Source organism: Erpetoichthys calabaricus, chromosome 6 (assembly GCF_900747795.2).
Source record: "Erpetoichthys calabaricus chromosome 6, fErpCal1.3, whole genome shotgun sequence".
Lineage (NCBI taxonomy): Eukaryota > Metazoa > Chordata > Cladistia > Polypteriformes > Polypteridae > Erpetoichthys > Erpetoichthys calabaricus.
In genome coordinates, this window is record NC_041399.2 from 20534256 (window position 1) to 20606344 (window position 72089).

The following is a 72089-nucleotide window of genomic DNA, read 5'->3' on the forward strand; positions in this document are numbered from 1 at the left end:
TAGAAGAAACAGGTCACAAGTGACATGGCCTCTCAGGAGAAATAAAAAGTTATGGCTTTTGCTCTATTGGCAGATTAAAACCAAAGCAAGTATGCCACATTCAGTATGACAATGTTGTAACTTTGCACTGCAAATTTTATTCAAGGCATTCTGTGCTGTTAAAATGCATAAGTCATTCTTCACAGTTTTAGTGATAGATGAAAGATTTTTAAAAGTTATTTCACTCCTCTTTTGACATCCTCCTACAACTGTTGGGTAGTTTGTCTTGCATCTGCACTCATTTCAGTGTGTGGACCCAATGAGCTCGATTTACACGCCTGAGGCATCAGAGGTTCAAGCCGCTGTGGGGAAAGTGTTCAGTGGCACTAAAGACCTCACAGGAAAGTTGTGAAATTAAGTATGGAGTTGTTTGAAATACTGTGCTTTCTAAATAGTGATCCTACAAAAAATACACCTGTCTCTGTTCTAGAGGGACTCATAATTTAACCATTTACTAATTTAAACAAGTAAAGCGTGCCTTATGATAAACAAAATGTAATATTAACATCTGTCTTGACTGTAATTATTTACGTTGCTCCAGGCACTTAGGTTTGATTCCAGAGTTTCCGTCACTAAGTCAAGTTTTCTTGTTCTCCCTTTGTCCACATAGGGTTTCTCCGGGTACTTCAGTTCCCTCCCGCTTCTCAAAAATGTGCATGTTGTGGTTAAATCAAACCTGTAAATTGTCCTGTGGCATGTCCAAGTGCATAGGTTACAGCTGAAAGGCACTAGTGACTGCAATTCTACTGCCACACCAGGGGTTGGCGCTTTGTATTAGTGCCTTTCTCTGCTCCTCCCTTTGCAGATCGAATGATTGACAGCTATAACACCTCTGACATCACTTCCAGTGTCTGTCCATTTGGACCCGCCTCTTCCTGTTAGAAGGGCCCGAAACCAGAAGCTCTGCCATCTTGGGCCATTTCTGTTCTGAATGCACATCTACAGAGATGACTCCACAATAACTTCATGTTTTTGAGGAAACCCCAACTGTTTATTATTGTCCTCTCTTTCTTTTACACTTGGTATCAGTGAATGTGAATGAGTTTGCCGTGGCAGCAGCATTTAATTCAGTCACTGTTCCTGCTTTGCACCTTATACTATCAAGATTTACTCTCACTCCACAAAATCCTGTCATGGAAAAAAGTAGCTAAGCAAATTAATGGTTAGGGAATTCCATATTTGGATCTAACCAAAATACAGGGTGGCCCACGAAAAAGTAGCCCGCCTTCCTGCCAGAGTGGCGCGCCGAGTGAATCCTTCCCCATAGCACCTTGTCAACCCAACCCTTCCAGGAACCTCTTCACGATCAGAAAGTCGGCGTCTGGTGTGCTGTGTCTGGAACTCAGATTGTGGGTCCCATATTTTTTGAGACAACAGTGAACACGAACATGTACATGAGAATTTTTGAGGAATTTTACGGACAGTTGACGCTGGAAGAACGTGAGTACGCCTTCTTCCAACAGGACGGCGCGTCACACGTGTCACTGGCACGAATTCGGGAGGCATTTACAGAAGACAGGATTGTCACCAAAGGTTTGTGGCCACCGAGATCGCCGGACTTAACAACATGTGACTTTTATCTGTGGGGCAATTTGAAGGGAAAAGTGTACGCTAATAACCCGAGAACTTTACAGCAGTTGAAAGACAATATTCGTAATGCAATTCAGAGCATTGGTGCCCCAGAGTTGCATCGCGTATATGACAACATGTTAAGGCGCGCCCAAAACTGCATTGACGCACAAGGGGATCATTTCCAGCACTTTCTGTAAAGAGTGAGTAAAGATTTTGGCATTTCAAGTTCTTTCTTTCTTTACGGAAGGCCGCCAGTAATACTATAGTAATGCGGGCTACTTTTTCGTGGGCCACCCTGTATTACTCAGGGGTCAACATCCTGCCTTTAAATTGACCACTGCACCACCAAGCCACCCCGAAATAAAATTATACTCCAAATCAACTATACTCCGAGTTATTTATTGCTCTGTGCATCTCGCAAGCTTTTATCATTACAACTGACTAATTACAATGCCTGTAATGCAAGGGATCAGCATTATATAATCGGGGGGCTATACCTGTCACCACCTGATAGGGAAGAGCATAACATGCTTAATCCAGCAATGAAGACACAACATACAAAGAATATATGCAGAACAACAAAATATTTTCATAATATTCTCATTGTGGTCAGCTAATGTACCCCTAAAATGAAAATATTGTGTTTTATTTTTCTTTTCTTAAACAAAAGCGGGGAAAATTAATCTGAAGTATAGATTAAGTAGTGACAAGACACATACATGTATACTGTATGCCGTAAAATATTCACAAATGCGCAACGCAGATTGGACACTGGCGTAAAGAGTGAGGTGGAGTATATTTACAGTACACGTGTGTGAAAGTTCGGTGTAGCTGCAACACTAATCAGGCAGGCAGCACAGATCAGGTAGTGACATCTCAACAACAACTCAATTTATTTCTCGTATTTCCCAAAATCACGCAAGGAATATCTCAATGGGCTTCAACAAGCCCTGTTTTTAGACGGCTCCAAGTCTTGACGCTCTAAGAAGACAAGAACAAATCTCCCATAAACACCTTATAAGAAAAAAAAAAATAAAACACTGGAACAAATCTCAAGGAAGGCAATTCAGAGAAAGACCCCCTTCCAGGTAGGCTGGGTATAAAATGGGTGTAAAAAAATGGTGTAAATGCAACACACAAATAATACATGTTCCTCTTCACAGAGCTAGAGGACCAATCTATCATGGCTACCTCAGAAATACAATACAACAGTGCAAAACAGTGCACTTTGTTCTTGTACAGTGCTCCTCACCAAAGTGTAGGTGCAAAGCACTGTAACGACTCTCAAGGCAAAATGCAACAACAGATGATAATATTCACTAAATACAGAACTATTACATATAAGGATATAGATTTGTTTAAATATATCAAAAACAAAGTAGAAATGAATGAAAATAAATGGAAAACAACAATATGTGGCTGTCAGCTAATTGTAAAGCCAATGCCATACTGTAGAAAAGGAGACAAGCCAGACACAGTCAGAGACCTTGAGACCTCGGCCAACAAGCCATTGCCACCACACTGGCCAACCTTCAACTGAGTCAGTGCTGGGCCAGCCAATCAGATGAAAGGACCCTTCTCCCCAGTGACTCCAGTGCTGCTTTATCTGAGATGATTTTTCCATGGACAGGCAAACAACTTGGCAGTACATGAAGATACCAAGAAGAGAAACAGAATAGATGAGGGTTAGTATCAGTTTATAAATATCATATTACTTATTTTTTAGTACTAATGACTAACAACAAAGATCAGTATTCATCTTCATTCAAAACTGGCTGCATTATTGGGTTCTTAGGGGGGGGTTGGGCGGGGGGGGGGTGTGCTTCCCTAAGCCAAACTACATAGTGAATTTTCAGGAAAAAATTTAGTAAACAATGTGACTGGCTAACCCAGCAGATTTGCTGCTAGAAACAGTTTAGTGAAACACTAGTTACCAGTTAGAATATATTCTAGTTCCTGCAACTATAAAAGAAAAATCAGAAAACAAGAAAATGGTGGCTTATATATATAGATATTGTAACACCCACAACCAGTCAGGGAGGAACAACACCAGAACACATTTCAGGAGTTTGAATGGCTGATAAGCCTTTATTAATTGCATTGCAACTAAACTCCCACTGTTCTAGCTGAGGGAGATGTCTCAACTTTTTAATTGCAATTTGATTTGTTTAACTCCTGTACACTCTTCACCTTCTGCTTCAGTGCTACAGCCCAGAAGCACACTGCTCTTTCACTCCTGTTCCCTTCTACCTGCTTGTAAATGCCGTGCTGTTCCTGCACACCATCCACATGAGTGCTGGTGCCATACAGTGTGTTATCCTGCTGTCCATCATCAACACCAAGCAAGAGCACTTCCGTTCCAACACCTTCCGCTTTCAATCCTGTCTGTTACGCCTCTTCCTCCCTTTTTCCCTGGGACCTCCTCCTCTCGCTGAGATGTTTCATTTGCTAACGCACTTGGCATTCTGAAAGCACAGTCCAATAGACTCCAGCTGCAGAAGAGAAGTTCTGAAGCCTCATGCTCACTCAATGACCTGAGACACTCTGAGGCCCATAAGATGACACCCTTATCCTCAGCATTCTTTTTAGACCCTGCCCACTTTTCACATAGCTCCCCACCCCCCACCTGCCAGAGTGAAACCAAGCCCTGGCAGACTTAGACATTACCTCAGAACTAAACATCTTCTTAAACATGACAATATGGTGTTATACATCCATCCATCCATTTTCCAACCCGCTGAATCCGAACACAGGGTCACGGGGGTCTGCTGGAGCCAATCCCAGCCAAGACAGGGCACAAGGCAGGGAACCAATCCCGGGCAGGGCGCCAACCCACCGCAGGACACACACAAACACATCCACACACCACGCACACCCTAGGGCCAATTTAGAATCGCCAATCCACCTAACCTGCATGTCTTTGGAGTGTGGGAGGAAACCGGAGCGCACGGAGGAAACCCAAGCAGACACGGTGAGAACATGCAAACTCCACGCAGGGAGGACCTGGGAAGCGAACCCGGGTCTCCTAACTGCGAGGCAGCAGCGCTACCACTGTGCCACCGTGCCGCCCCTGGTGTTATACAGGTCGTACAATTAAAATTTAGTGTTTTAAAAATAATACTTAAAAGTAAGACTTATAATGTCTACTTTAAAGGTAAGTTATCATATTATTTGCTTTTGTATTATTATCTGCAGTAAGAAACTGTCTAACTTTATATAGATAAAGTTAAATGTTTGTATCAAGAGTAGTATCTTATATATAAATTATATATATATATATATAAATGTCTACGTACGTCTGTGTGTGTCTGTCTGGCCTGGAAGTGAGAGGTGGAGTTTGGGTAAGGGCTTAACCTCCGAGAAAACAAACTCACTTAGCCGCAAATACACATGCAAGGCAAGCACGTCGGCAAAACGAAACCTCCAAAGAAACAGACACTTGCTTAGCCACTTAATACAGAAGCGAGCCGAGCACATTGGCAAAATGATATCCATTATACTTTCCTCCCGCAGCTAATAAACAGTTGAGGCAAGCATATCAGCAAAAAGAAATCTCAGAAGAAAGAGACATTCGCTTAGCCGCTAAACACACAAATGAGGCGAGCATGTCGGCAAAACGAAACCGCCGATTTCAATAACTTCTAGGACCCCAGGCTTTTAACAGCACAGGCTTACACAGCTAGTTGTATAATAATTGTGGAGAATTGAAAGCTTATGTGAGGACAACTTTGACATAATGAGGCAAAAGTTTTCCAGTCTTTCCAGAATAAATGTTTGTGCTTATGTAAGAAGCTTCTCTTCGTACTTTCATCAAGGTCACAAGCCATCTCCATGATACAAGACGCAAAAATGATTCATGGAGCCACCCGGACAGCAGAGAAATTCTTAGCCAGGCAAGCTGAAGGACAGTGTGGCTCTTTGGGTGTCTGACAGTGACAGTATCTTTCCTCTGGAGCTGACCTCTGACAGTTATTTCAGGTAATACAGAATTCATTGTAAGAGTGTTTTAAAATTAAAGAAGTGTAGCTCCTTTCCTTTGTACTGTAAATCCATAGTGTGACAAGATTATTAGTTAGGAGGAGAATGTGCATTATATCTGCATAGGCATTGTTAGAACTTGAAAAGTATGAGAGTAAATAAATGACATATAGTGCTGATGAGTGTGAAATATTGTTCTGCATTAATAGCACAGTACACAGTAGTAAGACGAATAGCACTGAACCACAGAGTGAATAGTCCAAAGAACTTCTGAAGGGCTGGTGTGTAATTGCATGGCTTGACTGTTTCCACCTTCACAAATCAATTCCTATTAAAGAAATTGTCTAAGCTTCTCTTTTTATTTCGAAACATTCTAATATACATCTATAGATCATATTTTTAAGAAATTAGATTCAACCATAACCTTATTTATTTGGTATTCAAAACATCCACATATCCAAATGGCGACCCTACAAAGACCAAAGGCGGAAGGTGTCATGGCTCTACCTAACTTTCAACTTTACTACTGGGCAACAAACATACAAATTATAAAAACATGGACATGGACACAAATAGATGAACATACACAGGCTTGGTCCGCAATAGAAAAAAAATCCTGAAGTACTTCTTTATATTCCTTGCTTTGCACCCCAAAAAATACAAGTCATCGGCAATATACTAACAACCCAATTGTGCTTCACTCAATCAGAATATGGAACTAATGTAGGAAGTATTTTAAAATAGAGAAGCTTTTATCTGTGGCACCTCTGCACGAGAGCCACCTTTTTCCACCCTCGCAAACATATGCAGTTTTTAATGCCTGGAAAACATTTGGGATTAAATCACTTAGAGATCTGTACATAGACAACGTCTTTGCATCCTATGAACAATTTAACTTTCCAGCAACACATTTCTTTTACTACCTTCAAATCAGAAACTTTGTTAAACAGAACCTGCCCAATTTTCCTCACCTCCCACCTACCTCTATGCCGGAAAAAATATTGCTCAGTCGCAAGGACTCAGACGGCATTTCTGTAATGTATAAAACTATATTACAGTCCCTCCCTTTAAAAGATCCAAGAGTACAGTGGGAAAAGGATCTGTTACTCAACATTTCAGAAAAGGAGTGGAAAGTAGCAATGCACAGAATTCACTCCATATGCGCAAAGCATAGAATTATTCAACTTAAAATTATCTATCGAGCACATCTCTTTCGTTTAAAATTGTCCAAAATGTTTCCAGGGCAAGATCTAACCTGTGAATGCTGCAATCAAGTTCCAGCCTCATTGGTCCATATGTTTTGGGCCTGCACCAAATTAACATCATTCTGGACCAAAATCTTTAAATGCCTTTCAAACAGCCTTAGTGTCCCAATCCCTCCTAACCCACTAACAGCTGTGTTTGGTGGACTCCCAGAGGGGCTTAAAGTGGAGAAGGACAAACAAACTGGAATTTCCTTTACTACACTATTGGCATGCAGACTTATCTTGCTCAATTGGAAGAATCCTAACTCTCCTATTCTAACTGATGTTACTGTATATACTATTTGAAATAGGAAAAAATCAAACTCTAACTTAGAGGATCTGTGCAAAACTTTTTCAAAACCTGTCAGGATCCAGTCAATAACATTTTAGAATAAACATTTAAATTGAAGAAGCAGGTTCTCTCCCCTCTTTTACTCCATTTATCTTAATTAATTTATTAATTAATTAACAATAAAATGAAGCAGATGTTCTATCAGACGGTTGTGGTGAGTGCCCTCTTCTAAGCGGTGGTGTGCTGGGGAGGCAGCATAAAGAAGAGGGACACCTCATGCCTGGACAAACTGGTGAGGAAGGCAGGCTCTATTGTAGGCACGGAGCTGGACAGTTTGACATCTGTGGCAGAGTGACGGGTGCTGAGCAGGCTCCTGTCAGTCATGGAGAATCCACTGCACTGAACAGGATCATCTCCAGACAGAGGAGCAGCTTCAGCGACAGACTGCTGTCACTGTCCTGCTCCACTGACAGACTGAGGAGATCGTTCCTCCCCCACACTATGAGACTCTTCAGTTCCACCCAGTGGGGTAAACGTTAACATTATACAAAGTTATTGTCTGTTAATAATTTAATATTGTTTTTAATCAATATGCTGCTGCTGGAGTATGTGAATTTCCTCTTGGGATTAATAAAGTATCTATCCATCTATCTATCTATCTATCTATCTATCTATCTATCTATCTATCTATCTATCTATCTATCTATCTATCTATTCACTTCTTTTTACTAGCATAAAATTTTACACTGCTGGCCTAGCTCTCTTTCTCAGGGGTGGGAGCTGATCTGTTTCAAACCTTCTTTTTTTGTAAAATTTGAGTTATGTGTATGGAATGTTATTTGATAAATAAAATCAATAAAATTAAAAAAAGAAATTGTCTATTAATAAAATTAATAATCGTCTCTTCTATTTGTAGCAGCACAGAGTGCAAACAAAATGCACCTTATGGTGCATAAAAATAAATACACTTTATGGTGTTTTGTACTATGCTGCCTTACATAAAAGTAATGTTTGGTACATAGTTCTTGTGTTTTATTACATTAAAATGTGATGTCATTGTGATTTTCATATTATGCATTGAATTGTTTACATACGTCATATAATAATAATAATAATAATAATAATACATTTTATTTATATAGCACCTTTTCCAAAATAATAGACACACATTCTTCAGTAGTGACTTGTTCTGGGTTCAGATCTGAAAGACCTCGATGGGTTGCAAGTTTCTGAAATGTTCAATACACAGTCTTCAAAGCTCCCGAATCCATCTGAAAATGTACCTCAACGTTCCTGAAATTGACATTGATGGCCAAGTAACATGGAAGTCATCATACCAGTGCATGACGACCACAACATACGGGCTTCTTAGTGTCTGAGGTGCGCTAATCTGTTAGAGGCTATAATAACCGTCCCGGCTGCAGCTGGATATCCCTTAACACAGTACTCAGTCGCTATCCAGCCACATGGCCCTCTGAATCTTCAGCCTGATCATTACAATATTTTGAAAATACTTTCACACATGCAGGTTAAGAGTTAAGCATAAATTACTCATTTTAGTGAAAATAAAAAACAGAATACATGTGTGTGAATGAGAGGGAGGTCAGTGGAATGGTGAGGATACAAGGAGTAGAGATGCGTATATTGGGAGAAGGATGCTAAGGATAGAGCTGCCAGGAAAAAGGAAAAGAGGAAGGCCTAAGAGAAGGTCTATGGATGTGGTGAAATAGGACATGCAGGTGATGAGTGTAACAGAACAAGATGACAAGGACAGAAGGATATGGAAGATGATCCGCTTTGGCAACCCCAAACGGGAGCAGCCGAAAGAAGAAGTGCAAATGAAAAATACAAATGTACACGCTATTCTCCAGCTGACGTACGTTTCAAAAACCTGAAACTTTATTTAATTGAACAAACGCAAATATTCGTTTGTATCTGCTACGACTTAAAAGTAGCTTATATTGGAAGGTTTAGATATTTATTTAATCAAAGTCAGAAAGCAAAAGATCAGTGTTAACACTTTATAACTTTTATAACATTAAAACAGTACAGAAAAGATTACCCAAATGATCCTTTGCAGAAAGCGTTTTAACGCTAAACTTTTAAAAAAACGGGTAGTATAGTAATAAGACAAGTAATAATAGGATCGGGTATCGGGACAGTCCAGGTTACCTGGCGCAGTCACTAAATCTCGCGAGGTGTTACGAGATCCCACATGAGTGCGACTCGTGCAGACACCCAGCGATTAAACAGTGCGGTGCATTCCGTAACAATTAAGAGAGCAAAGCTGGTGGAATTGATTTGGATATATTACCGGAATACTTGTTTTTTTGAGGTTTGAGTCATTTTTTAAATGATTTCATTGAGAATGTGTAATGTTTAGGTTACAGTTGTATCCGTGTGCACTTTTTGTATTAAGAACGCTGTGTAATTTTTAAATGCTGTTTTGTTTGGCTATTCTTTTTAAACATGTGAAATGCATTATTTTGATTGAAGGTAGCGAAAAACGGTTACTTTTTAAATTCTTTATCTGAAATTGTTTTTCAGCACACGTGTGGGATTTGCAGCTTTGTCGCTTGCTCTTCCGGTATTTGAGTGTTGCAAAGTTACTATGGCAACAGGACGCAGCCAAATGAGAACTCAAAAGGCCGGCTTGGGTGAAAGAGGATCCCTGCGCAGTCGGGAAGAATTGCCTTCTACAAGCTCCGGTCGTGATGTTGCGCCAGCATCAAGGTATTTATTAGCTTATTAGATATATCAGAAATAAGGTGCATGGTGTCTAAACAATAGAGACGGAAGGAAAAACAAGCACCGATCAACACAGTGTGTGATACGTGGACGCATGTCCTTCTTTGAAAGTTTTGCACCTTTCATCATTTAAAGAAACTTCCATCCATGTGTTCCCTTTGGTTTCAGTATTAACTTAATCAAAATCAGAAAGTGAAAGATCATTGTTACCATTTTATAACTGTTAACAAATTTAAAACAGAAAAGATTCTCAAAATTATTTCTTTCATCTAGCGTTTATGAAGATTTTTTAAAAACTGGTTACTATACAGACTAATAAGACATTTAATTACTGTGTCGGCGCCTCCAGAACTGGCACATACTGCCATCCTTTACTGTCGGGATGGGAACTGTTTTTTGAAAACTAATTCATTGATTCATTGTATGTGTAAATATAACTTTTTAATTTCTGTGACGTCTTTACATCAAGGCAGTTTTGGCATCAAGTGACGATTTCTGTTCAATTTTTGTTGTTTATAACTTTTCTATCATGAGGTTGCATTTTTGTAACAAGGAATGCTTTGCTTTTTAAGTACTTTTATTGAAATGTATCAGTTGGTATGTCCATCCATCCATTTTCCAACCCGCTGAATCCGAACACAGGGTCACGGGGGTCTGCTGGAGCCAATCCCAGCCAACACAGGGCGCAAGGCAGGAACCAATCCCGGGCAGGGTGCCAACCCACTGCAGAACGCACACAAACTCACGCACACACCAAGGCCAATTTAGAATCGCCAATCCACCTAACCTGCATGTCTTTGGACTGTGGGAGGAAACCGGAGCGCCTGGAGGAAACCCACGCAGACACGGGGAGAACATGCAAACTCCACGCAGGGAGGAACCGGGAAGTGAACCCGGGTCTCCTAACTGCGAGGCAGCAGCACTACCACTGCGCCACCGTGCCGCCCTAGTTGGAATGTAATAAAATACAATGTTAAAGATACGTTGTGTTTTAAAAGAGGTTTGTGTATTGCAGAATATACAAGGTGACAGGGAGGCACAGTGGTAATGCTGTTGCCTCACTGTAAGGAGAGTTTCTTTCCCAGGTCCTCCTTGCATGGAGTTTGCATGATCTTCTCGTGTCTATGTGGATTTCCTCACCACAGTCCCAAAACATACAGGTTAGGTGAATTGGCAATACTAAATTGGTCCTAGTGTGTAGTTGGTGTGTGTGTGTGTGTGTTCACCCTGCATTGGACTGGCACCCTGTCCAGGTCTTGATCCTACCTTGCACCGTGTGCTGGATGGGTTAGGCACGAGCACCCCCGCCATCCTGTTCAGGATGAAACGGATTAGAAAATGACTGAATGAAATATACAAAGTTGGAATGTATATAAAATCATCAATCCACCCCATCAGTCTTTCAAACCTGCTTCATTCTGTGCAGAGTCTCAGGAAACCTGGAGTCTGTCCCATCAAGCACAGGATAGTCTTTGGACAATGCAGCAGTCCATTATGTTATCATAATTTCATGTTAAGAAAAGATAGAGCCAGTGTTAAGAAAGGGGGAGAAGTAACAAAAATTTCTGGAGGTTCATGTGCCTACAAAGCAAAGTGGCAGTTATGCTGTCTTGGACCAGCTGTCTTGACATGTTGGTTTTGGACAATGTTAGACAATATCCAGTCCCGATAACTGTGCAACTTTTATAAACTTGGTGGTTCCAATTTTTTTGACATCTCATCCATTGTCAAAGTGGCATTTGCACCTAGTGTGTAGTTTCATAGGGTCAATATTGTCACAAGTATAGTGTACAGTGAAATTCTTCCTTGCATGTTGTAATCAACATGCAACACATTGCCACTCTCTGACACCCTGATCAGTAAGTTTAAAATCATTGCCTCAAAACTTATTGCAGCACAGTAGAAGGATAAATAGAATCAATAGGAGTCAGTGACAGTTGACAATTATTGTAAAGTTTTTTCATTTTATAATGCCCCGGATAAAGTAACTCCTAGTGTCATGGAGACGCACAAACACCTCCACCATGATAAGGTGGCAATTATCTTATTTATAAATGCAATTTATGAGCAGTACAATCCTCATGCAGGTAAGTCATTATTTTCATATTTTATTACTTATAGACTGATTGCTTACTTGTGTGATTCTAAAACAATTAAAGTTAGAAACTGGATAAATGGATGGGTGGATTGTTACCTGCAAAAATGTTTTGAAATGTAAGTAAAATAGACGAATTAACAGATTAGCCTTAAGTTATTACAGAAGTCTGTTTCACTAAGTAACACAGATGTTTCAAAAATGTTTACTATCTAAACTTAACTTCTATAACCTTTTTATTATTTATGTTCAAAGGGTGCACGAAAGATTATTTCGACAGGTTCCTGGGAAAAGAATGGTACAGAGTGTTCAAAAACCAAAAAGGAACATTGAAAGGTAAGCAACAGTGTTAAATATAAACTATAATTTTATTTTTAGAATATTTTTGTCTGTATTAAAACATAGTACTTTATATCTGAATATTTTTGCTTGTTTAGTCTAATTAGTGGATTGGTCATACACTTGACACAGACTTGATGAACGCTAAAGTATAAAAATGGAGTGTCTGAATTTCTTTTTTATTTATCGGATGAAGTAATCTTTGTCTGTTTGTGTATTTTTTTTTTCTTTTAAAGTGACCAAGCACTGATTGAAATGCAAATAAATGAATTTAGAAATATTAGTCAAAGTGTACCAAAGAAAATATATAACGGTTCCAGAGCAAGAGTTAGTGTTGAGTTTACTCTGAAGGGTTGCATATCTTAACAGTAGAGGTACAATTAAAAATTGCATGTTTTGAGATAACATTTTTACATCCACTTAATCCAGTGGACAACACTACGTTAAAGGTACAAAATCACACTTGACAAGGTACCAGTACATCACAGGCAACACTTGGGGACAACACACACTACCACTCACCCAGGACTAATCCTGACATGACAGTCAACCTAATACACAAGTACCCAAAGTTACATTTGCACAGGTACAGGGAGAATGTGCAAACTCCACTCTTACAGTACGTAAAAAGTTTATACTCCCTTGGACATTTTCACATTTTATCATTTTGCAACATTGAATCACAGTGGATTTAATTAGACTTTGTTTAACACCGATCAACAAAAGGGTAATGTCAAAGTGAAGACAGATCTGCAAATGGTCTAAATTAATTACAAATCTGAAAGAAAAAATAATTGAACACATAAGTGTTCAACCCTTCAAATTAGTATGTAATAGATGCACCTTTTCTTAGTAGATGTCACTCTACACAAACAAAAACATATTTGTAGACATACGAGGTGTGATCAAAAAATACGGTGAATGCTTCAGTAAAAAAAAATTATTACAGTAAAAAACACATTGCCATTAACCCCCTTAAAATATTCCCCCTTTGCTTCAAACACACTTATCCCATCGTTCTTGCCACTTTCTGTGGTAGTTCTGGATGCCCTCTTTCGTGAGTGTCTTTAGTTGCACTGTTGTGGCTGCCTCGATTTTTCTGCATGTCAATCAAGATCCAACATCAAGGTGAAAAAGATTGTGTTTTTGATCTGGATGCAATTGTACGAGCTGAGGTTATACTCAGGAACATTATGTTGACCTCTGAATATTACAGAGGCTTATTAGAGCATTTAAGAAATAATGTGCATAGAAAACGATTTGAGAAATGGGCAAACTGTTTCATCCTCCATCATGACAATGCTCTATGTCACATATCGCTTCTGGTATGGCAATTTCTGTCAAATAAAAATATTACGGTGTGTCCTTGTCCACCTTATTCACTGGATCTAGCACCGTGAAACGTCTGGATCTTCCCCAAAGTCAAAATGACCGTGAAAGGTGAATGTTTTGAATCGATTCAGGATGTCAAGGCAGCCATTACAGTGCAACTAAAGACACTTACGAAAGAGGACTTCCAGGACTACTTCAGAAAGTGGCAAGAGCAATAGGATAAGTGTGTTTAGAGCAAGGGGGAGAATCTTGAGGGGGGTTAATGGCAATGTGTCTTTTACTGTAATACATTTTTTTATTTAAACATTTACCATATTTTTTAATCACACCTTGTAGATAGCTATGTTAGATGGCTAGATAGATAGATAGACAGACAGAACTTTGTCTTCACGGTGAAATTTTGAAATTTGGCTTTTTACAGAAGCTGTTTAAATACACAAACACATGCTATATATACAGTATATATTTTTTTCCACACACACACACCAGAATGACTAAAAAGGAAGAAATTTTAAAAAGAAAAAACTTCTGACTTGCCTGTCACAGTCACTGCGAGGAATTATGCAGACCTATTGCTGTTGGTATAAAGGAGCCCCAGTCACATTTCCCAACACACTTCTGCTGCATAATTTGTTGGCCGAAAGTCCTCTGTGTTAGTGTGGCACTGTGTTTTGTTTTTATTCTCTCCTTTGTTACGATGTCCAGGTGGTCCAGATTGCAACCCACAACTGAACCTGCCCTTTTTATTAGCTTGTTAATTAATTAATTTTTTAATCTTTTAAAAATTTTTGTTAATATTTAAGTATTTTCAAAATCCTAAATTCCTTAGAAAATGTATCCCGAGAGCTAACGTACAATTGAACTGAATTCAGTTTTCTCTTACATAATACCTTAACCTGTGGGTTTACACAGAATTATAAGTATAACACAACAGTAAAGGACAGTTTTATGCAGCATTTATATACATAAATACCCGAGAAGCAGTTCAATAAAATTAAATGTAAATGTAAAATTAAATGGTTAAAATGTAATAATTTACTGGCCAGGTGTTAAAATAGGAGGTGGAAAATACCTTTATTAGTAGGTCCTTTATTCCTATAAGCAAAGTCACATTTTTGCTGACTTTGGCCAACTGTTTCATTTGCTTCTTTTGGCCAGTCCATGATGTCATACATCACATACTTGAAGTTCTCAATCATACTAACTTTATAACTTTCATCTGTTGATTTTCTGATGGGGTTTCAATAATTGTTAATGCCTTAATGTCAGTTTATAGACTGTGCATATATACATACACTTTATATGTTGCATGTTATGTATACTTTTTATTGTAGTTTTGTCAGCTGTTCTAAGGAGGCAGACAAGTAAGAATTTCATTGTACTATGAATACATGTCAGCAGATTTAATTTGACTAATTTGGGGAGAAGGGCTACAGAAATTGATTGGGTAGCAGATTTGGCCTTAAAGTTTTTGCACCGGAAATAATAAGCTTATTAAATTTCACATTATATAAAACTAATGCATATTTCAGATAAGTCTCATTTCCCCAAAGAAATATTGACAATTACTGGTTTGCTCTCAGCTTCCACCTTGGTAATCTTGCCAGTGGGACTAACCTTGAAATAAACCACAGTCATGGGAGATCTCCAACCACTGCTTGCAAAATTTGAATTGACATCAAAGCCCATTTAAGATTTATCATTTGGGAAATATAAGGTTTTGAAATAAACCTGTGATCTTTTTTTAAACACCCATTTAAAGCTTCTTAAAGGTATCTCTTAGTGTTGCATGATTCTGCACAAATGATGTACATGCCCCTATAGAAGTTGTTTTAGATTTTTGGGAAGGGTTGATATACTGTAGTTTATTTTTATACTGGTATTTATAACACATCTTTGAAATACATTTATGTTTAATGTAAGTATGACTGTTAAATGTTGCTGTAGGAATGCCTAAATGTGTATATGATAAGATTTTGTTGAATTTCTCTTACTAGCCTGTTCCCAGAGATCTTGCTGAAGATTGTTTCTTATTTAGATGTTTCATCCTTAATGTCTCTTAGCTGTGTCAACAAAACCTTTAAAGAGTTGGCTAATAGCAAGTAAGTATTTTAGGTTACTAAATTGTTCTGATTTACTTGTTATGAATAAAAGGCTAAGGAAAGTAAAGAGTTTACATATTATAGTAATGAATCAGTTAGGCTATGTGATATACCAGTACTGAAAACCCACATTTTAAATGTTTTGGTATCCGCATTTTCTGATTTTTGATACCGGAAGTACATGTCAGTTTCTTTATATACAGTGTGTGTGTGTGTGTGTGTATTAATTAATTGATATTGGCAGTTAAACACCTCTTAAATGTTAAATTGTCGACCACCCACTCTATAGTCTAAACTTGGCACATTCAGATTCTCTTCTGTTTCATTCCCTAAAGGATGCTATGAGATATTTTTGATTTGTAGGTGATCATGAAGTGAAAAAAGTGGTGAGTAACTGCCCGCTTATTCAACCAAAATCATTTTAGTTAAGTTTAATCAGAAGATACAAAAGTATATTGAAAAATAATGTATGTGACGTGTCTCAACATAAAAATAAAAATAAAATGCAGAAATGTTTTTCTAAAAGATTCTTATTTGATTCCAGATATAACAGAAGGGGGGGGGGGGTGGGGGGGGCGTTTGTGGTGTCTACAGAGATGCTTAATGATGGCAAGGAAGCCGAAAAATTTGAAATATTGTGTTTATTAAAAATGCATGGTAGAATATAAATTACAGATAGAAAGAAAACAATTAAAACACTGCTGTCACTTTGGGCCTATGTATTTTTTTTATTCTATGTATTAGGTGGAGTGAGCCCCCTTGTCCACCTCAAAAGCACCACAAATCACTCCCTCTCTCACTTTTCAGCTCGGTGTCTCATACACAGTACTGGACTCTTTCTCTTACTCATGTGCTGTTCTCTAGATCCAGTGTACCATCTGCCTGGGTTACCTCCAAGGTCAGAAGGTTAACTTTGCTTTAGAACACAACATTCAATAAATAAAACACTGAAAAAACATAAACAAATTTTAGAAATAACAGAGCACACAAAACATTTTAATGACCGCAGAAAATGTAAATAAAAACAAAACCTACTTCAGCCAGGGATGTGACCTTATCTGAAGCCTAACATTACCTGTTCCTTTACCCTAAAAGTAAAAATACAATTACTCTTCTCCACATCAGGAACTTTGTCCTGCTGCCTAATGTAACTGAAACTCCTGCAAGTTCACTCACTGCTCATTCATGAGTGTGCAACCTAGCCTTAAGTTCTCCAGCTAGTCACACTGTTCGGCCATCTTTTGACCAGAAGGTTTTTGGCCCAAAAACATTTCTTGCTTTATGATAGTAGATCTGTCTTCCCAGTACTTGCTGGGAAACTTTCCTGAAGAAACATTTTTTCCTGTGTTGATGCACATGAAAAAAGTTTACTTGAGGTTTTTGCAAATTTATTAAAAATAAAAAAACCTGAGAAATCCCATGTACATAAGTATTCACGGCCTTTGCTCAATACTTTGTCGATGCACCTTTGGCAGCAATTACAGCCTCAAGTCTTTTTGAATATGATGCCACAAGCTTGGCATACCTATCCTTGGCCAGTTTTGCCCATTCCTCTTTGCAGCACCTCTCAAGCTCCATCAGGTTGAATGGGAAGTGTCGGTGCACAGCCATTTTAAGATCTCTCCAGAGATGTTCAATTGGATTCAAGTCTGGGCTCTGGCTGGGCCACTCAAGGACATTCACAGAGTTGTCCTGAAGCCACTCCTTTGATATCTTGGCTGTGTGCTTAGAGTCGTTGTCCTGCTGAAAGATGAACCGTCTCCCCAGTCTGAGGTCAAGAGCACTCTGGAGCAGGTTTTCATCCAGGATGTCTCTGTACATTGCTGCAGCCATCTTTCCCTTTATCCTGACTAGTCTCCCAGTCCCTGCCGCTGAAAAACATCCCCACAGCATGATGCTGCCATCACCATGCTTCACTGTAGGGATGGTATTGGCCTGGTGATGAGAGGTGCCTGGTTTCCTCCAAACGTGACGCCTGGCATTCACACCAAAGAGTTCAATCTTTGTCTCATTAGACTAGAGAATTTTCTTTCTCATGGTCTGAGAGTCCTTCAGGTGCCTTTTGGCAAACTTCAGGAGGGATACAATGTACCTTTTACTAAGGAGTGGCTTCCGTCTGGCCACTCTACCATACAGGTCTGATTGGTGGATTGCTGCAGAGATGGTTGTCCTTCTGGAAGGTTCTCCTCTCTCCACAGAGCACCTCTGAAGCTCTGACAGAGTGACCATCGGGTTCTTGGTCACCTCCCTGACTAAGACCCTTCTCCCCCGATCGCTCAGTTTAGATGGCCGGCCAGCTCTAGGAAGAGTCCTGGTGGTTTCAAACTTCTTCCACTTACGGATGATGGAGGCCACTGTGCTCATTGGGACCTTCAAAGCAGCAGAAATTTTCTGTAACCTTCCCCAGATTTGTGCCTCGAGACAATCCTGTCTCGGAGCGGAGGTCTACAGACAATTCCTTTGACTTCATGCTTGGTTTGTGCTCTGACATGAACTGTCAACTGTGGGACCTTATATAGACAGGTGTGTGCCTTTCCAAATTATGTCCAATCAATTGAATTTTCCACAGGTGGTTTCCAGTTAAGCTGCAGAAACATCTCAAGGATGATCAGGGGAAACAGGATGTACCGGAGCTCAATTTTGAGCTTCATGGCAAAGGCTGTGAATACTTACGTACATGTGCTTTCTCAATTTTTTATTTATTTTTTAATAAATTTGCTAAAATCTCAAACTCTTTTCACGTTGTCATTATGGGGTGTTGTGTGTAGAATTCTGAGGAAAAAAATGAATTTAATCCATTTTGGAATAAGGCTGTAACATAACAAAATGTGGAAAAAGTGATGTGCTGTGAATACTTTCTGGATGCACTGTATATAATATATATATCTGTAGTTTTTGCAGTATGAGACCTCACTGTTAGATTTTGAATGTAAATAAGGCTAGGAGGAACCTAACCTTTGCTCAGTTGGAAACCTTATTTTAATTACAGTATACAGTATTATTCTGAACCTTATGCTTTGAATTTCATTTTAAAATATTAATCAAAATTATTTAAAAATGTGAAATATTAATGTACCTTAGATATGTTTACTCTGTGTTGCTTTTTATCAGTACTAGTCTGTTTATTAAGTTGCCTTACATATTATTTTTACCTTTAGTGCTGTCTGGTATGAAATGTACACAAGCAGTTTGCCTACAAGTAGAATGTGGAAGAGAAAAGACGTGGAAATTGCTGGTGAAACTCTTGGTGCTACATCGGTATACGAAAAGCCTGATGGATTCTGGAAGCGCGAGTACATTAGAAAGATAGTCATCAATACCAGGAACAAGCTAAAGAACCAGCTGAAGGATATCAACCCTTACACTGGTTTGCCTGCAAAAACTAAGCAAGTTCTAAGGTTAGAATATATGTACGTGTTTGTGTATATTTTTTATTTAAATTATCAACAAATATTAAGAAACTTGTACTTTGCATGCAAGGTACTTTATATGTGTTAAACAGTGTTGTATAAGGTACCCAACAACTATACGCAAATAAAAGTATAGATACTTTTCTAGAAGGTGACTTGAGTAAGTGTTAAGTAAATGTAGGACCATTCCTTGTTTTATATGTAGTCTTATAGTCATTTCAAATTTAAACAATACAGGCTTGCTTTCTTTTTGTTTGTGATTTGTATTATTGTCAGTAAAGTATGAGCCAAATAACTGCAGCTTGAAGCAGTGTCATTCATTGTGAGGAGACATCTTAATGATTGTATCCTAATTCAATAAGCAGGTGCTAGTAGGGGAGACATACAGGTCTCCTCCACTTTATTAAGAAGCTAATCCATTATGAAGGGCTTTCAGGAAAGTGAATTTTAATGATGTGAACACCTAATTACAATTAATTTCAATGAAAAACCTTTTTAAGCCTTCCCTAACTCCCAAAATGACCTTCATTTCTGTTCAGATAACATGAAAATTGACATAATTAGTTTAAGTGAAATTAGTTGTGAAAACAAACCTTGATAAACATTATTTAACAAAGTGCAATGCCTCAATAAAACATTTTATCTAGACTTGATTGCTGCTAGTGTGACATTCAAAGAACTTTTCCAAATAGTTACATAAGACCATGAGAAATCTGACAAATGAGTGTAGACCGTTCAGCCCATCAGGCTTGTGTGTTTAGCTGAAGCTAAGCTGACCTAATGTTTCATCTAGGTACTTGTTAAAGGTTGTCACAGTTTCTACTTTAACAATGTGTCTCTCTAGTTTGCGCCAGATTCCCACAACTCTTTGAGTAAACAAGTGCGTCCCGGCTTTGGTCCTAAATGCACTTCCCCTTAATATCTACTGGTGTCCTTGAGTACATGATTCACTGTTGAATTGAAATAATTTGGCTTGATCTACTTTACCAATACCTTTTGAGAATTTTGAAGAATTGTATTAGGTCATGACACAGCCTCCTCTACACTCCAAGTCTGTCAGAGTAGGATATGCTTTTAGTTGTGGGATGCCCTGTGACAGTGCGGGTCAGGCCTATGCTACTGGGTCCTTCCAGGGAGCTTTCTGAACCCCACTAGCACTGATAACATACCCGAGAGATGAGCCAGTGAATGAGGAAACCACACATATAGCGGGGGTAGGTGTATAAGTGCTCCAGTGCTTTTATTGAAAACAGTCAACACAGTGCACTACAATGTCAATAAATATATAATCCATAAAATTAAAGGTGCTGGTGGAGGTTAAAAATCCCAATAACTACATTCATTAAAAGCGAGGTTAAAAACAACACAAGGTAAGAAGATCTCAATAAAATGTGCCCTCGTGCCATCCTTTTAAACTGACCTGTCTCCATCTTACCCTGTTTGGGCCACACAGTACAGTGAGATGTCCAGACAAGTCTTTATCCCCATGCTCCAGCCGCTAATCTCATGGCATTCCACGGGGAGCCACCAAGCCCTGCTCCGCTCACTGCTGCCGATTCTTGGATCCTCCTGGTGAGAGCACACCCTGAGCGTAATGGCTGCTCCTGCTACATCATGGTTGCTCAAGAGTATCAATCCCTCAGCCCTAGTAAGTGCCGGTCACATGCTCCTTCTTTGGGTTTGCCTTCCCATCCGCCTGTTTCCTCCCGTCTTGCACCAGCTCTCACTCACTACTGTCTGTTTCTTTCTATTCCTCTCTTTAACCTCCCTTCTCTTTCACACATTCTTCTGAACCCCCCCTTCTGTCCTGTGCTGGCTCCTCTTATACTAATTCTTCTGACAGGACACGGGTGTGAATGCGCCGTGCCCTTCGAGGAATTAATGAGGCGCCTACCCAATGGGCTCCCTCACACATATGTTTGTGATCAGGCAGGCACTCCCAGCCTTCCTCCAAGCGAAGTGCAATGGAGCAGCATCCGCTGTGAAAATAACTCCGATTGGGATTGCAATTCTGTAACATTCAGCCCCACCCCAGACATTCAGTCCTGCCCTGTTCAGTGGGCTGATGTAAGGAATGACTGCATAAATGATCAGGTGGTATCAGCAGCGCCATGCATTTAAAAATTGTCCCAGGTTCTTCTTACAAATGAAATTTTATAAAAGCGAGGGCACCAGGTATTTTAAAAAAACAAGAAAAAAATTGTGTTATTTTGCATTGCCCTTTTGTTTTCTGGTGTAATATTACAGATGTGAATGTCTAGCAAAATACAGTATATTGGAATTCAAGTAGCTATTTGCATTTCAAAATGTAGTGAAGTAAAAGAAAAAAACAGAATTTTTTTCTTCAGTTATGTTTTGAGAATATTTCTACTTAAGTACTGTAACAGTAAATATTTCTACCTCATTACTATACAACACTGGTTTTAAACATTATTGCAGGCTGGTTTTGTATTTTCATTTCAAATTGGTGATCATGTCAACTCTGTAAAACATGCGTTACCTTAAATCAAGTAATGGAAGGATTTATTAAAGACTAGCCAGAAAAAAATTTATTCGGTTTAGGTGTGTTAGAAATCTGGAGACAGAGCTGAAGGTAGCAGAGTTAAAGATGCTAAGACTTGCACTGGGTGTGATGAGGATGGATAGGATTAGAAATGAGTACATGGGAGACAAAGTCAGAGAGGCGAGATTGCATTGGTTTAGACATGTGCAGAGGAGAGATGCTGGGTATATTGGGAGAAGGATGTTAAGGATAGATCTGCCAGGTAAGAGGAAAAGAGGAAGGCCTAAGAGAAGGTTTATGCATGTGGTGAGGGAGGACATGCAGGTGATGGGTGTAGCAGAACAAGATACAGAGGACAGAAAGATATGGAAGAAGATGATCCGCTGTGGCAACCCCTAACGGGAGCAGCCAGAAGAAGAAGAAGGTGTGTTAGAGAACAATAAATGTGGATTTATTCAAGATGATCCATTTTAATAATATACTAGAAGTCAAGAAGGAAGCAACAAGTGTTTTTGATTTTATTTTCAAAAAGATTTTAATAATGTGTCTAATGAGCAGATGCTAATATAATAATAATAATAATAATAATTCATTACATTTATATAACTGTAACAGTTAGTGATTTAGTTTGCAGTGCTAAAATTGGTACAGAGCTGAAACATAGGAGACCATGGGTTATGGCAGTGCTTGGGTCAGCATTCCTTTTAACTTATGAAAATGGTTATAATACCTTGCTTTGATAGTTCCAACAATAGTAGATATTTTCAGAAGATACCTTAGCGATAAGCAGAGTGATTAGGTGGACTGTGATGTAAATCATACTTGACTGATTATGTGGCAAACTAAATGTAATCCAAATTATATTAAACTTTTTACATAGAGGGTCTAAATGTAAGGTAAAATTATAATGTAGTGCCATTTGTAGCTTAAAAGCATGGCTTATGGGAAAAAAAATGATTGGTGTGCTTATACAGAGCTAGTGTAAGAAAGAATTCAATGAGGGAAATCCTCAGTATTGAGTGTGTGTCAGTATTTTGAGTGAAAGATAGCATCTGTCTGTCCAACAGGTTTCATTTGAGTAATTGTGCCAGTTATAAAGTGTGCACATGTTGCAACGTGTGGGTGATGTCTCTCTTGGTCTCTGTCCAAGGCCTAAAGAGTAATTTGCACTGTAAGCTCACCTTTGGCCTCATCACCAGTTCATTTCTAATTTGTCTCACTTGGCCATGAGGCTTGTTTGTTGCTGCTCAGCAGTGAGGATGAATTTGGACATATGGGATGAGCATGCCTGCAGCAGTGAAATACCAGCTCTGTTGAAGTTCACTATATTTGCCACACTACCCAAGCTGAAACCACACCATGCCAGTCAGAGGTGGTACACACCCAAAGACATAAGTGATTTGCAGATTGATGATGTGTGCAGTAAACACCAAAGTTTATTTCATTTATTTAGATTTATCCAAGTTTAGGAAAAAAATGTAATTGTTTTCAAATGGAACACAGGTGAATTAAGTGACTTTTTCAGGGTCAAAAGTTTTTGTCTAATGTGGAGAATGGTAACATTCTGGTTTAAAGTCCATGCTTTTAGCCAGTGCACTGCAATACTCTGCCAATCAGGATGTTTTTCTGTCATCATAGTTACTGTGTTTGCGCAAATAGACGCTGCAGCATTTATTTCTCTCAGAGTAACCTTTCTGCTGTGTTTATTACACCATGATGTTTATCGGAGTCAGGTGTTTATTTCCATTTCTCACCATTTGATTATGAGAACTTGGTAAAATTACCAGTTCATCATTTGTTTCTTAAAAAATTATAATAAATATTTAGAAAATAACCACTGCTAAAGTGTATACTTGATAAAGTTCTGAGTGTATACTTGCTCCAAGAATTTCAACGTCATGCCTGCCTGTTGCCTTTTATTCATTACACTTGAATCCCTGGGTTTCACAAGATATCATACATCATTATAATATCTAATGTGAATGATCACAAATTCAAGGACCTTGTTGTTTTAAGGAAAGCTTGAAAAAATATTTGGGTTTCCATACATCTTACAATTATGCAGTTAAAATATGGAACACATATTTTGGTGAGCTGCTACAAGACCGAGCTATTTAGTAGCTCAAAGATTCACTGCAGTGTGTGTTTTGAGTACAGCATTTATTTTGCTTAGATTAACGCTGATTTTAATGCAGCATTTATTTGTGCTGAAGCATTTATTTGCGCAAATACATATACTAAGTATGCTAAGGAAACTCTACCATATGTCCAACAAGCTGTCATAAAATCAAATGTAGCCACCCACTGGAACTACAGAGTTATTCAACCAACAATGAAACAAAAGTGTAAATTATCATATTTGTCAGTGAAGAGATAACATTTAGATTTTTATAACAGATGTTTAAGACAGCCTGACTGAATTGTATTTGTGGCTATACATCTTAAATATTGCAAGAAGGTTTTTATCCTCTATGTTACAAGTTGAACATCATGGTGAATGTCTAGAGAATGGCTACCAAGTGGATTCTATGACTGCATGGTATGAACTGTAAGAAAAGAGCAGGTTGCAGCCTAGTGAGACGATGAAGTTGATAATCCACACATCCAAATTGGAAATTATGAGTTTTGCTTAAAAAAGAGTTGCTAGATCACTGCAGGTGAGGACAGAGCTTGGAATGGGATATGTGGGTGTTCGACAGGTTGATGCAGCAGCAGCAACAACAACAGCAGCAGCAGTTGGAACATTAAATCAATGGGTAAAGAAGAAGCTAGATATTTGGAATAACCTCTCAAAATTTACTGGTCAGTTTAAATTTTTATCCTATTTTATGATCATGAATTGAGTGAACTGCTGATGCTTGTACCTCCCTCAGAATTTCAGAGCCTGGGTTCCATGATATGGCAGAAATCTTGACTATCTGGGCGGACCTCTAAATGAAGCCAGTGCAACATGTAGATTGATTGGAGCCATTTGAGGTGGTTTGTATTTCTAGAGAAGGGGGCTCTTGAGAGGTCCCCCTTTGAGATTTCTATTGGGCATGGCTAACAAGGGCAAAACCTGAGGCTGATGGGAACTGTTCGAATGTAGTATCTGCTGACGGGCCTGGTGGTATTTGAAAACTCTAATGGAAGGTAGAAAATATTGCCGATGAGAGCAAAAATGGTCTGCTCTGTTCAACCAGTTGTCATCAAGACTGTCAAAAATTGAAAATGAGAATGAGTTAAATATCAGTGAAGACAAAGACTTGTAGTTAAAGAAGTCTAAATTATTTTTTCTCTTAAGTGAGCACATGCTTATTTAGTTTATCTGTTTTTCAGAGATCTCCAAATAAAATGGAAAATTTTTGTGACTGGTAAAGAGAATCAGAAAATGATTGAACATTCAAATGCTTACCTATTTGATTCAACTATCACCATATTCTGGAACAGTGTTGAATATTCATGTTTTGATAATATTACAATGATACACCTGTATGCTATAGTACAAATGCCTCTTGGAAGCTCTACAGCAAACAGGTGAGACAATTTTATTCTTTATTGATGTGGTATAAATATACTTGTGTATATGGTGGGGGTCAAAAAATTCCCAGAATTGTAAAAAAATAAATACAGTAAGTAAATTAAACTTTCAGAAAAACCCATTTAGTCACCTTCAAAATACTCTTGTTATCCCAGTGCTTCCGCCATTCCTGATTAACATTGCCTGTAATCATCTATTGATACCGTTTCTGAATCCTCTAGCTTTCCCCCCTGCCCCCCCTGTATTTCTTCCTTGGTAGCAAGTATTCATTTTCAGTTTTATTTTTGGGAACAGAAGGTAGTCACAGGGAGCAAGATCAGGGGAATGCAAAGCAACTACACTGCTCAGGACATTTTTTTCCCCTGATGTTCTCCAATAGGTGGCTCAGCAGTTCAGTGTAATGTCACTGAGTAATAGTGTGTTAATGGGGAACAAACTGTTTATGCACAAGTCCATCAATGTTGAAAAATGTAGTCGTCATTTTCTCTTGGAAATCTGCCCTGGTGGCTTGTAAAAAAGAAAAAAAATCGCCAGTCACCTGTGCCATTGTAGAATAAATGCCAGAAATACCCTCTCAATCGACTCGGCACAATACCACTTGGCAGACTGATTAACGACACTTGTAGGCATAACTACACCCTACTCCTATGCTATCTTTATTAACTATATGTGGGCTGAATACATTTTCCCAAAAAACTCAGTTTTCTGAAAAGCACACAAAGCAATCGTTTCACACATAACTTAACATAAAATGTCTCTTGCTTTGTGATGTGGCTCCTGACACAGCCTATTCACTGTTTCTAGCAGCTGCATGGGGGCAGCTCAGCGGCCAGCAGGAATGTGCAGCAGGCCCGTTTCCTGGCTGTCTTTGCACAGCTGGTGGGCGGCAGTCGCAGTGTGACGCAAAGTGGTTTGTTCCCCTTGTTATCGTAAGTGGGGAAACTCCCAGGCAAATATTGCTGTAGGCTCATCAGCTAAACCAGTGGTTCCCAAACTTGGTCCTGGGGACCCACAGTGGCTGCAGGTTTTTGTTTACCAAGTGTCGTTTTTCATTGGACTCAGCCTAATTAAGTGAATCATTATTTCAGTTTCTGTGTTTTGGAGCATATTGTAATCTTTTTAGTTAACCAATAAAAGGTGCCATTTTGCTTGACTTTTCTCTGGAGTCAATGTAGAAATTACAAACTAAGTTTGGTAGATTTTTTTTTAAAATGTACTAAGCAGTTATATGGAGAATATGTAGGTTTGTTTTAAGTCGTTATCAGTATTTTCAACCTAATTTTCATTCTGCTTTTCCAGTTGTTCTGGTTATTTAATTGATCATTTACTAATTAGCGAGTCTGACACTGAAGTTGTTGCTGCTTTCATCATCCCAGGTGTCTGCTGTGGTGGTTGTTAATTGTCACTATTAGATAGATAGATAGATAGATAGATAGATAGAGGGATAAGTGAAGGGAGCTAACTACACAGGAAAAGGGGAAAACAACAAAAGAGAGTTAAGCATTTATAGCTTTAGAAAAAAATAGAAATATTTTTAAATGTCTTATAAATGTAAAAAACATTCTGTTGTGTTTTTCTTAATGCAGAATAAGAGAAGAGTAAACAAGACTAGCTAATTAAATGAGATCAGTTGTAATCGATTATTATCACTGATTATGAAGCTGGTTGGAAGAAAAACCTGCAGCCACAGTGGGTCATCAGGACCGAGTTTGGGAACCACTGAGCTAAACGAACATGTTCTGTATCACAATGAGCTGGGGAGCAATCAGCAGACACCGTTACCTCACTTTTGATTTTGATCTCCATCTCCAGATCTCTCACATCAAAATCATAATCCAACAAGTCAGTCTGATTCAGCGATAATACACAAAACGTTGTCTACAGAGTATTTTTCTTTGTGCATTCGCTTTGGTCTCTCGCCAGATGTTGATGCCGTTTTATTTGTTATTTTCTCTTCATTACTCATGCATGCACAGAGGTTCCTGTTCAAATCAATGAACTAAAACTTAATGGTGAGTTTTATCGTGATTTATAGCTGTTTACTGTCCTTTATCCCTTGATTTCGACAAAAGTTGACATCTGCCTTGAAAGAGTTAAATTTGTTCAGAACATATGATGTATTACATTTTTAGGATATAAGGATATGCTTAACACTAGAATTACCAGAGTCTACGAAAAAACTCGTAGATCCCTCCCACCTTAAATCGCTTCACACCTCTCCATCAGCGTCTTTTGTCCTGTAAATGTGTCGATAAGCAGCAAGCAGCCTGCTATCACATCCCCCACCGCTGCACAGTTTTCTCAGCTGATTCTGTTTACCTGCGTGTCAGTTGCTTGGAGTTGTATAGAGTGAGAAGTCAAGCAAAATGACACCTTTTCTAAATACTATATTGTTATTTGGAACACATGCATTTCATGTGTGTTCCGTGTCTACAACAATCTATGTACAGTAAACACTTCGTTAAAACAGAAACGTTTTTCAAGTTTTAGTAATAATTGACAAAATGTAGACATGAAGTGTATAATGTGTTAAGCCTGAATTCTAAATATCAAATAAACACTTTCACAAAAGGTACAAATATAACAGAACAAGTGCGCTTCTATTCAAGAATATAACTTCAGAAAAAGAACCCGCGTTAAGCCTAAGGATTTGTCTGTCTATAATAAATTTATCTGAATTTCAAACAGTTTGGCTGAACAATTTATTAATATCAATGGTTTTAAGTGGGGGTAGGCAACGTTGATCCTGGAGGTCTACAGTGGCTACAGGTTTTTTTCTAATCCAGTTTCTTAATGAGAGGTCAATTATTGCTGATGAAGCCACTTATTGGTCAAGTGACATTTTGTGGTCTTGCTTGTTAAGGTTCCCTACCCTTAATTGCTTATTTCAGTCTTAAACAGCTGAATTTGCTGTTTTTAATGGCTCCTTATTAGCAATAAGATGCAAAGGACAAAGGAGTCATCAGTTGTCCATCTAACTTGTTTCCATTTAGACCTGTTTGGAGTCCTCATTCACTATTTTGTTTAATAAAACACTTAAGAGGAAAATGAGACAGACTGAGAATGATCTGTTTTAGGCTTCAAAACATTTGGATGATATCCTTAGAAAGTAAAAAATCTGCAATGTAAGAACCTAATATTGAAGACTAACAAGTTATAAAATTCAATAAGGTCTGAGATTGGCCTGGATTGGTTTCCAATTATGCAATTAGGTTGGAATGAAAACCTGCAGCCACTGCTGCCCACCAGGACTGATACTGCCTACCCCTGGTTTGAAGGAACAGAACCTTGTGACATCATCTCAGAAGAAATCTATTTTATTTTTACACATTTTTTGTCTACTTGTATCTAAAAAAATGAAGATAATAAAGTTATCTATTTATTATTTTGTATTTATATAATTAACCCAAACCTTTATTTGGAATCCTTCTTAGATGTGGATGGCCATCATTGTTGTCAACATATGACTTAGCTGATCATAAATCAGCTGTAGTTATTGGATCCGATAAGCTGATTAAAGTAGTTCTTCTGCCTCCTGGACTACTTATTGGAGTATGGAAGGTATGTTAATATGGCAATGTTTTATGCAGTATGTATTCATTCTGTAGGATATTAAATAGACAAATACAAATGTTAATTAGTAGTTCAATTAAAGTGTTTTATTGTTAAAGAAAGATGAAGTGCTATTCTCCAAGCCCAAAAAAATGATGAGCTAAGTACCACCTGTACCATACCTGTTTTTAGTTTTCATGTTATTTTTTTAAACGTGGTGAAAATGCCTTTTGTACCCACTTGGTCCTTAGTTGTAAAATAGTTCTCAGTTTGTAGATTTTTTTTTTTTTTTACTTAAGATGATATTAACACTTTATTTATTTATGCTGATGTTCAGGATAGGGTGGTGCACCTCTAAAATGTGATGTGTTCTTGGGGTTCTAGCGTTCACACAAGTATTTAAAACATTAATATGTAGATTCAGTGGGATGTGATTACCTTGATTAGAGTTTCTTATCCCGACTCCCTGGACATTATTAAGGTGCTTGTTTAATTCTTAAGTTGTGTTTGTCAGTGTTTGCAACAGCATGCCGTTAAGCAAAAGTTCATTCCAGTGAGGATGGAATGCACATATTTTGATAATGCAAGTAATTCCATTATTTGACTTGGGTGACAATGTAGTAAAATAGTAAAACAAATAATTTAAAAAATTAAAGGACATTGAATAATACTTGGAAGTGCAGTTAGCATGGTGCTTCTTGGAACAATATTTGAAAATGTTTCCAAAAAGGATGCAGGTCTGTACTTATAACCATACCCATATGTGAACTATTAATTTCAAGGTAAACTGAAATCTGTTTGAAAAAATTGCGTAGCAGTTAACTGAAAGTTCATATAAACTGGGATAGATATGCATAAAATGTATTTTTGTATTCAAAGTATTCGATACTTTTTGATTGGATGCTTCTTTTATGTCTGACAAAACCTGGAGAAATCTGTTTATTAATTTAAATTTTGGTATTATCTACTATTTACATATGTTTGAAGCAATTACATTTTATTTAATTACTTGGTTGTTTCTTTTTAAATGTCCTTACTAAAGAACTGCAATATAAAAAAATATTTTGCCATTTTATTTTATTCTTACCCTGTAATTTCCCCCAGATAAAATGTCAGGAATTATTGTGAGAACAGAAAACTATTTTATTACAACTTCTTTATAGAATTGCAAATGACTGTCTTGTTTTTCACATCCACCTGAGGCTAAGCATGTTTGGGCCCAGCCAGTACTTGGACAGGAGACCAACCAGGAAAGGTGAGGCCATCAGGGGGCGCTGACCCTGTGGTCTGAACATGGATCCCAATGCCCTAGTGCAGTGATGGGGACACTGTGCTGTAATGATGGCACTGTCCTTCAGATAAAACTTAAAATCAAGGTCCTGATTCTCTGTGGTCATAAAAGATCCCTAGGCACCCTTCATAAAGAGCAGGGTGAATCCCAATGTCCTGGCTAAATTGCTCTCCACAGCCTAGTCATTCTGGCCCTCTAATCATTCCCTGCCTCTAACTGACTATCTTTCACCCCTTTGCCACTTAAAAGCTCATGTGTGGCGAGTGTACTGGTGCAAATTTGCTGCCATTGCATCATCCAGACCGATGCCGCACATTAGTTGTGGTTGAAGTGACTCCCCCACTCACTATAAGAGCGCTTTGAGTAGTGAGAAAAGTGCTACGTAAATGTAAAGATTATTATTATTTATAGTTACAGTATCTTGCTATAAGCATTAACTCACATAATATAAAAACTGTAGAATTAAAGTACTCCAATGAATTAAACAACAAACCAAAATCTTACAAACCCTAGTAAGAAGATTCGTGTAAACATTTCTTCAGCGCTTTTAGGGAAAACCAGAAATGTGTCTTTCCTTCGAAGGAACTCATCCTCTCTGTTTTTTTTTAAAAAAAATGTTTATCAAGAAATACATTTTTGCTAATGATACAAAAGAGAATACTGAATTTGGGGATTCCAGTGATCCTTTCATCCCATCGAATGAGGCACTTTTAAGAGTTTAAAACATCCCTAAAATCAGGAAATATGTTAAATCTATTACTGCCCTATATTTATGTCCCATTTTCCCTTGCACCGCAAAAACTTTTTTATCTCGTTTATTTTATCCTTGGACACACTTACACATACAGTATGAGCCAAGCATTTTGTATAATAATTACAAAAATATATCCACTCATCAACAAAAACACTATTTCCTGTTACCTAAAAAGCTGAAATTTGGAAGGATGGTATCCTTAGTGGTACCCTCTAAGAAAGGAAATTTCAATATAACAATATGGTGTAGGGGGGTGAAAAACCTCCCACAATAGAAAAGCTACATACACCAAAATCTTGAAAATGCCATGACAGATTTGATTGTTTGGTGAAGTTTAGTAATGATGTATTAAAAAAAAAAAAATTAGCAAACACTTTTTTTTGTTTTACTCTTTGTCATTAATAATGCTCTTGGAAGTGGGATGTTCTAATGCATAACATCCCCCATTTCACCACAGCACTGACAGATCTCACAGAGAAATGGGACATGCCAGTTTATGAAAATAAAGCCATCTGCAGAATTGAAAGGAGCAAAGTTTATTGGAACTCAAAACAGATGTGCTTAGCAAGTTAGGCGTGGTGGCTGTGAGTGTAATTTAACACAACTGATCCAGTAACAATGATATTTAATAAGCATTACCCCCAACCCCCTTCATCTTACCTGCAATTATATGTGAAGTATAGACTGCAATTTCTATCAGCCGGTGTGCTACTCCAGATGATTTCATCAGTACTCACAAAGTTTAAGTAAGAACATCAATAAAAGCACCATGTTATTAAAGGTAACAACTGCTGCTTGTGTTTTTTTTCCTATCCTTTGATTGTCTCACTGGATTTCAGCATTTATCTTAGATTAGTGTTTCTCAACCTTTGTGGCCTTGGAACCTAGTTTTACCTATTAGGTTTCTTGATGACATACCAACAGCATCTGAAGAGAAGTGGGTTTTCCCCTTCATGAATCAAACACAATTCAATGAGCGACAGGTGCTCCTTCGTTAAGCAGTTAGAAATGGGGTAAATATCATGCTGCATTGCTGATTGCTTGTAGTGTACAAGTGCATGTCACATGTGACAATAAATCTGAGAGAAACTGATTACATCTTGTTTTTTTTTTTTTTTTTTAACCTGTGCATAGTCTTACATTTTTGAAAAAGCCAACACTGTTGTCCACCCGCACAATGTTATTAGGTTCATAATACCAATCGGCAATCTGTGCTATATGAATAGGGAAAGCCAATGGAGCCAAGCCGCAATTGATCAGAATTTAGCTCGATTATTTTCTGTAGCTGATGGAAATGCTGTTTTTCAGAATGTGATAAGAGAACAGGACAGTGCTTTTGAGTAAGTAAAAGTAATAAAGAACATTTGTATTTTCCTTTCTTGGTAGAAATTAATCCAAATCCACTGTTTACTAAGTACTACTTTTAGGCTTTAATGTTAATGGAGAGTTGAGATCTTTAGCACTTTTTAGCTTTGAATGAATCAACTTGGACGGCACGGTGGCGCAGTGGTAGCGCTGCTGCCTCACAGTTAGGAGACCCGGGTTCGCTTCCCGGGTCCACCCTGCATGGAGTTTGCATGTTCTCCCCGTGTCTGCGTGGGTTTCCTCTGGGCGCTCCGGTTTCCTCCCACAATCCAAAGACATGCAGGTTAGGTGGATTGGTGATTCTAAATTGGCCCTAGTGTATGCTTGGTGTGTGGGTGTGTTTGTGTGTGTCCTGCGGTGGGTTGGCACCCTGCCCGGGATTGGTTCCCTGCCTTGTGCCCTGTGTTGGCTGGGATTGGCTCCAGCAGACCCCCGTGACCCTGTGTTCGGATTCAGCGGGTTGGAAAATGGATGGATGGATGGATGAATCAACTTTAAATCACCTTTGCAGCATTACTGAATACCACTTTAATGCAGAGTTGTGCTGCAATCTTTTGCACACCTGCACCACGAAGGACTGTATGTAGCATGTTCAATAATAAGCAACTCAAGTGAACTAATGATATGACCCACTGGTTCCAGGGGTATTATTGTTAAGGGTAAATTTCATACAAACATTAGGAAGTTTTTCTTTATACAAAGAATGACGGACACTTGGAATAAGCTACCAAGTAGTGTGGTAGACAGTAAGACTTTAGGGACTTTCAAAACTCGATTTGATGTTTTTTTTTTTTTTTTGGAAGAAATAAGTGGATAGGACTGGTGAGCTTTGCTGGGCTGAATGGCCTGTTTTCGTGTAGATTGTTCAAATGTTCTAATGGTTAAAAAAAAGAAAAAAACTGTAAACAGAAAAGTACTTTGTTATATACTGTATAGTACTTCTGATGCATTTGATTAACCAATGCCACGATAAGTGAGGCTCGTTGACTTTGAACATTTCTTAGATGAAGCCAGGTTACACAGCTAGTACAGTATTAAAAATGTGAAGTGTGGCATAACTGGAAATATGTGTGTAGCCTAGGCCTAGGAAAGTTAACACTTTAATTTTTGCGATTAATGTGACCAGTTTAATGCGTTAAAACATATTGTCGCATTCAGGACAGGCAACAAGGAGATACCCTCAGGCAGTGCCTTAGTCAGGGTGGCATTTTCATATATATAATTTAAATTATGAAACGATAATAAGTTAAGTGTGAACCTAAAGAATTGCAAACACAAACAGCACCATATTTATTTACTACCTCTAAAAATTTTGAGAAAAATATTTTTCATTTTGTGTTTCTGCTAGAAGATTGAATCAGTGTCAGAAGCAACTCACATGCCCACTGTCCTTCAGCTCTGCAAGAGTCTCTGGCGAACGCACACCCAGGCAGATGAACCCCCAACATGTCTCCTCGCTGCTAAAGTGCTCTCTCTGAGTGCTGTGTCTGCAAAACAGCGATCGTGGACCTGCTTCTTGAGGTAGTCCTGTCCTCCTTAGACAGGTCTCAACCACCTGAGGATCATGTCTCTCTCAGGTCAGGACCCAGAGGCACCACAGTATTAACTGTTCATCACCATCAATGACTTGATTATGCACTACACAAGTTTATGTATGCCCATTTAGGAGATGCTTATACTTTCAGTTAAATCAGTCTTTAGCAGCGCATTCAAACTCAACAGTCGTTTCGATCGTTTAGTTTTACTTTGACATGTCTGTGTTTTATATGCTATGCCAATTTTAGAATTAGTATTGTTCTTGCTGGATTATTGTCTACAGTATGCTGTTACCTACGATTTCTCCACATTAGTACCCTGCCACGTTTATGATGGGTCGGAGCCCATGCACATTGCATTTTACAGGGATATCTACTGATTGTTTCATTTTGTAAAATGTTGTTAATTCCTGGAATCTGTTTAAGGTGTTAGTCATAATGTCTGTTAAAAGTTTTGTAAGTATTCACCATGTGCGCTTAGTTGATAAAGGGCAGCACCTTTTACCATGCAGACCAGTTTGAAACTAACAATTTATTTAGAGATGTGGGATGAAAGAAAAAGACGTTTCATTTTTCCTTCAATTTCTTATTATACATTTGTATTGTTTTCTATTTTTTGTTTTTATTGCCTTAAAGCTAATATTTTCAATAGTAATTTAAAATAGTAATAGTATTTATTTTTTGGATATTCAGAGAATACACCATATCACAAAGACTGTATAGCATTATACAGGTATCGCCTCATGGCTATTAAAGATATTTGGAGGGTGTTTGGGGCGTGTAAGATGGGAGGCAAAATGTCTCCGGCAGCATTATTTCACCTGCCAGTTCTGGTTTCATCCATTATTTTCCACTTCCTGAGGCTACGCTACTTTTTCCCCATGACCTGAAGTTAATGCTCACGCTAATTATGGAGAAGGCTAAAGATACACTTTTGGGTGAAATTTTTTTTTACTTTAAAAAGTTACTGGATGGCTCTTTAGAAAAAAACAAAAATAATATGCAGGTTTTGCAAAGCCAAATTTAATTATCACGGAAGTCTTTAATCTTAAAAATATCACTTGAATGCAAAACACCCAGGTATTATTAATGAGGGATTATTATTAGGGATGCTCCACCAGTCTGCTGCAGTTTGAGACACGAGGTGGGCATTTAGCCAAACAAACAAATGATAAAGTAACAGATGCTTTAGCTAAAAACTGTCGCCCTGTTAACACCGTAGAAGATTAGGGACTGAGAGATGTCATTTGAGTTGAATCAGGTGATTCGTCATATAATCTACCCAGCAGGAGAACCATTATGTCAAGAATAGAGATTTTATATGACAATGAGAGGGCACTAATAATTAGCATGTTGGAGAAAGCAGAGCGTTGTCGCCATTATGGGAGATTATCGGACATCTGTAAGCAATAACAACTACCTGGGTGTTAGAACACACTTTAATGATGAAGAGTGGAATTTACAACAGTTTGCATTAGTGGTGAGTAAATCTACAGACCACCATTATGCAGTGGGATGTGGGCAACATTTCCAGGATGTTTCACAGGAATGGAAATTGGAAAAAAGTTAACCACAGTTTGCACAGACAATGCTCGTAATATAATGAAAGTCGCAAGATTACTCCCATATGAACACCTACCTTGTATTGCACACATTTTGCAAAGAATGGTTACTGTATCCCTGCATGGCAATGGATTTGATGGCATTTTGGCCAAATGTCACAAATTGTTGGTCATCAAATGACTGGGAATTAACACATCAAGTTATACATAAGCAAAAAGAGTAATCGCTCATTCAAGACATGATGACCAGGTGGAATTCAACACTGGATATGGTTAAGTGAATTCTGCAAAACAAGTCACCACTGACTGCCATACTAGATCAGCAAAGAAGCAGAGTAGCGATATTAACAGATCTTGAGTTATCTAAGCTACAGAAGTTAGAGGATCTCCGTGAACCTTGTGGGTAATTATTTCTTTCTCTCACTTTGTGCTTAATATCTGTATGTTCTGAGTGTGTGGTCTCTCTGCATTGGCATTTTCCACCTCTGTATGGGCAGTGCACCTGTGGAAAAGTAGTAAATTAACCAAATCTTAAAAATGGTATGCCTTCATAACTGATATATTACTGAACTTCTGGGAGAAGAGAAATACACCTCCTGTTCAGTGGTGTTGCCAGCATTGTGTCACATGTTAAGAGCCACGACGCACTCAGATGATGATTCACTTTACATTGTAAGGTTCAAAAAAACATTTACCGAAGACCTAACTCGATGAAAGGAAAACACCAACCTCAAATGACCCAAGACTGCCGCAGCTCTAGACCTCAGGTTCAAAGGCCTAAAGTGTCTCTTCAAAGCTGAATGGAGTGAGGTATGGGACTCCATAAGCAATGTAATGAACAAGGACATGCACACACAGCATCCATCTAGTGAGACAACAGGGGAACAGCCCCAAAGAAGAAGAAGATGATGATGAACATCCTGTTACTTTCATCTTCTGATTCAAATACAGATGCCGAAGTTGAATCTATACAAAAAAGTCTGGACAGATATAAATCAGAGCCCACACTTTAGATGGACGTGTGCCCTCTGCAGTAGTGGTCAAAAAGAAAAGAGTCTCATGCCAGGCTAGCACACATCACACACAAGTCCCTCTCATCACCTGCAACAGCAGTGCCTTGTGAAAGGTTATTCTCCCTTTCAGGACACATCATCCAGAAAAAGAGAGCTGCTTTGTCTTCTGTTAATATAAACAGACTGTTATGTCCAAGTAGCTGGCTTAGTTTAAAGGAGGAAAAATTGTTTAAAACTTCATTGTACACTTTTTTTTCTTATTGCAAAGACTGAGCTGTTGAGATATTAAACTGTTTCAAAAAATCAAATGGCATATTTAAACAGTTAAACACAAGATTTTGGTTTTTTTTTTTTGCCTCATTTTCTTATTGCCTTCTTTTCATCTTTCCTTTTAGGAAGGCCTTAAGGTTCAGTTTTCTGTTCATTGTTTAAGTTTAAACTTTGCCATTAAAATTTTTTAAATTCTTTTGTGTTGATTCTACATTATTTTTGTGATTCAGTGTACATTTACTTCATGATTTATGTACTTGTTTTATGATTACATGTTTTAATGTTAGATGCGATTAATTTTTTTTAATTGATTCTCAGCCCTAGTATAGTCTACAGCTCAATACTTAAAACTGTTTTACCATTGTCATTTACCATCGCCTACAAGATCTGGGATTTCGGGAAGTTCAAACTACTGTTGCAAAGATGAACTACCTAGGAGGCCTCATCACATGTGGACTGGCTGAATGTCTTTTTCCAAAGTGATCAGATCAAACATCTTACAGACAAGAGATTTACCTACTGCTACAGTTTTAACAGGACAGCAATCTTTTCTTTAATATCCACAAAACAAATGGGCTGGCCATAGACTTGAAAAAGCACAAACAGGCCAGACTCCCTTTATATCTGAGGAGATGGTTTGGAGAGGGTCAACAGCTTTAGATTTCTTGAAGCCACCATCAGTGTTGACCTGAAGTAAACAAAATGCCTTTATGGTATCATGAAGAAGACTTACCAAATGCCTTTATTTCCTCTAGTGCCTGATGGAAGCCTGAATATGTCAATCTGTCCTCATCAAATTCTCCTGGTTCACCGTGGAGTTCATACTCCATAGATGCATTACATCCTGGTGCGCCACTAATTCTGTTCAGCACAACCAAGCACTACACAGGGTGCTGAAGTTGGCTCAGAATATTCCTGGCATATAGTTACTTCTATTTAATATTTATATACTGCTTTAGCAAGGCAAGCTGAATTAAAGACGTCAGTCATCCTACAAAGGCATTTTTCTCCTTCCTCCATTCTGGACCACTAGCACTCACATCACTACAAGTAGGAATGTTTTTTATCCAACATTCATAAAGTTACTCAACATGCACTCATGCCAACTGTTCCATAATCATACCTAATGATCTTGTATGCAGTGCTTTATAAAAAAAGTGTTCAGTTTCTTGACAAGTTAACTAATTTTACTGAAAAACAAAACCAACATTAAATGTCTGTTCTGTGCGATATTATTAAGTAGTGATACTCAAAAATACCTTTAATGTGACAATGTTTTATGCTAGAAACAAATATAAAAAAAAGTCAAATACACCAATCAGGTACAACATTAAACCACTGACAGGTGAAGCAAATACCATTACTTACTGTGGTACAGTGCCACGAGTTAAGGGGTGGGATATATTGGGCAGCAAGTAAACAATCATTTATTAAAGATAACGTGTTGGATTCAGGAAAAATGTGCAAGTGTAAGGATCTGAATGAGTTTAAAAAAGCCAACTTGTAATGGCTGGATGAATGAGTTAATGCATTTCTAAAATGGCAGGTCATGTGAGGTGTTCCCATAATACAGTGGTTAGTATCTACTAAAAGTGGTCCAAGGAAGGGCAACTGGTGACAGGGTCATGGGTGCCCAAGGCCCATTGATGCACGTGGGGGCCGAAGTCTAGCCTGTCAGGTCCGATCCCACAGAAAAGCTACTGCGGCACAAAATTGCTAAAAAAACTTAATACTAGCCATGTGAGAAATGTTTCAGAATAGACAGTGCATTGCAACTTGCTGCTGAGCATGAGTACTTGGATGGAAGACCCATCTAGGAAAAGCTTGGGTTGCTGCTGGAAGAGGTGTTGGTCAGGCCAGCAGGCCAGTGGATCCCAATGCCCCAGTGCAGTAATGGGGACACTGTGTTGTAAAAATGGTACCGTCCTTCAGATGAGACTTAAAATCGAGATCCTGACTCTCTGTGTTCATAAAATATCCCTGGGCATCCTTGGTAAAAAGTAGGGTGTATCCCAATGTCTTGGCTTAACTGCCCACCACAGCCTAGTCATTCTGGTCCTCTAATCATCACCATCTCTAACTGGCTGTTTTTCTTTCACCACTTCAACACTTAATAGCTCATGTTTGGTGAGAATACTGATGCAATAATGGCAGCTGTCGCATCATCCTGATGTTACACATAAGTGGTGGTCAAAGTGCACACTGTTTACATAAGTATTCAGTCCCAAGAAGGCTTCTAAACTTAAAGCAGGCCTAGCCCTGAAACTCAACAGGCAGGCGCTGTCATCCTACATACATACAAAAAAAGGTCAAACTTACAAATTTGTTAAAAAAAAAAAAAAAAAAAAGAGAATCATTGAATAGCAAAACAATGTTCCTTAAAATAATAATATCGAAAAAGGTTTTCCGTCAAAGGGTTAATAAAATCCAGTCTATAATCTAAAAAATAAAAATTCATCAAAAATAGATCAGAAGTCCTTAACCAAATAATCAGAAAATAAAAAAGCAGAAATCAAAATTCAAATCAAAATTTCAAGATTGTGAGCTGTAATATTGTGGAAAATGCTTTTCTTTTTCCACTGACTCTAAACCTTAGGATCTTTGCTATGTGGGCGCATATACTCCACACTTCAGCACTTTCATCTGGACAGGATTATCAGGCAAAGTGTAACAACCAGGCAGTTTGGGCTTCAGCCACTCCTGAGTTAGGTACACTCTTGCTCATATAGTGCTGTTTCAGTCAAGTCAGTATAGAATGTCTGTTGTGATCATCTCCTCTCACCTGCACATGCCAATAATTAATCATGAGCTCTGAATTCCAAGGCGGGAAGCCTCGGGAAAAACAGCAATGAAGGTAAACTGTTCTTTTATTTAACATAAGCTAAGAATAATATTCGTCCTAGGTATGATGTTAATCTACATCCAGCCCTGCAAGCAGGTCCAAGTAGGATTGGCACTCCAGCCACCATAAAAAAACTCACATTTTTCAAGTGTGATGCTGAGGTGTCCCCCCACTACACTCGTGTCCCAGTCCAAGTGGTTCATCGTGTGGTCGGTGCAGCAACGCGTTATCAGCACATGTTCCCAACCTCTCCTCTAAGAGTAATATCATAAGCAGAAGCACTGCGTAATGTATACAACCTGGACTCTGGATGCTAGAGTAGTTTTAAGATGCTAATAATAATAATAATAATACATTTTATTTAAATATCACTTTTCCTTATTAAATCAAATCACATTTCATTTTGCCACGTACAAATTATCATATACCTACAGTATATGATGTAGTGAAATATGTACAATATGTAGTGAAATGCTTAGTTGCTCAACTTCAATAACAGTGCCTTTAAGAAGAATATGAAAGGACAATAATAACACATGACTTTATAAATATAAAAAATCATTAATAGAGTTATAAATAAGTGGTAGTGCTGCTGCCTCGCAGTTAGGAGACCTGGGTTCACTTCCCGGGTCCTCCCTGCGTGGAGTTTGCATGTTCTCCCCGTGTGTGAGTGGGTTTCCTCCCACAGTCCAAAGACATGCAGGTTAGGTGCATTGGTGATTCTAAAAATTGTCCCTAGTGTGTGCTGGGTGTGTTTGTGTGTGTCCTGCGGTGGGTTGGCACCCTGCTCGGGATTGGTTCCTGCCTTGTGCCCTGTGTTGGCTGGGATTGGCCCCAGCAGACCTCCGTGACCCTGTGTTTGGATTCAGCGGGTTGGCAAATGGATGGATGGATGGATAAATTATATTATGGATATAAAGAAGAGAAGCTAGTGCCATTGATGAAATCCTAGCTAAACCATGATACGCAGTGTGTGTATTTTTCCATATAAAGATTTTTTTATACTTGTGAGTTTTCAGTTAAGAGATCATTTTACAGGATATACAATAAAGTATACAGTTTCAGTGAAGAGTAATAATCAATATTTACATATAAAGCTCTCATGGTAGCACAGCCTCATTTTTTCTATGTAGCCATTAATATCTCATCAGAGCCAATAGCACAGTGAACTAATCAGCTTTAGGTATATGATTACTGACTGCTAAGTTTGTGACTCTGTTTTTTCCTGAAGACACAGTTTTTCATTTTTGAAAACTGTCAGTGCTAAATGAATGCAGGAAAGGGTGAAGCTCTAGTATATATAGTATATTGTGAAGACTAAGTAAGAAAATCTTAGCTGTTTAGACCAGTGGTTCTTAAACTTTTTTTTTTTCTCGCAATCCTAAGTTTGCTTATTATGTGTCACTGCAACCTGAAATCCCCACGCAACAGCGGCCGATCATCTCACCATTACCCTGAACATAGTCCCTTGCTCTTGGAGACTCTTCAGTCTTTTTTCCCCTGGGAGAATCACCATCAAACATCGTTTTATCTCCCTTGTAGAATCGCCGCAGAACATCGTTTTTTCCCCCTTCAAGAATCACCGACTAACAAAGTTTTAGTCATTCAAGTGGCAACCTATCGTAAAGCTTTCTACAAACCGTTCACGACCCTTAATCATTTACTTCAATTGTAATTTACAACTCAGCTCAACCTAATTAGAGAGAGCTCTAATTTAGGAAACACTGGTTTAGACCTTCAGCCAGTGGCGTTATGTTCCAAAAAACAGCAGGCACACTGGAAATATGTGTGCCTACACAGTATTGTTAGCTGATCAGGTCAAACTAATAATTAACCTAGCACATACATGTTTAATTGAGACCTTGAAGACCTTTGAATAAATACCAAAATAAACTTTCTGCTTTGTCACCTAAGTATAGGTACTAGAACCCTTACATAGACAGTCCATGGCTCTGCATATTCTATACAAGAGACACTAGTGACGAAGTTGGGAAGCTATGTAATAGTGATAGTCACATGGTAAGCAAAGGAGCTACATAGATACTCATATGTGTCTGACTTTTGAAATAGAATTTGCTTCTTAGTTAACAACTTGGTCTCAAATAAGAAACATACACTATAAACCACAAATTGTCCTATGGCAGCCTTTGGTTATACCATTTTTGTAATCCCAGGCCTCCATACGTATGGTAGAGCACGTGATCACTAGAAGGCAACACAGGGTGTAAAAGATCTAACTAGAAGTCAAATCTAGAATAAAGTTTGAAGTTGGCCGGGCAATTTCAGGATTGTAAGTAAGGAAGTTGCCTCTTTTCTATATTCAGGAAGGCCATGTGGATATCTCTCTGCTTTATATTCTATTTATTGTGAGTCCTAATATAAAGACAGATTATAGGCACATTGTAGCATCAGTTTTAACTTACACTATGTTAAGGCCAATTTGATAAATTATATACTTTCTGACATGCTTTATTGAAGAATGTCAGTGTTTAAAATAACACTGTGATTCTATACAATATGTATAGTAAGAAGCATTTTCAGTTGGACAAGACAAGTAGCCAGCATTTACTTTCCTGACAGTGCAGGAGGTCTGAATGTGCATCAGTCAGTTGAGAAACATGGCTATAAAATTCTCTCCTTATTTTTTTCTTTCAGGACAGCTCTGCAGTAGCTTTTTTCATGGCCTCCCTTCATTTTCACAAATTGATTGAAAAATGTACCCTTGGGACTTTATCTTGGTATGATCTTCTTGTTTTTGTTTCAAATATACAGCTTTATGCTTGTTGATTAGGCTTAGTTGACTAAAAAAAAGTTATACATTGGTTAAAAAATTCTAATCCTATTACGTCTCCTGTATAATAATGCAGTCAGTGTCAGTGTAGACCAACAGGACTTAGATTCCTGGAATGTAAGGATGTGAAGACAAAGTGAGAGTTGAATTAATTAGAGCACTATAGTTGTTAGGTAGAATGCCTAGAGGGGGCTCGGTGGTCTTGTGGCCTCTGAACCCCTGCAGATTTTATTTTTTTCTCCAGCCGTCTGGAGTTTTTTATTGTTTTTTCTGTCCTCCCTAGCCATCGGACCTTACTTTTATTCTATGTTAATTAGTGTTCCCTAATTTTTATTATTTATTTTGTCTTTTTTCTCATCATGTAAAGCACTTTGAGCTACATTGTTTGTATGAAAATGTGCTATATAAATAAATAAATGTTGTTGTTGTTTGTTTAGAATAAAATTGTAAAAATAATTGGAAGTTGATGATGTTCCATAATGCATAAAACCAAAATAAAATTCATAAAATGAAGGTGAATTGTTGTGTTTATAAGAATTAGTTTTTTAACACTTTGAAATCACTTTATTTTTTTAACTGGCACCTCCTGACTCACCAGTACAAGAAAACCCCCACATGTGACATGCCATTTGATTCATCCTGATGTCTAGTTACACAAGACATCAAACTTTTTGGGGTTCCCCCCTATTTTTAGTCTCTCTAGACCCAAAACACCCTGATTTTTGGGCCATATTTTGTGCAAAAATTATACACTTACGATAAACCAATAGGTGTCTTCAGCAAAAATGATCAGAAGGACTTGAAGCAATGCATGTTACATGAACCAACCCCAGAGGTTCATTCACCTCCTAACGGGACACAAGGTGTCAAAGTTACTCCTTTTCAAAAAAATGTAAAAAATAACAGGGATCGATAGCATGTGGAGTGTCATTTAATGCTATTTTGAGTTTGCTGATCACGAATATAATATTTTGGATTCTTTATTAAAGGTCTCAGTCCTGTATGAGCTACTCCCAGAAGGTTAAAAATAACAAATTTTAGAGTTATTTCATATTGGGGTATGATTTTAGACTATTTCAAGATCAGTGATTATGAATAATACAGTGTTCATTTTTTATTTTGATCCTTTGCTAGAAATCATGCCCTCTATGGACCTCTAGCAGAGGATGAAGAATGACAAACATCTATTACAATTTTAGACTTTAAACATTTAAAATGAAGCACATACTTTAATATTCCAAATATGTGGAGCAATATGTACTTTGAGTTCATGAAGTAAATGATTACATTGTTTTATTAACACCCCAAATTCAGATGGCTTATGCTAACTTGGAATGTTTCATTTTTCTTTTAGAATTTAGAAGTTTTTGAATCCTCATTTTACTATAAAAGTTCATTGTATGATATTAGCTGAACTTGATATTAATATGATCTGCTAAATACTGTATTTTTAGAGTACTAATTTAATAAGGGCAGGCAATCAGTTCGAAAATAATGCACCTTATGCAAAATTGCCTGTCTTAATATTTTATAAGTCATCTATTTATTCATGTATTTGTTGCAAATTCATTTTGTTTTGTCATCTTAAGTCCCTACACAGAGCCAATGAAACCACCAGTCTATGATGATATTGATCCAGAGAATGGACTCCATGGGTACAAGCTTCACTTTGAGCTTCACGATTCTAGAAAACAGTTTATTTCTGGCTGCTTCTACCAGTTATTCTGCAGAAAAAGTAAGAAAATCGCTAAAGTTTTTCCTCCCCACTCAAAAGAAAAACAGGTTATAAACAACAGGCAGATTCAAATTTATTTTTGCCATTTATTAAACTACCTTAGACGGCTGCACAGTTTGTCAGACTCATATTTAATCTAACTTGGTTTATTCTTGCAAGAAGATTTCTAGATACAGGCTTATAGCACTTAAAAATAATACAGCTATAATCATGGGTCTTAACTCATCATAAGCATGGAATTGGGGTACAGCATACATAATAATCCAACAACAGCAACAATAATAGTAGTAATAATTCTCAAACTGGCATAGCTTGCAAAACATATAAGCCACAAAATAAAATTAAATGATCAACACTGCATCAGTACTGCAACTTTGGGCATTGAATGAATTGCTAGAGGCTGATTTAATTCAAAGTATAAGCATCTCTAATTAAAATTTGATTACAGTAGATGCTTTTATTGATTTTTTTGCATACATTAGTCATGAAAGGTAAGCAGGAATTGTGTAAATTTTAAAGATAATCATTATATTTGGATATCATTGAATTTTATGATTATATTAGTCTAGTTTACTTATTTCTGGAACCTAAATTTCATTTAATTTTGATTTGTGGAGGAGCATGATAAGAGTATGAATGTACTGTCACCATCACTGCAAACCATGTTTTAAGTTGGCATGTGAAAGTAGTGTATACTCCCGTTGAAGGGTAACTTTTCGTCACTGACAGAGCACAGGTTCCATCATTTTTCTAGAAAAATGTGAAATGCAAAAGAAAAAAATATATAGCCCATTTGCTACATGTTTTCTGAAATGTCACATCTCAAGCATACACTTCTTTGAGTTTTGCAGACAGATGTTGGCTTTTGCATCACACCCCTCCACATTTTGTTCCCACCAGTCCTGGCTCCTTTCTCGTGTCCACAGGTTTCTACGTATGGATCCAGCAGTGATAATTCCACTCAACATATCATTGCTCACTTACTGTTGTGAGCCTATGAATTTGCAGACGTCCTACACTGTAAACAATTTGAAGTTTGCATGTCACCAGTTAACGTGTAGATTGTATTCTTGGTTGTCTGTTGATGTTAGTATTGTGGAGGCAGTTGTCCCTTTGCTACCACCGTAGACAGTGCTTATGGCTATAATACATTATCTATAAACTACAAATCCTTACAACATTTACTTATTGCATAAACACACATTTTCAGAGTAAACAGTAAAACTGAAGTGATCCTCAATGATTACACATAAACAAATTTGGAGCAAAATAAAATCTCACTAACATAAGAACTTAGATGTGGGCAACTCACAATGGAGAAAAGAATAATAAAACTCCTGGTGAAAATCAGCTTGCACGGCAGTTTATAACCGGTAAAGCCAAAGGTGTTTTCATTTTGATCAACAAACTAACAAACATAGTTCTAATATGAACATTCTAATCATCAGGTTTACTCACAATATGCTAGACAAAGGTAGGGTCTGACTTTAAATATGAAGACCAATGGTGTATCTTTAACACCAACATGCAGATCATTAATCAAAAAATGACTCAGGCGCCGCCGAGAGTGGCAGCCTTTGCAGCAGTTCCGTGTACGACTTTATTTTTCTACCATTTATTTCTCTCTTTTTTATTATTTTTTATTGATCACTCCTATCACTTTCTTTTATGTGGATTCATCCCTGGACACTGTTACTTTTACAACGTGGACATAGATTTTTATACGCCGAGACTCGTCTATTATAGTTCTTTTTATGTGAATTTCCCCTTGGGATTAATAAAGTATCTATCTATCTATCTATCTATCTATAGATAGATAGATAGATAGATACTTTATTAATCCCAATCTTCACATAAAAAGAACTATAATAGACGAGTCTCTGCATATAAAAATCCATTCACATACTCCAGCAGCAGCATACTGATAAAGAACAATATTAAATTAAAGAGTGATAACAATGCCGATACAGACAGTATTGTATATTACCTTATGTATTACCTTATTATATTACCTTATTAATGTATATTACCATAGTTTTCTAGTTAAAACAGTCTTTGCAGCTTTTCAAACAGAAGTATTTTATACTAGAAAAATAATATAATAAACATGCTTTGCTTTGGTGAGTTTCAGCATCATAATATCGGTGCAGGTTCAACCAATGCTAATGTATATCTAGAGACCAAATATCAGCCTGATGTATTGCCAACTGGTATTATCAGTGGGGCTCAACTTTTAATTGCAGTTATCATATAAGAAATAATAATAGTGATATGTTTTATTTATATAGTACATTTCCCATGCTCAACCTTATGTGCAATTAAATACCTATAATTTAAACTTGTTTACTCAAGTTTGTAACACAATGAAGGATGGATAATGGGACTATTTCCTTATTTCTCTTTTTTTTTTTCCCTACAAGATAACATCCAGAATGGCTTCCTGAGGGTTTCTGTTATTGACATTAAAGACCTGTCTCAGCACATTGCAGTTTCTGGGAGAGTTGGAATAAAATGGAACACAGAAGCATTAAAAAGTGTTATACAAGTGAGTTGTTTATGTCCCAAGCATCCTGTAAACCTTTTACTCACTTTGTTTTTTCTGTGTATAACAGCAACTTGAAATTGTAGTGAAATGTATCATTGAAAACTATCTATTCTTTTCATTGTGTGGAAATTCAAATATTGCCTCAAAAAGTCTATCATTTTCAAAGGAAGCTTTTAAGGACTTGATAGTAAATCTTAGACTGAAGACTCCATTGGAGTGAGTGTAGGAATGTATGTTGCAATGCCCTTCAGTTGTTTTGTTCTTGAGAAGGTGGGCCTATCCTGGTAGCATTGGGCACAGTTAACACATTAATTGCCAACTGCATGTTGGAAGAATTTTCTGTTCCATTTGTCAACTACCATTTAACTCAGATGTTAAAGAAAGTACATTTTTATTTTGAGTTTTGCTCAGTAACAACACATTTAATTAGTATATTAAACAATACATTTAATTACTGTAGTATGTTAAAATAACACCCTGATTTTACATTGAGACTGAAAGAAGAAGATCAGGTATATATTTACCTATTGTCACTGTGGTAGTTAATGTGTTAAGTCAAAAATATTCAATAGGTACCAGTTCATCACAGGGACAACTCACACACAACCTTACCCAGACAAGTGGGAGGAGGGTGGGAAGGAAGGGGCATGCAGTCTCATAAGGAGAACAAACTTGCGCTGTATTTTTTCTTTTTGCTCCATTTATAAAATCACATTGATTTCAAGGTTCCATATCCGTAAAATATATTATAATACACCTTATTCAAATCAGATCAGATGCTCCCTTCCCAATAACCACTTAAAAGAGATACACTGAAATATCCCAAAGGTTACAAGATGTTTTGCTTAGTTAATAGGTGACATTACTGATGAATCCCTGCTAAAAACCTTGCAAACTGAATTCATTCTTTTCTAATTTCTGTAAAATAGGACATTCTTCCACGCTTGTATAATGGTAGGTGGGTGAGGAGTCAACCATGTGAGCAAAAATAAGGCAGAATATGTTATCATTACAGTGAGTTACCACAACAGATTGCTCACTAAGCAGTAGAGTAATTTGGGGTGTTATTCCAAATAGAGCTATTAGATTATGTGATACTTTAGAAAAGATTTTATTCAAAGTCAAAGTGAACTTTATTGTCATCTCAACCATAAACAAGTACACAGATAGATGAAATTGCGAAGCTCAGGGTCCACAGTGTAACAATATGGTTTGCAAATAATAAATTAAATAAGGTCTAAGCAGGAAACATTCACAAAATTTGGTCCAGTCAAGCAGATGACATCTTTTACAAGTACGTTCTTGACAAAGATTAATTTTGAACATTTTTGGAGTCAAGAGAATTATGTGGGAACCCTCAACCTAAACCCCCAGTCCTTGATGTATGATATGACTAACACCACGCTAAAAACTTCATGGGGGAAAATAACTCTTTGATTTACATCTTCATTATTGTGAGGTATAGGTGCGATATTTACAACTTCACCTATCGGTTACAAATGTTCTACTGTCAGCACTCCCTCAAAACATCTATGTTTTTTTCCATCCATTGTTTATGCATTTTTGTGACATGTTTTTGTGGGATGGGGTGCACCAATGGCGAAACTTTGCCTAAGGCTCCATGTGGGTTTCTACTGACACTGGCCTAGGGAAACCAAACGAATCATCCATAGAAGGTTCCATAAAGAACCTTTAGTTATTTACTGTAGATGTAGCAGGTTCCATAAATAGCCACAAGCAGATGATAATAGATTAGTACAATACCAATTGGTTCATGATTTTAAATAGATTGGCTGTATAAAATACACAACCTAAGTTCAGATTTTCTTAATTTGTTAGTACTCTGCAGCCCATCACATATTAGGAACCTTTCCAAAGCTTAAAGAGCCAAATCCACATGCAAAGAACCCCTCACAGAATGAAATGGTTCTTTGTTAACCAATTGTTTTACAAGCGACCACAGAATCATTTCAGATTCAATTTCTTTTAGAATGCAGGGAGTGTTTAGTCCACAAATTCAACTCCATGGCAAAGCATTTGTGTACAATTTTATTTCTGTCTGATTCCATACATAATGTATATATTTTTAGATTTTAAACTTATGTAATGCCATGTCCCCTTTTGTTTGAGATCCCTGAAGAGAGAATTATTCTATCTGTGGCCTCTTTGTTTTCCACATTAATATAGTTAGAATGGAGTCCGTTTTTTTAAAAAAAGGAAGACTGTATTCATATATATTGGAATGTGCTAAATGGATTTAGAATTTGCTTTAACAGTATTAATTCTTCAAGCTAATGGGGGGATGAAGATATGACTAAGTGATAAGCTCTTATTTAACACATTCTGTCAGGCTGCTAAAGTAAAATTTGAAAAGGTCTTTAAGTCATGTAATTATGATTCTTAGGTATGTGACCTGCTGTTAAGCAGTAAAATAAAACTGACTACACTTAAAATGACCTGCAGGTTTTGTTCATAGGAAATAATACAGTCATATTGAAATTAACATACAACTCTGACATTTTCTTTATCTTTTCCCTTACCGTTAGTAAAAACGGATGTAAAGAGTATACACAGCACGATGTTATCTGTATATAGAAGTATTCTTTGGTTAAGGCCTTCCCATACAATTCCCAAATTCCCCACACTGTTCTCTGACTTTTTATACCAGTGGTTGAAAGCTTATGTATAAACCAACTTCTCTTTTTAATTGGACTGCTAGAATAATTAAATTAAGCTGCTGTATCCCCTTTTCTGTATTTTCAGGTCAATGCATACAGTAGGTTACACAACTACATTTAGTAAGTTTGTATTAGAAAGTGTCATGCATGTACAATGATTTCAGAAAGTATTCAGACCTCTTCACCTTTTGCAAACTTTTTTGTGCTGTAGTATTAATGTGAAGTGGATACGTTTGCCATTTTCCCACATTAGTCTACACTCAATAACTCAAAATCCATCCATCCAACCCACTATATCCTGACTACAGGGTCACGGGGGTCTGCTGGAGCCAATCCCAGCCAACACAGGACGCAAGGCAGGAAACAAACCCCAGGCAGGGCGCCAGCCCACTGCAGCAACTCAAAATGACAAAGCGAAAACATGTTTTCAGAAAGGTTTGCAAATCTTATAAAAATCTGCAAATCTTCATATACATCGGCATCACGGTAGGGCATAACTTTCAGGAGGCTGCTCACAGGTGATTTAATTTCATAACTACATCACCATCATCAGCATCTGCTAAACTGGAGTGTTTATTGTTTTCTGCTTGTTGGATTTCTTTTGTATATGTACTGTTAGTCATTGTTGTCATTTTACCATAAATACAGACACAATAAGTACAATTGTGTAAAAAGTTACAATTCACTAAAGAGCTGCTGAGCTATGCACTTTGTCTAGGGAATGCCACACATCTTTGTCTCAGTTGCCAGTCTCACACATGTGATCTGATTGCACAGTGATCATTCTATCTTGTGTTTCTCACAACTTTTTGAATCATATTTAGTGCAATAAATTTGGAATATGCAGTAATCATGAGCCCAAAACATATGCTGATTTTTGCATTCATGGAGGTCCTGAAACCCTAAACCCTGTGAACTGAAAAGGATTGATATATTTCTAAATGTCTTTAAAACAAAAATGTCTGTGCTTTTCTGAATGCAGAATAACCTAAAATTAAAAAGAGCACCTAATTAAATTAGATCCTTTAGAGGTAAAATGACTCACATTTTGTAAAACTGGTTGGAACAAAACCTGACAACAACATTGGGCCCCCAGAAAAGAGTCTGAGAATCACTGGTTTACACAAATAGATGGCAAGAGGTTCAGTAATAATAAAAATTTTGTGATAATTATAAGGTTTAACAAATTCTGTCAATTGTTTTATTACAAGAACTCTGGCTTCTGGGTTGGCAGTAAGTGATTTATCCTTGCAATGGGAATATGATTTGAACCCAGGATGGTTGTCCAGTGAGACAGCAGTGCTAACCATGCCACATTTATGTGCCTATTTAATTCAACTGCTTATTATCATTTACGCATAAAGTACTTCATTTATAACCACAACTTGTACAACTTCATTATTGTGCTTTTTTTTAGGACTCCTGCTTTATGGATTTAACAGTTTTGGATGAAGCACAGAATCCATTTTGGTGTGTCAGCACACCTGTATCCTTAAAATCCTCTCATCAGTCCATCGCTTACGACTATGTAGGACAATATTATATTGTCAGTTTTCAGGATTCATGTGGAAAAGTTCAGATGGAACTAGTGTGGCTTGAGGAACAAGAGCAATTTTTTATCATAAACCTTGTTCTTTATATAAGTACAGAAAAAGTGAATATGCACTTTGGAACACAGTACTAAGTTTATATATTTTTTATTTTGCTTTGTTTAATAATGTCAAGGTCCTTCTCTACATACGCAGCTGATATTTATGTTGAACGTTGATTTAACTTGTCTTTGTAAAAACATTGAGAAAATCATTCATGATTTCAATTTAATATTAAGATTTCCGTGAAATGGATTGTTGATAAAAGCATTGCTTTTTGTTAAAAGTGCTTTTGTTATGTTGGTAATATGAGACTGAACACTTTAACTTAAAAAAAGGATGACTTGCCTATAACACATACATGTTCAGCTATTCATTTAATTGATTATGGTTTCTTCTTTTTCAATTTATAGAGTGTGTGTAGTAAACCAGTTAGGTTCAGTTTATATTCTACTTTGTTTTGCAGTATAAAATGTATACTGGAAAAATTAAGTTTTTATGTAAATGTACAATTTTTATTGAGAATGTTTTGCATTTGAAAGCAAGAAACATTGCAATAAAACATTTATTTGTTCATTTTGTTCTTATTAAATACATTGAGCATGCTCTATGTACTCTAACATGTCCATCCTATTTTGCATGCCCACGTCTAGGGTAGCATTCTGAACCGTTTAGAAGACTTCACCTTCTACTACAGAATGTTTGGTTTTTAATTTGTTGTTTATTTCATGCTAGTTTGAGTGGTGAACCTCATCTCCACAAAGCAGAGCATCCTCATCCTCCTCAAGCCTTTATTCAGCTTTATACAGCTGTCATTATTCAGCCACCACATGATGCTCTCCCTGTTTCCATCTAGAAACACAGTTAACAGACACTTTCATTATTAGCCATTCCATAACCCATCATTACTCAGTGCTGATCCTCCATCTTTCTTGCCATGAAGAGCTATAATTTATTTTAAAGACATACTGCCATGAAAATATTAATTAATGGGGAATGTCCCCAGATGACCACTTGCACTTGATGGATAAAACGTTAACTACGGTAGGTTCTTGGGATTGTATGTGCAGAAAGAAGTGCATATTACTGTATCGTATGAAAGGATGTTGAAGTAAGCCGGTGCACAAAAGAACCAGTTAGTGGTTTAGTGACACTGTTGCTGTGAAGGGCTGGAACCTGACAGGCAACAATTTTAAAATATCCTGTTGAATTTAATTTAAAAAAAAAAAGTAAAAAATTGCTCTGTACATATCAGGAGGCCAGATGTGTCTGATAAGCTGTTATTTAACAGCTTGTAGTTGACTTCTACTCCAGATATCTCAAATTTGTGACACAAGGTTGCTGATGCAGGCTAACTAAAATAAGTCCCAGTTACAATGCATAGTTTTTCATTTATTTTTTGTGAGTTTTCTGCATATTGCTTGGATAAAGTATATATCTGTTTTTTTAAGAGAATCCATTTCTGCCATTATTATTATTATTTTTAATTACAGTAGAAGACTTTCATAAAAAAGTTGTAATTTTGTATTGTTGTTTGGCAGTACCATTTTGTTTAATTTTGGGCATCACCATTTTCTGTTAGATTTGTGGTTACCACTGGGATTTTTACCTAGAAGGCTTCAGGAGGTGTGCCATACTTGATGTAACTATAGCGACCATTTGAAGGATGGCATACACATCCGTTAATTATCTGAGATCTGGATATTTAGAGTTTTCCATGTATTATTCTTTTGGTGTATTTTTTGTGTTAAAAAACAACATCAGGTTCAGAGCAGAATCCAGCTCATCATAGAAGTCAGGACCATTGCAGGCGCTGCACACCCACACTCAACTTGTATCAGGTCCATTTTGAATTTCCAAGTAATCGACCTGCAGAACTTTGGGATGTGCAAGGCAGGCACACATGAACAAAAGGAGAATTGCAAACTCCACACAGACTAGACTTTGGAACTCTGGGAAAGCACCAATGGGAGCACACCCTCAATGCAAAAATAAAATTGCAGTTTCATGGCTTGCATGTCTAACAATAGTAGCAATGCTTTTCATGTCCACCAGATGTTACAAAATTACGTGATAGCTTGCAGTTCATTTCAGCAATTATGTTTGAGCCGTTAAGAACTTAGAAAGCCTAAAGTGTAGAATCTCACATCTATTGATTACAGCCAAACTGATCTCTCTGTGTTCTTTTAAATAAAAGCAGTGGATACCCCGCACATTCTCAGATTCAGATCACACATTTCCCCAGAATGAATTACAGAAATCTCATCCTTCATAATCTCTCATTTTCTTTTTGCACCAAGTTGTTTTTCACTGCTGACTTTGTTTCCTTCTTCCCTCCCCATATTTTTTTTCTTTATTTTTTAAGCCACTTTCATTTGATGAAGTCTATCCAGTCAAACTGTTGTGTTTCTAACCTTCTTTTGTAATTTTTAGGGGTGCGATTGGCTTTCAGCTTTTTAGTTTTTTTTTTCAGATGTATGCTGACACAGCTCTTACCAAATACCATGCATACCTTTTTAGATAAAAGCTTGTCATTTGTATAATAAGAGATGCATATTGCCTCATTGACCTTTGCAGATTTATTGTTACTTTGAGGAGATGACTACAGAATGTCAACATATTATTTCCTAAGAATGATTTTATTCAGCAGGATTATGTCTGCTGGATTCCGCCTCCTAATAAGTTCCAATGAAAAATGGCTTATTAATTGTATTGAGTCCCGTTGTAAGAATGTATGATGGTACCTAGTTTATAAAAGCTGCAATATTTTTCCTTTAGGATTTCATGATTAACTGCATACACGTGAGAATAATGCATTTAAGAGGTGTTGCCAATATTTAGCTCCAGGTACTAAGCTGCCAATGACAGTAATTGTTGGCAAGTCATTTTATTTTAACCAAGGATGCCGTGCTCTAAAAAATTTCCATTCTGTGAAGCATATTCAATACATATGTAACTCCTGAAGAAGTCTTCCAAGTTGACAAATTTTTAATTTACATTTTATATTTCTAAGAATTTTATGAACCGTTTGAAATAATTTCATTTGTTTTTATTTCTCTGCTGCAAAATAAACACAGGTGGCGCTAAAATATATTGTTTTCTGGCCAGCAAATGAGAAAGTAATTGAGTATCAAATAATGACACAATATGAGCACTCATTTTCTTAATCTTCCAGTTCTATAGTACAGTAAGTTCACATTTCATGTTCTAATTTAATTTTGTACTTTATCATGTAAGATGCTTATGCTACACATTAAGTACTTACTAACTACATAAAATAGAAGAATATAGGATATTGTTGAGTAATTACTGAGGGAATACATAATAATTATGGAGATGTTAAGTAAAGTGTTACTCTTCCTTAATGCTTATGTACTGTACATCTAATTTTGGTAAATAATGTCTTTATGTAATCATGTCATCATTGTGCTTATTATTTATTCTTATCATTACTGTGTAATTATAAAAATAATATCAATTTCTACCTATGCTTCTACACTTAAGAAACAAAGAATGAACAAAACTGTTTGTTATAAAGTACGCACGAGATATGCTGTACGTTCTTGTAATGAACATTTACATCTTTTATTAGTTGAGTATATACTGTAAATCATTTCCTTGCAAGGATCATTAAAACAAAATATTAGCTGGAAAACTAGGCAACACTTTACATAAAGGGTCTATTTTTCAGTATTTACATATGCTGTATAACTACTGCATGTGCTGCAATTTGTGCCCTTGTTGCCATGTGATTTGCATTTAAAAAGAATGAAAAACAGCAATGCTCAAAATTTTAATTCTGTTTTCAAATGTAACATTTTAGTATATTGTTATTGTTTTACAATGTAAGATCCCCAGTAACAAAGCACTGTAAAGCTGCAACCTCAGTGTACTAAATTTCTCTAGACACCCAATACAGGAGAGGACAGAAGGTGTAGGCATTTGAGTGGTGTATTTATACATTTAATTGTCTCATCTCTTCTTCTCATTTTCTGAAACCGCTTTTCCTGGTGATGGTTGTAGTAGCAGCAGGCCAAATGGGTAATCTTGAGGAGTTTGCTGGTGTTCCCAAGCTAGTTGAAGCTCAGACCTGAACACATATGAACCCATAATCTCTCTAGCTCACCATTGGTTTTCCACAGGATCTCCACCCAGTGGTATGTACCCTCCAGGGTTCATCCTTAAAACACTTCCAAACCATCTCACCTGGCTCCTCTTGATCCAGAGGAGCAGTGACTCTGCTTGGAGACTGTCAACAAATTGCTGAGCTTCCCTCTCTAAGATGGAGTGTCACCCCAGCAGCCCTGCAAAGAAACCTCACTTCTGCCTCTTGTACTCATGACCTCATTCTCCTGGGGCCTCATGTATAAACGGTGCGTACGCACAGAAATATTGCGTACGAACGTTTCCACGCTCAAATCGCGATGTATAAAACCTAAACTTGGCATAAAGCCACGCACATTTCCACGGTACCTCATACACTGGCGTACGCAATTTCTCCGCTTGGTTTTGCAGACTGGCGGCACCCAGCGTCAAAGCAGTGCTACTGTTCCTGTGTGGTCACCCTTTCTTTCTTAGACCCACATTCCTGACACGGATTTATAAATACACTGAAACTAACTGCATATTGTTTATTAGTGTAATGCATCTGATTGTAATTAGCCTGCAGCAATATAATGGTCCAGGGAATAGCCATAGTATTCCAAATACCATAACTGCTTTAGCGTTGTAACTCTCACTGCATCTTCTTCTTTCAGCTGCTCCCGTTAAGGGTTGCCACAGCGGATCATCTTTTTCCATATTACTCTCACTGCACCACTCGGAGTATTTATATCACTGTATCTGAGTGGGGAATCACAGCATCAGCTGATTGGAAAGAGAATTATCAGTATACAGCATGAAGCAGACGCTGACTCAGCCACGGCATAACGCGTCAAAGTCTTTCCTGTACGGACCTTGCGTTTCAGTAACAGTTTCATCCCAAGAACTATAAACGCACTCAATCAGTCCATCAAGTGCTCCTTGTAGAACTGTTTGTACTTATAAGTACAATTACCCCACTGTAAACTTACATTACAGTTATAATATTGCACAACCTGCACCACTTTATAAAGCGTGTATGATGACGATATCATTTTTAAGATGAAATGCAGCAAAATATGTTGCTTATAGTATACAGATAAAACTTTAACTTTATTTAAATAATCAGTATTGTTAATAATTAAACATGTGAGAACATGAGGCCGCAGAGCTAGCTAGTTCACGGATAGCTCCTACCTTGCACTGTGTTATTGCTGGTGCTGACGCGACACTGGAAGGATAGACGGATAGAATAATTAAACATGTACTACGAAGATATTTCAATGTTCCTTAAAAGTTTTGAAGAATCGGTATTCTAAGCTTACAGATGGCTTAACGTCTATTACAGAGCTGATTGTGTGGCGATTGGGTATTTGGAGAAAGAAAAGTAAGGACAGGAATTGGAGGTTAGTACGTTTGAAAGAGACAGTACTTCTGTAATAAATTATTTCATTGAAGGTCGCACATGGCGTAGCAAGCCTCTTGCGTGAGATATGAACAATCACTGCGCCACCGTGTTCACATGTTTAATAACGTGCTTTCATTCCTATCATCATGAAAAAGATATCACGTATACATCTCAGTATTTTAATTATTCAGAGAGCTGTAATATCACGAATGCAATGGATTCTGTGTCCTGTCGGAGAAAGAGAAAGAACGGAAGCACTTAGTGATTCACACACACAGAGCACATAGAAGATCAAATACAGAACAAAGCATTTAACGTGCTACTTGGGAAACTAGTAAAATAAACGATTTTAAGATTAAGTTTATGATGTTCTGCTTTAATGACAAAATAAACTACGTAATTAAAGTGGAAGTTTCGAGATTAAAGTTGACATTTTGTACTTTTTTCCCACTGTGTGCCTATTTTTTTTTCTCTGTACCCTAATAAGCTTTCATATGACTCTCAGACGGTCCGCTACGAGTCGCCTTTTCACACCGACTTTGATATGTGACAACTTCTTTTTTATTTTGGGCACTGTGCGACTTTGTGAACTTGAGCTGTCGAGTTTCTCTGACACTATGTCACTCGATCAACTTTCTTTTGCTGATTATACCACTGTTTAAACCAACAAATAGTACGTTTTTCCTTTGCCTCCACTTGATATTCGCTGAAATTCTTATATTTTCCCCTGTGCTTTTCCCATTGTCTCTTCACAGAAGGCTGTTTATATAGATTTGCATATTCAAAGAGGCGTAATTCAGGGAGGAGTTGGGGCGGACAGAAGGCGCATGCACGTGCGTTACTTTTCACGCTGATCGGGATTTATGTAGTGGAAGAACGTGAAAGTTTGCGTGCGCACATATTCCTGCATCTGGATTTTTCTGTGCATACGCACATTCCCACTTTTGTGCTTACGCCATGTTATAGTGTGAGTTCTACGCACGGCGTTATACATGAGGTCCCTGGTCATTACCAACAGCTCATGATCACAGCTAAAAAACACAGAAGTAGATTAGCCGGTAAACCAAAAGTTTTGTCTTTTGCTTGGCTTCCAGACCATTACAGTGCCCACAGAACAGTTACCATCACTCCAGTCTGCTTGTTGATCATGCATTCCCTTTTCAACTCATGAACAAGATCCCAAGATACTCTAACTCATCCACTAAGGGCTGTTGTTTGACCCTCACCTGGAGTTAGCAAACCACTCTTTTCCCGAGAAAGAATCATGACCTCAGACTTGGAGGAGCTGATTCTCATTCCTACCACTTCACACTTGGTAGAAAATCATTTGAGTATGTGCCAATGGTCACAGTCAGATGAGGCAAAAGGGACATCATCATCTCTATAAAGCAACAATGCTACCTTTAGTATGCCTAAGTGGCCACCCTTGCATCCTCGGCTGTGCTTTGATATCTTCTCCATGAAAACCCCAAACAGGAGCAGAGTTGACAGCCTTGACAGGCTCCAGCACCCACAGTAAACAAATTTTTGACTTACCACAAAGTATTTGGACACACCTGTTACTGCATTCATGTAGGGAACAATTAGCATGCAAGAGTGGTCCTGTTACCCCATATTCTTGAAGCACCTCTCACAACACATGGTGAGGTACATAATCTAGTGAACACATATAGACTGGGTCTCCAGCAACTGTACCAGAAGGAGAAGCTGGTCTACTGTTCCACAACCAGAACAGAATCCTCATTGTTACTCCTCTGTCTTATGCTTAACCATCGGACAGTGAAGCAAAACCACATGTTTTTGAGTGACAAAAGAGCAGAGAAACTAATCTATGTTGAGAGAAAGTTGAACAGAGAAGGTTCAGAGATATCATACTCCAGAGCACTCTAGACCCAAGAGAGAGCAAAAACAACACAGGAGTGGCTTAGGGACATCTCTGTGAATGTCATTGGGTGTCCCAGGAAAAGTCCAGACTTGAACCCATTTGAACATCTCTGGAGAGACCTGAAAATAGCTGTCCACCAATGGTGTCAATCCAACCTAACAGAGTGTGAGAGGATTTATATAAATGAACAGTAGAAAAATCCCCAAATCCAGATGTGTGAAGGTTGTCACGTCATGCCCAAGAAGGCCCCAGACTCCAGAATAGAGGACAAACAGTTTATTTTTTATGTCATCAGACCAGAGAATCTTGATTTCCATAGTCTGAGAGTCCTTTAGTTACTTTTTTTGCAAATTCCAAGTGGACTCTCTGTATGTATTGTTTGGCCACTCTGCCCAGATTAGTGAAGTGTTGCAGTGGTGGTTGTCCTTTTGGAAGTTTCTGTAATTTCACATAGACTGTGTGGAGGTCACCCAGAGTGACAATCCGTTTATTTGTCATCACTCTTACTAAGGTCTTTCTCTCACAATTAACAAAATAGTCCCAAAATAGTTCAATATTAAAAGTCTGGTTTATGGAAATAAGACTTCTTATATGTTAAACTTTTATCAGAGAACAAAATATAAAGTTAAATGATCTTATTTTCTAATTGAAATGTGCAGGTGAAAATGAAGTTAAAATGTCCTAGTTAAACAGGTAGGCAGTTTCAAATATGTTTTCCCTTACAATTCCTCTCTGTTGCTATCTCAGAACAACTACTGTAACTAATGAAAGATTCAACTAAAACTTTAACATGTTGGGTTTTTGAGTTTTGATTTTTGGTAATTAATGCCGCCATTGTTATTGTTTGTTGTTAGTCCATTTCCAGCATTGTTATGTCAGAACACTTGCACAATCGACATCACAGGATAAAAGGACAGCTATGAGTTCAAATACTTATCAAATCTGCAGATCCCAAATCTCTAAAGAATTTACAGTTTATCATTGTCCTCTTTTTCTCTCAACCATGATTATTGCTGCTTGTATTGGACTTCGGTTTTGTTTCACTTTCTACCTTTTTTGTTGTGTTTGTTTTTTTAGGTGCATCTCCCTGTTTTCCTGCCAGTTTGTTTACAGAGCATTAATGTTAACAGATTTATCCTAAGTCTTTGCTCAAAAATATATTTCATTAATTATAGTTCAGTCTTTTTGACATAAAGGCAACCATACTAAGAATATCAATTTTGTTATGAGCAAGTCCTGCTACCATCTAGAAATATACTTGTGGTCATTATTAAAGAAAAGTGATTTGATATCAAAGATTCTACCTGTGTCTGGAATTGCATTTACATTTGAAGCTTGGCTCCTGGTTGCCCTTTCCCTTCTGTAATGGGGTGGTTTTGCCAGTTTGGAGTGAACAGTTCATATACACTGAAACAGCAAGTCCCACGCCACCCTTTGGGCAAACCTGGATAAACATTTTACCTAGAGAGAAGGTAAGTACCATTAAAGAGCAAACAGTGTTATGCTCAATGCAAAAGGAGGTCTCTTTGGAGCTTGGACAGTTTTGGGAGAACTTTTAAAAAGGTAATCATTGTTTGTGCATGAAATTCAAGTAACATAGGGTGACTAGTTTTCAAAGAATCTTCAACTTTTTACTTTAACCCTGTCTGATTCTAGTTGTATTATAATGTGTGTGTGTGTCTTACAGTGGTATTAATTACATTTTCCCCATCTGTAATTAAAAATTATAGTTAATTATTGAAAGTAATGAGTAAATAACTGGTTAAACTGTTATCAGAGAACAAAATATAAAGTTAAATGAACTAATTTTCTAATTTAAACATGCTGGTACAAATGAAGACAGGATGTCCTAATTAAACAGGCAGGAAGTTTCAAGCCTTTAGAGGTATTAAAATAAAGGGCATCTAATAAAATTAGCAACTATAGGAAAACGTACTCAAGTGACCCAAAGTTAAAAATGAAAATTATATAAAACTGGGCTTCTCTTCTGCAAATGCTTAGACCCGACCTCCTATGCAAAATGGCAATTTCTAATGAATGAAATTAAAAGTTAGCTGTAAGTGACTCGTCCTATGTTTCTGCACACTTGGTACGTAATAGTTATAAGATTTAAAATAATGTTGAGAAAATATTAATGGTAGAGGAGTTTAAAGCAATGCTTTGCCTGTAATGTATTTATTTTAATTTCATTTCAAGTGTTGGAAAAAAATCATTTCATAATTGTGTAGTATACCCATCTCCATCTCGAAAACATGCAGTCTTGCTACAGAATATTCCTCAACTGTCCACTAGATGGTGGTAGATATTTATTTTAAACAGTAAGGATGTTAAAATTGTACTGCTTAAAGCTTCATTTTCTTAAGTTAGGCCCTGATTTACAAAAATTAGAAGTAGCATAATAAATGAGAAATTTCATTTAACAACATTAGAAGTAGCATAATAAATGAGAAATTTCGTTTAACAACAATCAGTTACATTGTGAAATAATATTTTTACATCAGACTGAATTCCCTTTAGGGACAATTAAAATCTATCTATCTAAATTAAATTCACTGTGTTTTAGTGTCATATAACAATAAAATATGCAAACTTCTAAAGTTAGGCATAATCACCTCCATATTTACTTTGCATGCCATTAAGATACTGGTGAAGCACATTTGATTTTTTAACTGATTATTTATGATCTAAAGACTTTTTTTCAGCTGTCATTTGAAAAAAGTATGATGCCAGTTATTCTATGTTGAGACAGTGGGTAAACGGGCATCATTTTAGGAGAGGCCTCGTAAATGTACACGTCTCTCTCTTGTCTTGTGTCTGCTGCCCTGTCTCAGAGACCGTCATTCTTAAAGTGACCTGCCTTTTGATGAATCGTATGCTGCCATGCAGGGTGTCGTTGTTAATCAGACCTTGAGGGTGTCTTTGAACCCCTGCCTCGCCAGTGCATCACTTAGTATTAACAAATTGTGATAATAATAATAATCCAACCATTATGGATTCAGCTTAATAAATTTCAGGGTTGCAGAGGAAAATAATTATGTCAAGGACAAATAAGAATATACATAAAAAATGGACAAGGGTCTTAAATTATTCATCACAACTGATGGAACGAAAAATGTTATATTGCAGTCCCTATGGGAACAGTAGACTGTATCTGCTTATATTTTCAGCAAGAATGGTAAAGAAATCTTGATGTCATAATATATTTTGTCCAAACTTAAGAAACATGTAGCTCTCCACCATCGTATACTGCATGTACATTTGAGTTTATCATGGTACAGTAAATAGCAATAAACAGTGATAATGACAAATATAGGAGCTTAAGAACATATATAAGAAATCTGATAAATGAGAGGAGTCCATTCAGTCCATCAAGGTCGTTTGTTTAGCTAATGGCTAAGCTGTCCCAATGTCTCATTCAGATAAATCTTATAGGTTGTCAAGGTTTCTGCTTCAACTCTATCTATTGGTAGTTTGTTGCAGAGTCCCACAACTCTTTGTGTAAAGAAGTGCTTCCTGGTTTCGGTCGTAAATGCACTTCCCCTGATTTCCACTATTGTCCTCGAGTATGTGATTCCACGTTGAGCTGAAAGAATTATACTAGATCTACAGTACTTTACCAATGTCTTTGAGCATTTTGAAGTCCAGAGAAAAGCAACTAGGCTCACTCCAGGGCTACAGGGGATGAGTTATAAGGAAAGATTTAAAGAGCTGAGCCTTTACAGTTTAAGCAAAAGAAGATTTAGAGGATATATGATTGACGCATTTAAAATTGTGAAGGGAATTAGTACAGTGGATCGAGACTATTAATTCAGCAAGAACAAGGAGACACAGTTGGAAATTTGTTAAGGATAAATTTTGCACAAATATTAGGAAGGGTTTTCTACACACGGAAAACCATAGGCACATGGAATGAGTTACCAAGTAGTCTGTAGGACTTTAGGGACTTTCAAAATTAGACTTGATGTTAGTTTAGAAGAATAAAGTGGATAGGACTGGCAAGTTTTGTTGGGCTGATTTGCCCTTTCTTGTTCTAATGTTCTATATTCAACAGTTTTAACGATTTAATATAACATGTTATTTATTTTTTTAATCGCTTCTTTGTAGTGTTTAGATGATGAAAATGTTGTGTCAACATAAACCCCTTTTCAGGGTTGCTTCCTGTTGGTCAGTGTCTCCCATCTTGTATTCATAACTGACATTCCTTTTTCCCCATAAGTAGCGCTTTTGAACATTAAAGCCATAGCTGTTTTTACATTTCTTATTCAAAAATTGTTTCTTTTATGTTACTATTTGCATTTTTCTCTGTGTAGTCCATACAATATGATGTTAAGTTGGTGGCTGTCTGTATACTTGCCCATTGTGAGTGAATGTCCTCGGTGATAGGCCAGCACTCACCTTGCTGTCTTGGCCTCCAGAATGAGCTGTGGTGACCCTGCTCATGAGTGATGATAGATGGATGGGTTTCTAAATGAAGATGAGCTTTTATACAAGGAATCAAGCATACACCTGAGTAATGAAATATCTATAGCATTAACCATAAATCATTGCAATTGGTTATAATGGGCACACACTGTATTTACAAAGAGTCGGTAATTACATTTATCTAGATAATAATGAAAAGTGATAAAAATGTTCCTTGAAAATTGAGAAAAGAAAAAAAGAAAAAAAAAAACCAGAAGATGAATGATGAACCTGCTTTGATAACCCACCCTGCAGCAATTTGTCATATTGCATCGTAAGGATTCATAACATCAGCAGAACATTATCATAGGCCCATATGCGGGGCTGCAGAGTGCTTTCTCAGCAGATCTTGTGAGTTGCACTACCTTTTACAACACAATCTGAAGTGCTAAAAGCTAAAAGGAAATTCAAGGGCTTTTTATAGCCATTCATAATGTTTCTTCCAAATATTTCTTTCCTCTTTAAAGTTTTTTCAAACATAACACTTAAGGAAAGCTTCGAGTCAGCCTTTGATGCATTTTGGGGTTTAAGACAAACTGTTGATGAAGTTGCTTCTGCAGAAGAAGTTAATGAATGCCGAGACATGCAAATTTCCTATATGGCACAGTTGAAGATGTTAGTTGAAAGTAAAGAAGGTGCTCCCTTCTGTCAATCGATGAAGTTCTCAGAGCCACTTAATTCAGTTCAGGGCGATGAGAGGCCTGAGCCAATTTTACGTTTTTTAGCACCAGACCCTGCTCATTGGGGTGAGTAGAGGTGTGTAATAAGAGAAACAGGGCCTCATAAATGCTCTTCACCTTCTGTTTCATGTTCACTAAATTAGTACTGTTTATGTATGTGCAGTGCCTATAAAAGTTTTTTAACCCTTAAACAACCAGAACCGGCTATAGTCGGTTCCCAGTGCAAATTGCCAGCATGCCGGAGCCAAGTATATTTGGCAACATACATTCATTGAACGCCACAACCAGATATAGTTGGTTCCCAGTTTAATTTGCAAAAAAGTATTTGACGTCCAGAGGTGCATTAACCCCCAAGTATGTGGAGGTTTAAGGGTTAAACCCCACCTTAGAAGTTTTGACTGAAAAGAATGAGAAATGGAAAAGCAACAGGGCCAAATGAAATACCAATGGAAGTGTGCAAGAGTTTAGGAAAAGAGGGAGTAGATGTGTTGTGGGATCGAATACAGAAGATCTTTGAACAGGAGAGAATAGTAGAGGAGTGGAGGAACAGTGGGATTGTACCTATTTATAAGGATAAGGGAGATATTCAGGACTGCAGAAACTATAGAGGGATAAAGCTGATGTCACACATAATGAAAATTTGGGAAAGACTTATTGAAGAAACCACCAAAGGAGAGAAGCAACTTATGCAGTCTTTGCATTGAGACACCTGATAGAAAAGCACCGAGAAAAACAAAAAGGATTGCGTATGGTGTTTACTGACTTGGAGAAGGCTTATGATAGAGTGCCACCTCAAGAGGTCTGGAGGTACATAAGAGAGAAAGGAGGACCAGAGATGTATACGTGGATTGTCCAAGATATGTTTGAGGGAGTTAGGACTCAGAATAAAAACAGTGTTGGGGTAACAGACAAGATCCCAGGTAGAGGAGGTCTTCACCAGTGATCTTCTTTAAGACCCTACCTCTTTGATCTGATTATGGATGTGTTGAGTCAGGGGATAAAAGACCAATTCCCCTGGTGCAGGCTTTTTGATGATGACATTGTGTTGTGTAGCACCAGAAAAGAGGAAGCTGGAGCAGTGGAGAAGGGCTTGGAAGACAGAGGATTGAAGATAAATTGGAAGAAGATAGAATATGTGACGTTTAATGATGATCAGGATTCAGATGCTAGCCTGCAAGGAAGAGTGGATACATTTAAATATCTAGGATCAGTGGTAGCCGAAGATGGAAAATTAGATACAAAGATAACCAACAGAGTACGGTGTTGAATAACTTGAAGAAGGTGTCAGGAGTATTGTGTGATCAAAGAATTCAGGCAAAGGTTAAAGGTCAGGTTTTTAAGACCACCAATGATGTATGGAGCTGAAAGTCCTCAATGTTTGTGTGACGTTTAATGATGATCAGGATTCAGATGCTAGCCTGCAAGGAAGAGTGGATACATTTAAATATCTAGGATCAGTGGTAGCCGAAGATGGAAAATTAGATACAAAGATAACCAACAGAGTACGGTGTTGAATAACTTGAAGAAGGTGTCAGGAGTATTGTGTGATCAAAGAATTCAGGCAAAGGTTAAAGGTCAGGTTTTTAAGACCACCAATGATGTATGGAGCTGAAAGTCCTCAATGTTTGTGTGTCAGAGAGATTATGTGTAGCATTGTTCATAATGGTACTCAATTTTGTTTTAATTCTCTTCTTTGCTACTACCACCAGGGGGTCAAACGTGCCTCCCATAACTAAACCAGCCTTTATAATGAGCTTGTTGATTCAGTGGGCCTCTTCTGAATTGATGTTACCATCTGAGCACATCAAATTCTAGAAAATCACCCACGCCATCACATCTAACTCGGAGCTGGATGCCAGCTAGCCTAAGTATGATGACCGTCTGTATTTAATGTTATTACTTAGTAGTATTGAGACTTGGCCTCTGATTTGCTACAATACATTTTTGAATGAATTGTTAAGCTAAACTGATGTGAAGCTGCTGTCAACACAGACCCATGGACTGGTCTGCCTCAACTGCCCCTCAAACAAGCCAAGAACTTGAGAAATGTCATATAGTGCTCGTAAAAGATCTGATGGCTGCCTATATCTATAACATCTGAGAAATTCTGAGGAATGTAAATATTAAACATTCCCATATTAACTTTGTAGTACTGCGGTCGCCGCCACTTAATGAGCCCTGTTACAACTTACCAGAAGAGCTGCATGTTCAAAAATGAATAGGATGAAAGTTATAAGTTCACCTAGTGATGGAAGAGGCGAAGATCCAGAGCAAAGCTAAAAGTGAGGTGGAAAGGATTCAGTTGTGGCCTGACTTCATATAATGACAAATGTTTTATTGCTTTAATAGATGGTGTTTGGACTGTTAAATCACATAGCAGGTTATGGCCAGTTCAGGTACTGTGATATTGTGGATACTGCAGAGAGCCAGCTTACACCTCTTATTTCAGACACTATTTTAATGTAAACGGGTTTCACCAAACTGAATGGAAAAAGCAGGAGTGGACTGGAGATTTGTGTGAATGGGTAGTGGTGAGAAAGGGAGCACAGTAGAATTAAAACTAAAAGTGTGATCAAGTGTGACACCCCGTGTAGTGGGAAGGATGACACCAGACTATACACCTTGGGCCCGACCAGACATGGAGACACATACAGAAAAAGATGGTATTAACGAAAACAATCATGGGCTTTATTATCAGGTGCATAAAAAACACAAAAGCAATGTCCAGATCGAAAATAGTGAATACTATTTACAGTGATGAGAAAGAATCAAAGACTAAAATGTATATACACAAAAACTATTGTCTTCCTAAATAAAAAATACAATCAGAAGGAATCTATGCAAAAAAAGTCCTTGCAATAAATCCCAAACTATTTTTAAAGAGAAAAAACACAGTGTACAGTACTCCCTCACTATATCGCGCTTCGTCTTTCGCGGCTTCACTCTATCGCGGATTTTATATGTAAGCATATCTAAATATATAACACGGATTTTTCGCTGCTTCGCGGGTTTCTGCGGACAATGGGTCTTTTTACTTGCTTCCTCAATTGGTTTGCCCTGTTGATTTCATACAAGAGAAGCTATTGGCGGATGGCTGAGAAGCTACCCAATCAGAGCATGCAGTTAAGTTCCTGTGTGCTGCTGATTGGCTCAGCGACGGAGTGTTGCATTAACCAGGAAGTCTAATCTCACTCATTCAGCATTAACGTGCTCCTGCTACTGCTTCAGGGGCCGTGTCCAAGCGCCAACAGAAGATGCAAATGATTGCAGAAAAGGTAAAAGTTTTGGATATGTTGAAAGAAGGAAACAGCTACACCGCTGCAGGACACCATTACGGCATCAATGAGTCCACGATTCTTTTTATTTAAAAAGGAGGAAAAACATATAAGATCTACAGCCGCAGTGTCCTTTAACCAGGGCGCAAAACGAGTTGCAAGTGGACGTGATAAGGCAGTAGTCTGGATGGAATCTGCTTGAGGGATTTGGATTGAAGACTGATGGAAGAAGAACAACGGCGGTGCTAAACAGTCGCCTGAAGAGGCTCCTTTAGAAGAGCTGTAACGCTCTCCTTTGTTGTGCAGTAAAATTAAATTCATCGTTATCGGACAAGTCGTCGTGTCATTGTTGGTGAGTAACCATAATTAATTAATTATTTACGTACAGTACTTATTACATGTACATAGTTTAGTGTCACTGTATACACATTTTACTGTACACAATTTTTTTTGCATTGTACGTATTTATTGCTGGTGGCCTGTCTGTCGTAATGGCTGTAACATATGTGATATCGGAGACGCTCGATATCTTTAAAATAATATTTAGGTTTTACTGTATGTAAACTGTGTTTACATACATAATTTCAACAAATCTTACCTAATAGCGAATACAAAGGGTTTATGCTGTATAATTGTGCGGGAAATGTTTATAATAGTGTGGGAGAGTTTATAAGGGCTTAAAATATATAAAAATAACCATATAAACATATGGTTTCTACTTCGCGGATTTTCTTATTTCGCGGGTGGCTCTGGAACGCAACCCCCGCGATGGAGGAGGGATTACTGTATATCCAAAAAGGCACAAAGTGCACCACAAACCCAGGCTACATAAATACCTCCATCCAAACTAAACTAAGAGATCTATCTATCTATCTATCTATCTATCTATCTATCTATCTATCTATCTATCTATCTATCTATCTATATACTAAAATAACATATACAAATAAGGCACAAGCTGCTATGCTTGGTATACTGCTATACCAAACTCACTCTCCCCAGGACTGAGTCAGAAAAGATGACCACTAGAAGGATGAAGTGCCTGGGGAACGAAACTCACAGCCAATCCTGCATCACGCTCCTCTCTTTTTCCAAAAGCAGCTGACACAGGTGTGATCCGCATATGTGCTACGCTCACAGCATGCAAAGCCTGTATTAAATAGCATGGCGGTCTTGTATATACGCAAGCAAGCATGAGTGCACTGTGACAGATGTCCAGGGACCTTGCCCCACCGGGACGCTGGAAGAAGGGAAGGACCAGGAAAAGGGCAGTATCTTCCCTGGACCACAAGGGGGCAATCTCCCTGGATTACATGAGGGCCACAGAGCTTGGGAGCTCAACCCTATGGAGGGACGTGGCCACCACCAGGGGGTGCCTGGACAGGTGCCGGGTGCTGTATAAAAGAGGCTGTCTCACTCTACTTGGGAGCCAGAGTCGGGTGGAAGTGGACAGAGCTTGGAAGAGAGGAGTGGAGGTGACAGAGAGCGATAGAAAGGAGTCTAAAAGGACTGTATCCTTGGTGGTTGGTGCACTGTTTGGGGTGTTATTATGTGTTACACAATAAAACGTTTGTGCTTTGAGACATTCTGTGTCTGCCTGTTTGTGTCCGGGTCCGAATATTCCACAGCACCCACAACATACTTTAGTCGGACAAGTCGATACGCTCTTAGGAAAGCAAGTTACACTTCTATGTAATTCTAACTCAGGACTTTATCTTGTCACACATTGCGGTCCTCCCGAAAGCAAAACTAAAATCTAAACAGAAGTGCACGCCCACAATTCAAAGGGTTAAAAATGTAAGTGCTTTTTTTTTCTACATGTAAGTCATTTTAACACTATTCTTCTTAATTTTCTTTTAAATTGGTAATGCCTGGCAAGCAAATCACCACATCAGAACATTGAAATGTGGACTGAATGTGTCCGTGTCATTGCCCAAGGAGATAAGTTACATTATCCTGACTGACTCAGCAACAGAAACAAAACAAAATTTCTGTTACTGATATCTTAATGATGAATCATTCTGAATGCTTTAGACTACTGTGGCTGAGTACAGGAATGACAGAAGTCCTCAAGATGATTTGGGGTGCCAACCAGGTCATCTCTTATAATGACAATGCAAAATTAAAAATAACACCCATTTTGGCATTGCCTTGCCCCAACTTTGGGATAAAGAAAATAATTAAAAGAAAGGGCTTTCAAAGGCTCAGTCAATTGTTGAGTGGCCCGACTAGTGGTACTTCAGTCACACAACTGACACCTCCTTCTGGGAGTCTGATGGTTGTGTTTTCACAGGACCAGAAGAGGTGGGGCTTGGTGCCCTCACCGGGCGGATTCTCGCTGCTGCCAGGACAGAAGTAGAAGACAGAATTAGCAGCAGCACCTCCTTGTGGTGAAGCAGGTCACTACATACCTTGAAAGAACCTGTGAGGAGATCCATAGATGTTCATGTGTGACGTTTTAAGCAAGGAAACAAATGTTTATCCACATTTTCCATTCGTGGACAGTACACGGTGGACCTGCTCTATCCAAATATTAATGACTTTAAATGAACACCTGTGGTGCAATCTGAGCAGGTCTGGCCTTATTGACAGCAACACAGCAACTTCTGTTATCCAAGCCAGAATCTTTTATTTGTGTTTTTGTAGGCTGGGGGGGACTTATGTAAAATTAGAATTTTTCCCTTGGGAAAATTAAGTATAATCTAATCTAATTTAATCAAATCAAATTTAATCTTGATCACCTCTGTATACTGCCAGAACGTAGATAGTGACGAGTCCACCATGACTCCTAGATCCATCTCATAATGTGTCCTTTAAGTTTCAGATCTCCTATTGTGTATTTAAATCTAGCATTTCTACTTTCTACTTGTAATACCTTATATTTTCTTACATTAAATTTCATCTGTTACAAATCCCAAGCCTGTATGCTGTCTAAATCCCTCTATAACAGTTTATCTAATTCTTTGTTATCTGCCCTTCCACCTAGTTTGGTATCATCCGCAAACTTATCCAGTTTATTGCTTTTATTCTTGTCCAGATCATTTATGGATATTAAAAACAGCAGTGGCCCCAGCACTATCCCCTCAGGGACACCACTTTTAACACCACCTGATTTTGAAAATGTTCCCCTCACCTTAAACCTTTGCTTCCTGAGTTTGAACCCACCTTCACACCAGAATAAGACTGAATTTGATTGACTTGTTGTCATTGCCATTTTGATCAAGTTATCCATTCTGACCTTGGCATGAGATGTTTGAGAGAATAAATCATGGCTGTTAATGGACCTTGGGTCAGATTTTCATTACATTTTTGCTGAAATCACTGACTTTTGCCCGCAGTATGCTGCATTGCAGAGTATCCAGGATGTAGCTGGATGGCCAGGTGACTTCATAGAGTAGAATTTTTCTTTACACCTTAAAATAAGGACAGTCATGATTTGGTTTACAACATCTTGACTAACAATGGAGCTTCCTGAGAGATGCAATAAATTAATTCAAATAGCACCAAAACACCATTGTAAGTAGTTGTATTACAGCATTAATATAGCTATTATTATTACTACATTTCAACCATTATTGAGTTATGTGAAGTTTGCATTATGCTAATGTTAGGTTAGGTGAAGTTAGGTTAGAATTAGGGTCGGTAATGTCAGGTCAGGTGTATTCTGTTGTAAAAATGACACAAAGGCACATCGATGTGTTGCTGCTGGCATGCAGCCAGGTTCTTGCCATGTGCTGTGCACGGAATGCAGCGATGTAGATGCAGTGTCTCTTGTTTCCAAAGTTAACACAGTGAAAATGGCATATCAGATACAAAGGCATGTCACTGCCCGCTGCTGCTGTACATCTAGATTTTCATCTCACACTGCGTATGGAATGCAGTGATGTAGACACAGAGTCTTATATGCAAAGTTAGTGCGATGAAAATGACATCAGACACAGAGGAATGCCCCCGTGTGCTGCTACTGCTGCATGCCCTCGATTTTGCCTCATGCTGCGCACTTAATGCAGCGATGCAGATGCGGTGCCTTGTATCCAAAGTCAGTGCGACAAAAATGATATCAGACACAGAGGCATGTCCCCACCTCCTTAACATACTTTAACACACTTAATGATGAAATTGACTAATGACACGCCAATCAGAACCATATTAAGCGAGACATAGCTGTATTACTATTAAAAGAAAAATATGTCCACATGTAGTGTGGTAGACAGCAGGACTTTAGGGGCCTAACATGATGTTATTTTGGAAGAATTAAGTGGATAAGACTGGCAAGCTTTGTTGGGCTTAATGGCCTGTTCTCATTGGGGTTGTTCTAATGTCCTAATGACTACTGTATACAATGCATCCGGAAAGTATTCACAGCGCATCACTTTTTCCACATTTTGTCATGTTACAGCCTTATTCCAAAATGGATTAAATTCATTTTTTTCCTCTGAATTCTACACACAACACCCCATAATGACAACATGAAAAAAGTTTACTTGAGGTTTTTGCAAATTTATTAAAAATAAAAAACCTGAGAAATCCCATGTACATAAGTATTCACAGCCTTTGCTCAATACTTTGTCGATGCACCTTTGGCAGCAATTACAGCCTCAAGTCTTGTTGAATATGATGCCACAAGCTTGGCACACCTATCCTTGGCCAGTTTCGCCCATTCCTCTTGGCAGCACCTCTCAAGCTCCATCAGGTTGTATGGGAAGCGTCGGTGCACAGCCATTTTAAGATCTCTCCAGAGATGTTCAATCGAATTCAAGTCTGGGCTCTGGCTGGGCCACTCAAGGACATTCACAGAGTTGTCCTGAAGCCACTCTTTTGATATCTTGGCTGTGTGCTTAGAGTCGTTGTCCTGCTGAAAGATGAACCGTCACCCCAGTCTGAGGTCAAGAGCGCTCTGGAGCAGGTTTTCATCCAGGATGTCTCTGTACATTGCTGCAGTCATCTTTCCCTTTATCCTGACTAGTCTCCCAGTTCCTGCCACTGAAAATCATCCCCACAGCATGATGCTGCCACCACCATGCTTCACTGTAGGGATGGTATTGGCCTGGTGATGAGCGGTGCCTGGTTTCCTCCAAACGTGACACCTGGCATTCACACCAAAGAGTTCAATCTTTGTCTCATCAGACCAGAGAATTTTCTTTCTCATGGTCTGAGAGTCCTTCAGGTGCCTTTTGTCAAACTCCAGGCGGGCTGCCATGTGCCTTTTACTAAGGAGTGGCTCCCGTCTGGCCACTCTACCATACAGGCCTGATTGGTGGATTGCTGCAGAGATGGTTGTCCTTCTGGAAGGTTCTCCTCTCTCCACAGAGGACTTCTGGAGCTCTGACAGAGTGACCATTGGGTTCTTGGTCACCTCCCTGACTAAGGCCCTTCTCCCCCGATCACTCAGTTTAGATGGCCGTCCAGCTCTAGGAAGAGTCCTGGTGGTTTTGAACTTCTTCCACTTACGGATGATGGAGGCCACTGTGCTCATTGGGACCTTCAAAACAGCAGAAATTTTTCTGTAACCTTCCCCAGATTTGTGCCTCGAGACAATCCTGTCTCAGAGGTCTACAGACAATTCATTTGACTTCATGCTTGGTTTGTGCTCTGACATGAACT

General features: G+C 37.9%; 1 protein-coding gene across 1 annotated transcript; it reads left to right on the forward strand.

The window, feature by feature from the left end:
* Nucleotides 1–9670: 9670 nt before the first annotated feature.
* fbxo15 (F-box protein 15) lies at nucleotides 9671–51622 on the forward strand. The gene is made up of 10 exons (XM_028804441.2): nucleotides 9671–9858; nucleotides 12224–12304; nucleotides 15637–15741; nucleotides 18900–19139; nucleotides 24973–25170; nucleotides 28609–28735; nucleotides 42014–42096; nucleotides 43739–43884; nucleotides 46305–46429; nucleotides 50525–51622. The coding sequence occupies exons 1-10, from the start codon at nucleotides 9737–9739 to the stop codon at nucleotides 50789–50791; spliced, it is 1494 nt and encodes a 497-aa protein (XP_028660274.1). The 5' UTR covers nucleotides 9671–9736; the 3' UTR covers nucleotides 50792–51622.
* The last annotated feature ends 20467 nt before the right edge of the window (nucleotides 51623–72089 follow it).

Excerpts from the sequence above, each read along its gene's own strand:
- fbxo15 (XM_028804441.2), top strand. The coding sequence starts at position 9,737 with ATGGCAACAGGACGCAGCCAAATGAGAACTCAAAAGGCCGGCTTGGGT. Across the intron at positions 9,859-12,223 it reads GATGTTGCGCCAGCATCAAG|GGTGCACGAAAGATTATTTC; the intron begins GTATTTATTAGC and ends TTATGTTCAAAG. Across the intron at positions 28,736-42,013 it reads TACTTATTGGAGTATGGAAG|GACAGCTCTGCAGTAGCTTT; the intron begins GTATGTTAATAT and ends TTTTTCTTTCAG.